Source organism: Rhineura floridana, chromosome 4 (genome assembly GCF_030035675.1).
Source record: "Rhineura floridana isolate rRhiFlo1 chromosome 4, rRhiFlo1.hap2, whole genome shotgun sequence".
Lineage (NCBI taxonomy): Eukaryota > Metazoa > Chordata > Lepidosauria > Squamata > Rhineuridae > Rhineura > Rhineura floridana.
The window spans coordinates 167,794,506-167,856,888 of NC_084483.1; the positions used below are offsets into that span (position 1 = coordinate 167,794,506).

Here is a 62,383-nt window from a genome sequence, read left to right on the forward strand (position 1 = left end):
AGCCACTGAGGAGAGTCTTCTAACATGCTTCCTTGCCCTTTACTGCTGATTGGAGCCAATCAGAATGAAAGGAGATGAGTCAGCCACTGAGAAGACTCTTCTCAGTAGCTAACACTCTCCCCTTTCATGCTTATTGGCTCCTAGGGACATCTGTTGTTGTGGGAGAAGGCATTAACAAGGATCTCATGCTCAACCTGGCAGCAAGAAAAGAGGGGAGGGGTGTGGCTGTGACTGTCATGAAGGGACCCTGCACTTTTGAATTTGCCACTACACTACTGACGAATATAAATATTGTCTTTGTACAGTAGGTTACTACTTTCTACATACACTCACACACCCCACTTGAAAGAAGGATTATCAGAGTTCAAAGACCCATTCCAGCTAGTCAGAATCACTCTTGGTGAGAAGCAGGGTCAATGAGGGGCGTGGCCTGGGGAGAGTTCAGGGGGCCAGACAGAGAGGCTTGGAAGGTTGTATTTGACCCCCAGGCCTGTGATTTCCCACTCCTGTTCTAGAGGTGTCATATTGAAATTTTTAGTTATCTTAGGTTAAGGCAATACAACTTAACTTTCAGGGTTCAAAAAATTGGTTGAAACATTTTACACTGATATAGTAATACACACACAATCCATTAAGTAGACTACAGCAGCCTCCAGAATGCCTCAGATTTCTTGTTGTATGTTTGTTTGGCTCACCCTTCACCTGGCTTACTTCTTGGCTTCAATGGCTACTAGCCACAATGTCTATGTTCTTGGCTTCAATGGCTACTAGCCACAATGTCTATGTTCTACCTCCACTGCTGGAGGCAGTATGCCTCTGTATGCCAGTTGCTGGGAATCACAAGTGGGGAAAGAGAGTGCTGTTGCCCTGAGGTCCTGCTTGTGCGCTTCCCATAGGCATCTGGTTGGCTACTGTTAGATCATGATGAGGGACTAGATAGGCCTCTGGCTTGATTAAAGCAGTTCTGATGTTCTTTGGGTGCCTAAGCCTAAATGACTGTCCACAAGGAGCCACAATTTCAGTTAATGTGTTGGATCATCTGTAGAGGCCTACCTTCTTCTTGAGTTAGAATTCCACTTCTCTCTCTCTCTCTTTCTGTCTCTGTGCGTGCCTGCATGTGAGTGAGTGAGTGAGAATAACAGGCACCCAAAAGCAATCATCATGAAGACGTAGATTTCATTATTCCACATCCATGCAGCAGTTAAACAAGCCCCTATGAGATGGGGCTGTGGCTTATGAGAAGTGGGAGTGACTAAGTGAGGTCAGGCAGGAAGTAAGCCTTATGGATTTTATTCATGGCATCCACCTTTCCCCCCATATTGCAAGCACTATTTTGCTATAAATATTACTGAATAGATAGATGCACTTCCCCTTTCATTTTTTAAGGAAAAATTGGACAATGCATGACTATATCCTCCCTGACCCTACAACTTGCTTTGCTTTTTTCCATTCCAGATCCAATTGTAGCTTTTGAGGGGGGTTCTCAGAGAGGCCACAGACCTTTCAATCTTACCTCACTGTTTACATTCCCCCTCACACACCCATGTATGTGATATAATACAGAGAGAGAGACCATATATACCAGCCAATGGGACAGCTCTTTCATGCATCTGAAAAAGTGGTAGCTTGTACCATAATACATTTGTTTGTCCTAAAGATGCTACAAGATTCTTTCTTGATCGTGATCTCTATAGCTCACCATATGTGTTTCATTTTGTTTTTTAACAGCAAGTATATCAGAAGGACCTGAAACAACCCATTGGCCTTCTGGGTAACCTTCTTTCACAAACCTTTCTTTCCCATCCCTTGTGGAGCTAAATATTGAGCAGGGGGGGAGGGGTGTGGAAGTTACCAGCAAGCAGGAACAATCCAGTTTCTCATTCCTATATTTTTAATAAACTCAGGGGAAATGCTGTTTCCCAGGACATAAGCATATAGCTACTTTGACCATCTGGAAGAGGTTCTATTAATTACTCTTACAGAAGAAGCTGCTTTCCAATTCTATTGAAGCCTGATAACTTGCTCAATTCCCCAACCCCCAAGTTATCTCTTCTGACTTGAAAACAAAGATTCCTGGGTCAATGGATTTCTCATCACCATAAATAAACAAGGTGGACTTGGGTTTCATTGTTCCCTTTACAGTTTTCTCCCCTTGTTACTCAGTGTGTGTATGTGTGTGTGTATGAGAGAGAGAGGCAGGCAGACAGAGATTGGTTACCTGTTTAATTTTATTTTTATTTATTTATTTATTAGATTTATATACTGCCCGACTAGCAACAGCTCTCTGGGTGGTGAACAACAGAAATACAATAAAATCACACAATATAGTACAAAAGATATAAAGATAAAACAGTATAAAAACATTACAGCGAATTTAAAATTAAATGGACTTAAATTAAATGAAATTAAAATGCCTCAGAGAAGAGGAAGGTTTTAACTTGGCACCGAAAGGATAACAATGTCGGCGCCAAGCGTACCTCCTCCGGGAGACTGTTCCACAATTCAGGGGCCACCACTGAGAAGGCCCTAGATCTTGTCACCACCCTCCGGGCCTCCCTATAAGTCAGAACCTGGAGGAGGGCCTTCGTAGTAGACCGTAGTGTACGGGCTGGTTCGTATCGGGAGAGGCGTTCCGACAGGTATCGTGGTCCCGCGCCGTATAAGGCTTTATAGGTTAATACCAACACTTTGAATCTGGCCCGGAAGCATATTGGCAGCCAGTGCAGGCGGGCCAGAACAGGTGTTATGTGCTCGAACCGTTTGGTCCTTGTTAGCAATCTGGCCGCTGCATTTTGCACTAGCTGTAGCTTCCGAACTGTCTTCAAAGGTAGCCCTACGTAGAGCGCATTGCAGTAGTCCAAACGCGAGGTTACCAGAGCATGTACCACTGATGTAAGGTCCTCCTTACTCAGATAGGGGCGTAGCTGGGCTACCAATCGAAGTTGATAGAACGCATTCCGCGCCACGCCACCGAGGCTACTTGAGCCTCAAGTGACAGGGAAGAGTCTAAGACGACTCCCAGACTACGAACCTGTTCCTTTAGGGGGAGTGTAACCCCATCCAGGACAGGGTATATATCCACCATCTGATCGGAGAAACACTTTAAAGTTTAACACTTTCTCGAGGATTTTGCACATAACAAAAACAGTCTGCAATTTTTATTTTTTTATTTTTTTTACAGGGGCTGCAATCTTGCATGCAATTAGAGACTTGAAATTCCATTGTTGTCAATTGGATTTCAACAGCCTAAGGCTGCAGTCCCATACACATTTACCCAAGAGTAAGACCTATTGAATTCAGTGAGGTTTATCTCTAAGTCAGGTGTGGGTCATCCCTTTGGTTGTTTTGTTTTACTGTATTTTACTTGTTTTGTTATTTTTAAGCAAAAGGATTTGTGCTAGAGGCCTGCAAATTGAAAACACCTTTCTCATTTTAGTTGTTGATAACAATAGTAAGCATGAAGAACCAGGGAACAGACCAGAGATGCATAAGTGGGAGAGCTGCTTTCCAGTGGGGGAAGGGCTCTGGCTCGCTGGTACAGCATCTGCTTTGCTTGCAGACAGTCCCAGGTTTGATCCCAGGTAGGGTTTAGAATGTTTTCCTATCTAAAATCCTGGAGAGCTGCTGCCAGTCAGGGTAAACAGCACTGAGCTAGAGGAAGAGTTGGTTTGACTCAGTACAAGACAGCCTCCTTAAGTTTCCAAGCGCTGATGATGAACACTCATGCAATCCATGCCAGAGAGACCACCACATGAGGCCCTGCACATAGAACTTGGGCATTCATCTCCACTTCTCAAGGGACTTGCTAAGCAACAGGCGATCAGCTACAAAGGAGACATACTGCCCTGAAAACTAGTCAACAGGTAATTCCCCGCACTTTCACTGAGTTCTGAACATGGAGTTTCCGCGGTTGATGATGTATTAGCCTGGTTAACACACAGGGTGATGTGTGACGTTTTCTAGTCAGTTTCACGGAGCAGGAAGCTCTCCCTCAGCTCTTAGGCTAGAAGTGGATTTTGGCGTGTAAATCGGAGCCTATCTGAATAGCGATGCAAAAAGTTCACGATGGTTACCACTTAGTAAACCATAACTCTGTCGCGGGGTCATCTCGGCTTCTTCGTTGCTCACACAACTATCTGGGAAACCAACGGGTGGGCTTTTGTGCACCTCTAATCAGATTTTTTACCGACCCTCAGCATAATAATCTGAGCCCGATAACAGAAGTGGCCTATTTCGAGTCTTCCTATTATGGTCGAATGTTCGGGACAGCGATGTCTGCAGCCGGTTAACTGAACTCGGATCTTCTAGGAAGGCTTAGAGCAGCCTTTCCCAACCGGTGTGCCTCCAGATGTTGTTGGACCACAACTCCCATCAGCCTCAGCCAGCGGCTGAGGCTGATGGGAGTTGTGGTCCAACAACATCTGGAGGCACACCGGTTGGGAAAGGCTGGCTTAGGGAACCAATGGAAAAAAGTCCACAGCCGCTGCAGGCTCATCAATGGTGGCTCTCCGGTGATTCTGGAAGGCTTATCTTACCGGTCACTCTCAGCCAATGAGAAGGCGGGGATATTAGGCCACGCCCCTTGGCGAGAAGTACTAATTTGACAGCTAGGTGATAGCTAGAAGCTTGCAGATTGTTAACCTGGAAAATTATATCGACCTCCGCTTCGTAAGGGATTACTCTGCTCCTGTAAAGCATAGGAGAAAGGGAGTGAGAGCAAACCAGAGGCGTTCCAATGGAAGATTTATCAAACCACGCGAGATACAAACTGATTTGTGAGTCCTTCCCCATCATCGCCTTGGTAACTTCGCTCCACCAACAAGGAGTGTAAGGTCTGAAGCCAGTTTTCTTTCAGCAGAATTTAACGGGTGAGCAGTTAGTTTAAGGGCGAGAAGGCTAGGTCCGGTCAAGAGCCACCCTTTCCAACTGTGGCCAAACAGATGTCTCTGGGAAACATACACGGGACAGGCAACAGCCCTCTCTTATTGTGCGCCCTCAGAGGTATACTGCATCTGAATGTGGAGGTTCTGTTTTGTTGACAAGGCTGTGTCCTTGATAGACCAAATCACCCTGAATTATTTGTCTAATCCAGGTACGGGTGACGGCGGTGAGGAGGCGCTTTCCTCTTCATCTGTTCCTGGCCTGCAACTTCCCCTCATTCCTGACCATTGACCAAACTGGGGCAGATGGGAGTTGGAGTCCAACGGCATCTGGAGGGCCCCCTCTTCCCTATCCCTGGCCTAACCCTCTTTTAAAATGCCACCATCCCCGCATTTTCCTGGATTCCATTGGTTAACTATACCTTTTGTGAAGAACAACTTTTCATTTCGGTCTTGAACCTAGGGCAGATCAGTTTCTCGCACGAGAAAGGAAAAAGTTTCTCTCCGGGCCCTCTTTCCATAGAAGAACATTTATCATTTATATCAGCTTCTCTCTAGCCTCTAATTTTATTTTGGGGTCCTAGAATCCTAGCACAGTAGAGGTGGAAGGGGCCTATAAGGCCATCGAGTCCAACCCCCTGCTCAACGCAGGAATCCTCTAAGACCCAAAAGACCCAAAGGCTTTGCTGCCTTTCCCTACAGGGCACGTTCTCCTAACCTCTTGACCGTGCTTTGCCCTTTTTCTGTATCTCCCCCTCATCCTTCCACCCCCTCCTCCGCCTGCAGCTAACTACTAGCTGGTGGATCGAGCTCTTGGTCATGAGACGTCTAAACAAGCTCAGGAAAGCGCTTCCCCCTCCCTCGCAGCCTCCACTCCTAAGACACCAATTAGCAAAGGCTAAACCCATTAACGGGTCTCCGGTTTCGGCCAGGTGGTCCCCATCGCGGCTCGGGTGAGATCTGGGGCCGGAATCCCATCCTCGGTCGCAGCCGAGACCTCCCCAGCGAACCTCCATTAATAATAACAATAACAGCACCCCTGAATGGTTAAGCTCTCCTCTCCTTCCATCTGCTGGGCCTGAGAAAGGGAGTTCCCAGGCTAGCGGAGGGGGCCCTTCTTCCTCCCCTCTCTGCCCTGGGGATCGCTGTTTCCAGGGAACGATCCCTTCCTGTGCTTATTGATAGCAGAGACAAAGCGCGGACGGGGGGTAGGGTGGAAAGGTGGAGCCCATCAGTCAAGCGGGGGAGATCCGCCCTGCCCATCGGGGACTTGTCCGGAACTTGGAATGTTTGGGATCAAATGATTTCGGGGACACTTATCGTCTCCCTTTTAAACGAGCCATGAACTGACTCCATAAAGGGGCAATCTTTAAAAAACCTCGATCAGCGCGCCTGATGGAGTTAATGCCATAAATAAGCCCTTTTTTCTTTTCTTTTTGGGAACGTAGGAGGAAGCTAACGCCTTACACAGACTCAGACCATTGCTCCATCTAGCTCAGTATAGTCTACACCAGCCTTTCCCAACCAGTGTGCCTCCAGATGTTGTTGGACCACAACTGCCATCAGCGTCAGCCAGCATTGCCAATGGTCAGGAAAGATGGGAATTGTGGTCCAACAACATCTGGAGGCACACTGGTTGGGAAAGGCTGGTCTACACACTGAACTGGCAGGCGGCGGCTCCGGGGGCCTTTCCCAGCCTTACCTAGAGATGCCAGAGATCGAGCTCGGGGCCTTTTGCTTTGGGGGGGGGCATGCTCTTTACAAATGAGCTGCAACTGTCCTGATTCCCTAATACAGACACGGGGTATTACAAAAGGAAACTAGCTTTTAAGAATACTACTCATGTCTGACCCAGGATATATTTATTTATTACACTTATAATTTGTCTTTCTCCAAGGAGTTCAAGGTGCCCTCTCCCCATTCAGAGCATAAGGACATAAAAACATAAGAAACCCCTGCTGGATCAGGCCAAAAGCCCATCTAGACCAGCATCCTGTTCTCACAGTGGCCAACCTTTTATTTTCAATCCTCACAACGACCCTGTTAGGTCGGTTAGGCTGAGAGATGATCATATTGTTCAAGGCTGAGTTGGTCCCTCTACCGATGAAAGCTTCCCTTTGATTGGGAGGCCCCAGGCAAGAAGGACGGGGCGCACCTTTGCAGGCTCGGCCCCACCAAGATGATCAAATACACTGAAGTGCCCAGACCGTGCTAGAGTGTGGACACAATAAGGACTTTCTTCAGAGGAAAACATGCCGGGTGTTGGGCTGCTCGCTGCCAAACGGAGCTCCTGGGAGAATGAGACAAAGGTAATAAATAGATCACACATCCAGCTTCCCTTATATTCTGTGGAATCACTAATAAACATCGTTTCCAAGGACACAACCTGAGGCCCTTCCCAAGTGGATGCACAGCGCACAAGGCAGTCCAGAACTGAGTGTTGTCTGTAATGGTCCACCACATTTCCCAGGATGCCCTCAAACCAGTAGATCTGCTCAGACTTTTCCGCACACTGACACTGAACCCTTGAGCACCCGCCTTCGGCTAGAGGGCTATATGGATCCAACAGCATGTTTCCCAGGCTGTCATAAAGAGTTCAAATACAACCTCTTTGGACCGGATGCAGATGGGACAGGGCTGTATATATCCAATCAAAAAGCGTCAACAGGAACCGCTGGCCTATGAAACAAAAGGAGTCTTTAGATTCGATTCCACAGCCTAGAAACTAATTATAACATTGACCTGCTTTAAAGGATTGAGTAAGGATTCTTGAGATAATGTGCTATTGAGTGTTTTAAGCTCTTAGCAAAAATAAAAAAACAAAGCAAACACACCTGAGGCATATTTGTATTAATGGGCTATTAGCGTTTATCATCTCCTCCTTCACCAAGGAATGGGAATCGCCCCCTGCCTCTGTAGTGTTAGTTCTTTCTAAACCACCGTTTCCTTTCAGCACTCTCATAACAAATGCCTCGGTCGAGAAACAGTCTCCTCAATCCCACTACAGGAAATGGTTTCCCCCGAGCGGGCTGAACTAAAGGATCTCGGGTTCATAAGCAGAGTTCCCGCAGCGCCTTAGTCTTCTCTTGAGTTGATAGGAAGCTGGTGAATCACCCACGTGTCTTCCGAGTCAGTTTCTGTGGCAGGGAAGAACGAGGGGCACTGCGGAAGAACTGCTCCTAGAGGAAGTACAGTAGTCGTTCCCCGAGTTCCATCCACAGTCCGACTAAACGCAGTTTGGTCTGCTCACGAAGGAACGACAGCAACAAAAACACCCAAATGTTTCTGGATCCTAGCCCGTTTTTATTTGGAAGCAAATCCCTTTTGTTTCCGCAGAGCGACTCCGACTACTCCTAAATCTTTAACTCCAAACCAAGTCCTCAGGTTGTAATCCTAAACACATTCACCAGGAAATAAGGCCCATACAACTCAATGGGACTCACTTCTGATAAACATGCATGTAAGGATCAGGATGCAGAGCTGAAATCTTGAAATCAACAGGGCTTGCTTTCAAGCACATAGGTATAGTTCTGGGGTTTAGTACCTGGAGATAAGTTTATTTAGTTTAAAGAAAAGCTACTTCTGCGCCTGTGCAATCACAACACTTCGCTTGAGTCTGGATACGACAGTGATTTCAAGCAGCTAACGGGCCAGGGGCGATTAAAAAGGAGCCTCTTGACAAACCACTCCAAACCGTTTTAGCTGGAAGAAATGGTCCCATTCACTCACCCACGCCGTCCTAAATTCATTGTAAGTTAGGGCTACAATCCAAAATAGAATAAGGTGCAAGTGGACGCGCTGGAACTAGGAGACTGATCCTGCGTTTCACTCTGAGTTGGATCATGACTAATATCAGAAGCCCAGAGAAGGGCTGAAGTCCGAAGCTACATGTTTGCTCAGAAGTAAGTCCTGCTGTGTTCAGCGCGCAACTTCTCCCAGGTAGTTGTGCATAGGATTCCAGCCTTATGCAAGAATTCTTCGTTCAGGTCAATGGCACCTTCATCCAACTCAATGTCTGGGATCAAGATCTCAGCCCTGTTCGGGCTGTTGTAACCTAGATAAGACAGTCAGAAATTCAACAGGAATAGAAACTCAATGCTGCCTCTCACTGCAGTACCACAACTGACAGGAAAAGTCTGGGTGCCTTGAATATCTCGAGGTCTGGTCTGCAGCAGGATCCTCTCTCAGGACAGCAGATGGCAATCTGACTGGGCAGATGAGTCATTTAAAAGGAAGGGAGCAGCCCTGTCTTCTCCTCACACTCATTGTCAGCGTTTTTCAAGCCACATATTATTCCGACTGTATCTCTTCCAGTTATGAGGTCAAAAAGCATTTTTTAAAAACCCAGTGCTCTTTAAATGGACTGTTGATCTGGAATTTTACATCACAATCCTTCACATGTTTATTCCAGTTGTGTTGGACCTGTGTTCAGTGAGGGTTACTGCCAGGCAAGAGTGCAATTGTATAGGATTGCAGCCCCACAGGCCTAACCTATGCATGCTTATTCAGAAGTCTCTTCTGTTCATTCAGGCTAATGGGATTTACTCCCAAGTAAGTAAATATAACTTCAAGTGCATACATGCATAAATTCACTTCCCTGAGAGTATATTCCACTAAAGTTAGTTGGGCTTGTTTCTGAGGTGTAAACAAGTTTAGGATTGCAGTTTATTCTTGATTCCAGATTTCAACCTCTCAGTGGATCTTCCTTCTTCTCATTGACATTCTGGAAGAGCACCCTGGGTAGTCAGTTTTTATCCATCACCTAGTGATTCTGAAAACAAAAAGTGTAGCCAGATACCAGATGGATCTTTATAAGGAATAGTTATGGGGTTTCTGTTCTGTTCTGTTTGTTTGTTTAATTGATTCTTTTAAAAGCAGTTCTAAACGCTTAATATTTAAAATCTCTAAGCGGTGTACAAACATAAAAACAGTAAAATTGTATCATACAAGCAGAGATAAAAATAGACATCTAGTAATAATATGCTCCAGTTTTATGGGTGAGGAAAAACCTACAGATATGTCTTTACAAAACATCTGAAGCAACTGTTGGATGTTATTTCACATATGGTAGAGGAAAGAGCATTCCAGAGTGCAGGGGCCAGCGAAAAAGGACTGTTTTTTGGTCACCATCCTGTGATATTCTTTAGAGTACAGTGCCATAAGTAAAATTTCCCAAGGTTAGCTAGGTGACCTTACACATCTATACAGGGCTGGTGGTCCTTCAGGTTGTTGGAAGTGGGGCAAGTGCAACTCCTGTTTTCTTCTTTTGTTTATGTTCCAGAAAGGAGATAGAGTTAGGGTCCTCCAGATAGCTAGGCTTGACTACCTTTACCTGTGATGCTCTGACTGACTTCTTTCATCTTAGACTGATATGCTTAGGGAAGCTTATCTGCCCCTCCTCCTTCCGCCCTTTGCCTTCTTCTCTTCTTTGACTGTCCAAGAGAGAGAAGACATCTCTTTGTCTCTGCTCTGTCCCTCCTGAGCCATGAAGATGAAGGCAACTCCCACATCTGGGTGTTGCGCCTCCAACTTACCTAGTTAAAACTAGGTATGCCTTTCCTATCTACTATGTATTTCTATAAATAAAGTAGCTTTTCTTATTTTACTAAGTCTTAAGTCTCAGTGATCAAAATGCAGGGTAAAAGCCTGCCACTTAGGTAAATGCACACACTGGCACATGTGCGTCTCAGACCATTGATGATCTCTGCTAATATATTACAAATTTACATAACAAAGGGTTATGACAGCCCAGTAAGCTAAGGTGAATTGCAAGTTGTGCCTAAAAGCTAACAAGGCTAAATACTGTGTGTAATTTACAAAGAGATCAACAAACGTAGACTTTAAGTTAGAGAAAAGAAAGCAGAACAAAAGATAGGAAAGGATGGCTGGAGAATCAACACTGAAGACTAATGTCCAGAGGCTCGACAAGGACAATTATGCGGTTTGAAGCCTTCAAATGACTGCACTCCTGGAAGGAGAGGATCTGTATGAAATCCTGACTGATCCTGAATCCTCGGCAGAGGATGAAACTGCTACAGCATCCTGGAGACGTAAGCATGCAAAAGTGAAATCTCTTCTTATTTCTACATTATCAGTTGAGGCACTAAATGTTTGCCTAGGATGTAAGAATGTGAAAGAAATGTGGCAGAAGCTAGAAGAAATATATGATAGAAAGTCTAAAAATCATGTAATGTACCTTTACAAGGAATTGTTTACTCTGAGAGAGGCAGACAGTGTCAATACACATCTAGAAAGCTTCACAGGACTGATCCGTGAACTGGAGAGGTGAAGAAGAAAAATTGATGATGAAATGCGAAAAACATTGCTTCTGAGCTCTCACGAACACCATCATTTAACTGCTTATGTGCTAGAACAGACAGACCAGAGTATGAGCCAGATTATATCATACTTGAAGGACCAGGATTTTAAAGAGAGACAGGAACAAGCTATGTCTGAGAAAGCAAATTTCACTACAGGCAAACAGAGAAATGACAGAGAGATGACTTATCGCTCAAATCCACAAGAGGGCATAGATAAACACAGCAAAAGGGGTTTCATATGCAAATCTCCAAATCACCTTGAAAGAGATTGCAGTAGCTGTCAGAAAGGAGCAAAGCCTGACTTTAAACAAAGACAGACTGAAAAGGCAAAAACAAAGGCTTCTAGTTACCATGTATCTGATGAAAGGAAAGATGATTATAAAAACAGATTTTTAATTGATTCAGGCTGTACAACCCACCTTATAAAAGATCAAAGTTTGTTTAAAAGTTTTTAAAACCATACACAGAATATTAAAACTGCTTCTGGAGACACATTCCGTTCTCAAGGAATAGGCACAGTGCAACTGCTTTGCAAAACGCCAGAAGACGAAAGACGGCTTGAACTTAAAAACTGCCTATATGTTCCAGATTTCAAAGACAACTTAATAAGTGCTACTAAGATAATGGAATTGGGGGGTGAACTTTATATGAGTGGAGAATTTTGCCACGTTCTAGAGGAAGGAGAAATATGTTGCACTGCAAAATTGAAAGATGGACTTTTACATTTAGAATACCTTGAAGCTATGCATGCAAATATGGTCAAAGAAACCTGTAATTCTAAATGTTTGAATATCTGGCATAGAAGAATGGGACATGCCAGAGTAAGTGCTCTAAAGAAAGAGAATTTGGCTAGAGACATTAAAATGGGAGAATGCAAATGTACAAAAATATGTGAGTGCTGTACAAAGACAAAGAGTGTGAAACCAAAATTTCCTAAGAAAAGTGAAAGGAAAACCAAAAAGCCTCTGGAATTAATTCACACTGATCTGTGTGGGCCAATGAAAGTGCCATCTCAGGGTGGACATTTATATATGCTGACCTTTACAGATGACTACTCCAGGTATACTACAATGTACCTGCTAAGAGAGAAAAGTCAAGTATTTCAAAAATTGAATTGTGTCCAACAAATTTGGCAGAAAGCCACAGATCATAAGACAATGGAGGAGAATATGTGTCTAGGGCTATACAAGACTTTCTATGTGAGGAAGGCATAGAGCACCAGACTACAGTTGTTTACAGTCCAGAACAGAACGGGGTTGCGGAATGCATGAACAGGACCTTTGCACAGATGATTCATGCCTTGTTAGAAGATGTACAGTTACCACAAAAGTACTGGGGAGAAGCTGAGGTTACTGCCACCTACCTGCAGAACCAACTTCCTGCATCTGCAACCAACAAAATGCCATTTGAACTATGGCATGATAGGACACCAAGCGTGTCTCATCTTCATGTATTTGGGAGCAAGGCCTTTGTGCACATCCCGAAACAAAAGAGGTCAAAACTTGACAACACTGCCAAGGAAGTAATATTCATTGGATATTCTTCAACGCAGAAGGGATATCGAGTAATAGATCCCAAAACTGGTGAAGTTGGAGTATACTGAGCCATCCACTTTGATGAAGGAAAGCTTGCACACTGACCAGAAGGGGCGCCACACCAAACAGATGACAGCAAAATGGAAGAAGCTGAGTTATTCTTCCACCACAAAAGGTATAACAATAATATACCTGCAGTGGAAGGTGAGGAGTCTGAGCCAGAAGAGGCAACAGAGCCAGAAGGGGCAGCCGAAGCGCCAGCACCCAGATACTCTGAACGCACCAACAAAGGTGTACCATCAGAAAGACTTGCTTACCTTGTGAGAGATGCACTTCCAAAGCCAGAGACCTGGAAAGAGATTAAAGTCTTACCCAAAGCTGAAGCTGAGAGGTGGAGGCAGACAGCCAAGGAAGAGCTGGAAGCTCTACACAAAAGTAAAACTTGGACTCTGACCTAGCTTCCTCAAGAAAGGAAAGCTGTAGGCTACAAGAGGAAATTCAAGAAAAGCCAGATGCTAAATGAAACATTGAGAAATACAAGACAAGCCATCAGAAAATGTCTGTATATCAGTTCTCTTACCAGGCTAGATGTGGTGGAAGTAGTGGGATACCTGTGCCAAAAAACCAGTTCACCAACCAAGAAGGATTGGGAAGCAATAAAGAGAGTGGTGAGATATCTAAAGGGCACTACAACCATGAAACTGAAGCTAGCAGCTACCCAAGATCCCAAACTAGTGGGATATGCAAAGGCTACTTGAACTGTTCAAAGATTTAGGCATCTCTATGCCTGAGCCTGTTGTGATGCATGAGGACAACCAAGGATGCATCAGACTCATGGAGTCAGAAGGTGCGAGTTCACGGACCAAGCACATAGACGTGAAGCACCATTTCATTAGAGATACCTACCGCAGAGGACTACTCAAGATGGAGTATTGTCCAACAGAAGAATGACTGCAGACGCTCTCTTGAAGGCGTTGGGCAAAGTCAGACATTGCAAACTGCGAGACGAGATGAACCTCATGGGCTGAACCAAACACTCCTTGAGAAGGGGTGTTGGAAGTGAGGCAAGAGCAACTCCTGATTTCTTTTTTTTGTTTATGTTTCAGAAGGGAGATAGAGTCCTCCAGATGGCTAGGCTTGACTACTTTTACCTGTAATGCTCTGACTGACTTCTTTCGTCTTAGACTGATATGCTTAGGGAAGCTTATCTGCCCCTCCTCCTTCTACGCTTTCCCTTCTTCTCTTCTAGGACTGTCCAAGAGAGAAGAGACATCCCTTTGTCTCTACTTTCTCCCTCCTGAGTCATGAGGGCAACTCCCACGTCTTCTACGTGCATCTCAGACCATTGATGATCTGTTACTATATTACAAATTTACATAATAAAGGTAACCTCCTCCCAAGTTGTTTGGGGCTTTATATATTATTAACAAAACCCAGTAGCTATTTGGCAGGCAGGGCAGTTCCCTTAGCACAGGTGTGATATGCACATATTCATATACTGCACTCAGCAACACAGCAGTGCGTTCTGAACCAGCTGCAGCTTCTGGACTAGACTCAAGGGAAGTCCAACATATTATGCATTGCAGGAGTCCAATCGTCAAGTTACCAATGCACGAATTACAGTAGACAAGCAATCCCTACTCCACTCCTGGACCTGGAAACTACTCACCCCCAGAATCTCCATCTTACCAGGATTCAGTCTCAGTTTGTTGGTAATCCAGTTCACTGCTGCATCCAGGCACCAGTTCAGAACAGTCACAGCCTTTCCTGATCAAGATGCAACAAAGACACAGAGGTGGGTGTCATCAGCGTACCGATGACATTGAGCCCCTAATCTCCTAATGACTCCTCCCAGAGGCTTCATATGCATATTAAATATCACTGGGGACAATATAGTGCCCTGCAAAAAATGTAAATGTACTGCCTTCAAGTTGATTCCGACTTATGGTGACCCTATGAATAGGGTTTTCATGAGGCTGAGAGGTAGTGATTGGCCCAAGGTCACTCAGTGAGCTTCATGGCTATGTGGGGATTCAAACCCTGGTCAACCTGGCCCCATAAGTAGGAGTGGCTGTTGGAAATGTGGCAAGAACAACTCCTATTTGATAAATTGATAAACTCAGGGAGCTAACCATACTTTCATCCTCTCCTCCCATCTTCTTCATCCAGCCGAGGGAGAGGATACATTTTGTCTTTGTTCCTCTCCCCTAGCATGGGGTAAATGACCGAGCCTGGCCAGTGAGCCTTCAATTTAGTTAGTTGGAACTAGTTTTGCCTTCCCTATCAACTTTGTAAAATAAGAAAAGGTCTTTATTTATAGAAATACGTGTTAGAATAAACAAACTTGCATGTTCACTTTAAGGGATATTTGGGGAAATATCCCATGTACCTGTTTACCATGATGTAACTTCCTAATGGGTGGGATTAGTTACCTGGCTTCCTCCTCCTTTGCCCTGGAGATTTCTGAATAATCTCCATTGCTGATCTTTTTACCTCTGGGGGAGGCTGCATAGCAGATGCTGTCCTCTGAGAGCATCACTACTAAAGACTAAGATGGACTAAGACTTCTACTTTTTCTTTCATCTAAGCTAGAGCCTATGTTTCTGAACATATGAAAGGTCATGAGTAAATATTCTTTATCTTTTACCTAAGAAGATTGTGTCTGTTGTTATTTGTGCCTAGGGAAAGGTGTGGACTGGTTTATCTCACTCTGCTGCTTGCATTTTTATATCTCTGCTAAGAAATAGGACCACAAAACTTAGTTTCTATTTCATTTTATATTTTTAAAATACTAAACAATACAAAGTCTAAAGTCTCCGTGATTTGAGTTCAACGTAAAAAAGACAAAAGGCATGTTGCTTATGTAAATCACTTACAGAAAAACTGCCCAAGAAGAACTGCCCAAGAAGGCAGAAAGCAGAGAGAAGTGATTTTAAAAAGAAGCAAGCTAAAGAAAAAACAGATAGCAGAGCTAAAGTAAAGCATTCCAGCCTTCGTGTTTCTGATGGAAAGGGAAATGAATCAATAGAAAGATTCTTAATTGACTCTGGGGCAATGGTTCACATAATAAATAAAAAATGACTATTTAAAACTTTAAATCCTCATAAGAAGAATGCAACTGTGGCAGATGGAGGAAATTTTTCTTCTGGAGGAATCTGGATTGTGATGCTTCTTTGCAAAATGCCAGATGGCACTAGAGAACTTGAACTGAAGGGCTCCCTTTTTGTTCTGGAATTTGAAGACCACCTTATTAGTGCCACCAGGGTTACGATGTGTGGAGGTGAACTGCATTTATTTCAGGTTTTGGGAGGCCACCGTATCTCATGAGGTAAGCAAGTCTGTCTGGTGGTACGCCTCTGTTGGTGCATTCAGAGCATGCTGTCACTTTGGTTACTCCTGAAGAGGAGAAGTGGAGGCAGCCAGCCAAGGAAGAGCTGGAAGCCCTATGAAAGAATAAAACTTGGACACTGTCCACACTTCCTCAAGGGACAAAGGCAGCAGCCTACAAGTGGATCTTCAAGAAAAAGCCAGAAGCTGAGGGAAATGCAGTGAGATCAAGGTAAGGCTAGCAGCCAAAGGATACTCACAGCACTGTGGAGTGGACTATGACCAGACCTTTCCTCCCATGGTCATGTATACCACCATTAGGACACTCCTGAGTGTCACTGCCAACAAGAAAATGCAGGTGGAACACACAAATGTGAAGACAGTGTTCTTGCATGGCAAAATAGAAGAAGAAATCTGCATGCATCTACTACCAGGGTTCAAATCCCCACAGAGCCATGAAACTTACTGGTTGACCTTGGGCCAGTCACTGCCTCTCAGCCTCAGAGGGAGGCAATGGTAAACCACCACTTACCATGAAAACCCTATTCATAGGTTCGCCATAAGTCAGGATTGACTTGAAGGCAGTCCAGAACATGGAACGAGAAACTAACCCAAATGTTGTTGAAATAAGGCTTTATACAAGGCATAGCAGGGCCATCCCTGTACACTAGATTCAAAAATAACAGATGAACTTATCTTCTGATTTACATAGCTTATGAAGACTCATAGGGCAAGCAACAGCTAGTGAATCATCTAAACAAGGAGATAGGGATGAAGTGCCTAGATGATGTCACTCAATACCTTGGAATACGAATGGAAAGGAGTAAAAAGATGCACTTACTTAGAAGTCTAATGTCTCAGTTATTTGAATGTAGGGTAAAAGCCTGTTCTTTTAAGACAAACTCACACACACAGCACAAGAAGTTTAAATCCACTGCATTGTAAATTCTCTGCTAATAACAAATAACAGTCCAATGGAGATAGGATACCTGAAACCAGACCACAAATCAACCATGGGAAGACCATGAAAGCTACAGAAAAACCACGAGGAAACTCCTGTACATCAGGACTGTTACCAGGCCAGACATGGCAGTAGCAGTGGGATACTTGTGCAGGAAAACTAGCTCGCCAAACAAGAAGCTACCAAAGATCCCAAGCTGATGGCACATACAGACACTGACTAGGCCAAAGACACCACAGATTGAAAATTCACCAGTGGAAACACCTACTATGGAAAGTCAATGATCTGCTGGGCAAGCAAGAAACAAGAGACTGTAGCACTCTTCTAAAGACGCAGAGTATGTGTCAGCATCTAGCTTAACTGGTCTATGCTGGAGAAACGAGCACTGGTCCCAGTACTTGCCCTCATCCTGGTTGAGAGGAGAGACAAAGAGAAGATGTCTGCTCCCCTCTTGAGAGAAAGAGAAGAACTGAGAGAGTCAGGAAGGAACTGGGATTCAACATTCCTTTGCTTATCAGTCTAGCAGGAAGGGAAGAGACGGCAGGATCAAAGGGATAGGTATAGCCTTAACCAGCAAGAGGTCTAGCTCTCTAGCTACCCTTATTAACCCCCATGCAGCCTCAGCCCACCAAGTTGGAGTTGAACCTCATATATTCCAACACCCCTTCTCAACGAGAACTTGGTTCATTCAACAAGGTGCATCTTGCCTCGTAGTTTCTGGTGTTGGACTTTGCCCAATGGTTTGGTCAAAGCATCAGCTGTCATCTCTTCTGTTGGACTGTAGGTCATCTCTAGAAGTCCTTTCTCCCTTATGTCCTTCAGGTAGTGGAACTTCACATCAATGTGCTTCATGCAAGAACTTTGCCCTTCTGATTCCACGAGTCTTATGCAGGCTTGATTGTCCTCAAGTATTCTGTTAGGCTCTGGTTCAGATATGCCCAAGTCTCCTAGAAGCTTGCGTAGCCACAGCATTTCTTTGCATGCCTCATCAGCTGATATGTAAGCCTCAGTAGATGAATGTGCTACAGTATCTTGCTTTCGACTTGTCCAGCAGATAAGTGACTGCCCATAGTAGAACAAGTTTCCACTGGTTGACTTACGATCTTTGGTGTCTCCAGCCCAGTCAGCATCAGCATATCCTAGAAGTTTAGGATCTTGAGTAGCTGATAGCTTTAGTTTTAAGTTTGCAGTGCCTTTCAGATATCTTGCCACTCTCTTGAATGCTTCCCAGTCTTTCTTGTTTGGCAAGCTGGTGTTTCTGCAAAGGTATCCCACTGCTACCACCACATCTGGTCTGGTTATTGTGCAGATGTACAGGAGTTTCCCTATAGCTTGTCTGTATCTTTCGTTGTCTTCCCAGGGTTGATTGTTCTGGTCTGGCTTCAAGTATCCTACTTCCACTGGTGTAGGTGCTGGATGTGCATCCTTCAGTCCTAGACTCTCAAGTAGGTCTTGAATCTTTTGTTTTTGATTTAGAAGAAAGGATCCATCGCCCTCTCTTTCAATTTGTATTCCAAGGTAGTATGTGATGTAACCTAGATATTTCACTTCAACTTCCTTGCTTTGATTATTTACTAACTCTTGCTTGGATTCTCATAAGCCAATAGTAAATGATCTGCATAAATCAAAATATAGGTCCATTTGTTGTTCTTGCATCTGCTATATAGGCATTTGTTTGCTTCGCCTCTTTTATAGCCTTGTTTCAACAGCATTTGGTTCAGTTTGTCATTCCATGCTCTAGCAGCTTGTTTTACTTCTAGTTGCTCTACTTGCATCTTCTTGTTGGCAGCGACACTCAGGAGTGTCCTGATTGTTGTATACTTGACTACAGTTTCAGTATCTTTCCAGGTCTCTGGGTCTGGAAGTTCACCAACTCTTGCCAGGTAGGACAGTCTCAGTGGAGGTACACCTCTGTTGGTGCGGTTAGAGCATCTTGGTGCAAGACTGTCTGCTGACCCTTCTGGCTGTGCAGGTTCCCCTTCTTGCTCTGTTTCCTCACTGTCCTCCAGTGCTGGCATGTTGCTGTGATCTGTAGTACTGTATGGTATTTCTATTTCATCTTCTTCACTGTTGCGGTCGTGGGATGGTGCCCCTTCTGGTTGGAATGCACCTTGACCTTCATCAAAGTAAACTGCTCTTTGGATTTCAATCCTTTCTGTTTTGGGATTTAGGATTCTGTATCCCTTTTGCTTTGAAGAATATCCAACGAAGATTCCTTCCTTCGTAGTGTTGTCCAATTTGGTTCTCTTCTGGTGTGGAATGTGACCATACACTTTTGATCCAAACACCTTTATATGAGCCAAACTGGGTATGCGCCCATACCATAATTCAAATGGAGTCTTGTTGCCATTCACCTTTGTTGGCAAACGATTTTGTAGATAGGTGGCAGTATACACTGCCTCTCCCCAATGCTTCTGTGGGAGATTGGCATCTTCCAGCATGGATCTCACCATCTCAATTAGGGTTCTGAATTTTCTCTCCGAGACTCCGTTCTGCTCTGGGTTGTGGGGTACAGTGGTTTGATGCTCAATCCCATTTTCAAGCAGAAACTGCTGGGTAGCATGTGACATGTACTCTCCCCCATTATCAGAACGTAGAATCTGTGGTTTTCTCTGAAATTTAGTGGTCACCATTGCCACATATTCTTTGAGTTTCTGAAGCATTTGCCCCTTCTCCTTCAACATATATATCACAGTGAATCTTGAATAATCATCAATAAAAGTGACAATATATTTGTTTCCACCATTTGAATGAATTGGCATTTCACAAATGTCGCTGTGAATCAACTCTAGGGGGCGCTTAGTCTTCCTTTCACTCTGCTCAGGAAACCTCGGTCTCGTCCCTTTAGCTTTAACATAGCATGTGCATCTCCCCTTTTCTTGGCAGGGTTCAACTTTCATGCCTCTTACTAAATTATTATTTTGAAGGATATTTATCTTTGCAATGTCTCTATGCCCTAATCTCCAATGCCATAAATGTAAACAAGACTGGTTACAGCATTCTTTCACAACATGAGCTTGTGGACTTTTCTGATCCACTTCATACATGCCTTTTCGCTTGGTAGCGGTGCATAAAATTTCACCATCTCTAGAAATTATGCAAGAATCTTGTTCAAATAACACTTTACATCCATTGTTTGTAGCTTCACTAACAGAAATTAAATTGTTTGTGATTCCTGGGGTCCAGAGCGCATTCCTGAGATAAATTTCCTCAGTGCTGCTTGGAGTCTGGCAAAACAGCTTAGCATCTCCCCCGCCTTTATGGGCAGGACTCTCGAGTCAGCCAATCTAACTGTGCCTTGATATGGGGTTAAATCTTCAAACAAAATTTTCTCTTTCATTAAATGAGCACTTGCTCCCGAATCCACATAAAATTTATTTTCATTGTAACATTTTTCAACATGAGTTACTTGAAAGCCCTTTGCACTTTTCTTTTCTGTCCCTTTAAGTCCTCTATCTCTTTCAGGCTTTCCTTCAGGCTTCCCCTTCTTATCACACTGGTTCCTAAGGTGTTTTTCTGAGTTGCATAGAAAACATCGCTTAGCTTTCACACCTTGGGATTCCCTTTGTTCCCGAAATCTGCATTTGACTGCCTGTCGGTCAGCAGCTTCCTTGCTAGCTTCTTTACTTAGGAAAGAGGAGAGCTGTCCTTTTTCCATAGCTGCTTTCTGAGAGAACTGCTCTCTCACTTCTGAAATAATCTCGTTTAGAGTTTTGTTTTGTTGTTGCATTATAAGTACAAAAGTATCCATATATTTTGGAAGAGAATCCAGGAATAAAGCAATCTGTACATTTTGGTCCAGCTGCGTTCTCTTCTATCCCTTGGATAAACACCATAAATCGAATAAGATGTTCCTCAAAATAATCATCCCTCATTTGCAAATTAATAAGGCTTCTTAACATTGCAATTAAATGTCCCTGGCTTTGGGATTATGATGGGATTCCAGAGTTTTCCACATCTCTCTGGCATTTTTAGAATTCATAATCAGAGGAATCTGATTATTACTCACAGATTTAGTGATGAGGTCTTGTACTGTTTCATCCTTCTCAGTCCAAATTATTTGTTCCTCCCGAGAAGCAACTTCTCCTGGTTCCAATCCCGTAATAACTTCCAACAGCTTCTGTTGTCTCAGATGTTTCTTCATTTGGAATTCCCAGAGCTTCCATCCTCTGGCAGTAAGCTTATCGATGCCTAGCTTCTCCATCATGGTGGCCATCCTTAAGTAAAAGCCTCAACTCTTCACTGACCAAAACTTTGAAGGTTTCTAATTTAGCTTCCTTGATTCAAACACAATAGCTCCTTTAACTGCTCAAATCTCCATTTGCATGGCCTGGGCCCACAACCTGTCGGAATTGCTCTCTATTGAGATGTGTGGCAAAGTTGCATAGCGCTGCGGAACAGAGAGTATTGAGCGAGCTGTGTGTGTGTTTGAATCTTTGCTAAGATTCTACCTTCCCTGCAAATTAGTCAGACAGAGACTTTAAGCTTTAAAATAAGGAACAACTGCTTTATTCTGGAAGTACATGCTTGATAGGAAAGAGTCCTATATCTAGCTTAACTGGTCTATGCTGGAGAAACGAGTACTGGTCCCAGTACTCGCCCTCATCCTGATTGAGAGGAGAGACAAAGAGAAGATGTCTGCTCCCCTCTTGAAAGGGAAGAACTGAGAGAGGTGGGAAGGAACTGGGATCAAACATCCTGTTGCTTATCAGTCTAGCAGGAAGGGAAGAGACGGCAGGATCAAAGGGATAGCTATAGCCTTAACCAGCAAGAGGTCTAGCTCTCTAGCTACCCTTATTAACCCCCATACAGCCTCAGCCCACCAAGTTGGAGTTGAACCTCATATATTCCAACAGCACCTGATTCAGATCATTAACACCTCAGTCTGTAGCCCAGTTTTGATTCTGACTGTGCCCTTTCCAAGCAGGAAGTGTCCTTGTCCTTTCTCATAGGCGGGACTTTCTCCCCCTCTCCTGTAATCCAAGGAATAATCCAAGAGCTTTGCTTTGACAGCCAGATAGTGGCCATGGCAGTTAGCGCATGTGAGGCAATCCGATTGGTTCTCAGCATTAAGACACCATTAAACCCAGTGTGACTTCCTTTGGATTAAGCGCTCAGAGCTCTCTAGTCCCAGGGAGACTAGCTTGGCTTTAGGCTGCACCCCATTGGAGTAACATCCATTGGATTCAATGGGACTTACTTCTGAGTAAACTTGTTTTGTTAGCATGCCAGTTCTGCCCCAATCCGATGCAAGTTTACTGGGAAGGAAGGAGCAGTTACTAGCTGAGCGGGATTTACTCCCTAGTAAGTGTGCATAGAATGGTGGCCTAAATTCTCCAAACAACTATTAGGGCAGAAGCCCCGTTGAATTTAGTGGAGCTAATTTGAATCTAGTGGGATTTACTCTCAAATATACATGTTTAGGACTGTCCTGCGATATCTAAAGAATGTTTTTGTTTGGCACTCCTTTACACACACACACACGGAAGGGCCTATAGGCTTATTCATACACACTATACACTTAAAGCAGATTCCCTCCCCCAAAGAATCCTGGGAACTGTAGCTTACAATTTCCAGCACCTTTAACAAACTACAGTTCCCAGGATTCTTTAGAAGAAGACATGTGCTTTGAATGTGTTTTGAATGTATAGTGTATACGCACTAGGGTTGCCAGGCTCAGGGCCTGAGAAGGATTCTGTATCTTTAAGAGAAGAGAAAATTCAGCCAAGTGCAGATGTTCTTGCAAAACTGTAATGGGAAAAACTACAAGGTGAAATTCTCCCTTCCCCCTGCACAACTTTTAAAGATACAGAAGACCTCTTGGTTGCCAGGCCCACTCCCAAGAGGTCTTCTGTATCTTTAAAAGTTGTGCAGGGGGGAGGAAGAATTTCACCTTGTGGTTTTTCCCATTACAATATTGCAAGAAAACCTGCACTTGGCTGAATTTTCTCTTCTCTTAAAGGTACAGAATCCTTCTCAGGCCCTGAGCCTGGCAGCCCTAATATGCACCCCAAGGGGACTATGCACTCTTCCAATCCCATGTGTTTCTGTGTTTGTGCACACACAGAACACATTGGATTGGAAACCAGCAGAGTTCCCATTCTAGGGACTATAAAATTTTGCTTTTTGTTAAAAAGGGGGGGTGTCTGTAATTCTAATCTGCCTGTGCAACTCTTGAAGGTAGAAAGCGAGCATGCGAGAACACCCACAAACCAGGGATTGACTCCAGATTATTGTGCTGATGCCCATTTCTTCACTGACAAATATAAAAACTGTAAGGGACACACCCTCACCAAAAATGTTTTCCTGGACTCGCTTCGCCAGGAACTATATTTTGTGACTCCTTCCAATATATACGGGGAGGGGGGGAGAGAGAGGCATATTTTTGCAAGCCTGTGCAGCAATCCCAATGGGCTCGATCCAGACCAAATAAAGGACTTTATTTTTTTAAAAAAAATAGAAGTACTGAGTAGGTGGTTATGTACCCTTCCCTGGAAATCAACAGGACCTCTTCAATATGCTTAATTATCTTCAGCCGGATAGAGAGGTCTATTGTGCTTCAGGGAAAGAGTAAGAAAAAACTCAAAAGGTTATGATTATGAAATCATGGCATTCATGGAACTATAGGTTGGCCTCCTAACATCTGGAGCCACAAACCAGCTAGCAGCGGCGGGTGGCGTCTTAGGGACAAAAGTCCAGAGCCCCATTCACAGCAGACTGAGCCAGCAAACGCAGGAAGAAGTGAAGTAATACACATTACCTTCTGAAGAGGGGCAAAGCCCCCCCTCCCGCCTTAAGACCATTAAGCACAGAGTCTAAAATTTCCTGCACCGAAGCCAGTTAAGCTGAAATTACTGAAACACTGACATTCCATCCTAAATAACCACTTAAGCACGTAGGTAGGTAGCCACATTATAATGCAAGGGTTTTGTTGTTATGTGCCTTCAAGTCGATTACGACTTATGGTGACCCTATGAATCCTTCTGATGTATTCATAGGTTTTCATTTTAAGAGGTATTCAGACCTGGTTTACCATTGCTTTCCTCAGTCTAAGCCAAGTCACCAGTATTCCCAAGCGTCTCCCATCCAAGCAGTGCCAGATTTAGGCATAAGCTAAACAAGCTACAGTTTAGGGCCTCACAATCCGCAAGGGCCTCAAAAAATTCCAGAATTTGGGGGGGGCTTTTAAAATTGTATGTGTACTGAATATATATATATATATATATATATGTTGTAATTTTTTAACAAAGAGCCTCTAAGCTTTATATAGTTTAGGGCCTCACCAAGTCTAAATCCTGCACTGCATCCAAGTACTAACCAGGCCTGACCCAGCTTAATTTCCGAGATCGGGCGTGCTCAGGGTAATATGGCCGTAGGCAACGTAAGGGTAAATGATTTAACTTATTTTTGTCTCGCCTTTCTGTCCTCAGTCAGAGTGAATCAGAGTAATGAATACTCAAAACAAGAACTTATTTCATCCCCAGCCATCAACAGATGTGAAAGCACCGTGGCACCTGGACACGCCCTGATCGCCCTTGGAAGTAACTGCCGTTGCATTCAATGGGACTTTAAAGTGAGTCGTGTGTTTAAAACGGAGGTGCTGTCCAGAAATACCCCCCCGTGATTTCCGTCTTGCTCTAAAACAGTGTTTCAGGGAAGCGAGTCCAAATCAGAGACTGTTCAGCCTCAATATGCTAATTCCATACATTGATTTCAGCGGGATTTCCCTTTGCTGAAATGTGTTTGGGGTGGCGGGCTGCCAGTCCGGCCGCCGCCCCGCTCCACCCTACAAGCGATGCGTTCCGTCCGGGAAACATCCAGATGCAAATAAATCTCTTTTGTAAGCAAAAGGTACGGGTCACACCCTTTCCATTTCAGGGGGACTCTTTGCACTTCCCACCTGGATATGGGACAGTTAAGAATATGGGAAGACTCTCATCCATCCAGTAGTAGAACCGGCTTCCAGTTAAGCTAAGAACCTCGGCTACTTACCTGGGAGTAAATTCCCACTGGATTCAGCGGGGTTGACCTGCAACTCAATAATCCTGTGGGACTGAAGTTTAATGCTTAGTACTTCAGCCGAGAGAGCAGGATCCTTTTTCCCTGCGCGGAGAGAAATTCCAAATGCGCCGCTTATCCTCGTTATCTGCCGTGGCGAAGTCCCACGCACACCAGTCCGATCCTGCGCGACCAAGGAAACGCTCGTGGAACAAACCCAATCCTAATCTCATTGGTTGGATATTGAGTCCCAACCTTTGTACCTTTCAAAGAAGGGTGAGGAGGATCTCACGCCTAACGTGCTATGCGAAGTTTATACCAGGAACGAGTGGGTGATCTAGCTTCAGGAGAAGGAAGGGGGGGGCCATTTTCACATCCCAGGGCTTTTTGAACGGGGGGGGGGAGGCAGAGGAAGCAAAGTATGGACGAACTCCTGAACCTTTCGTGGGTTTTCTTGCTAAATAGTCTTAATCTGACGGTTCAAAACTAGAAAGGAAAAGGACGGGGACCGTCGAAACACGGGTGTGTTTGAAAGAGACGTGGAAGGCGAAACATCCTGCCGCGCGGTCAGTGGGACTGGCTCCCATGTAAGTGGGAATGCCCATGCCACCTTAATTCCACGCAATATGGAAGGTGCCAGATTCTGTCCTGGGAAAGGCCTCGAAACCGAAGCAATTCTAAGCCTTATACCGTTTTTCTCCTTCAGGCCTCCTAATCCGCAGCAGAAGCCCCAGTTCCTAAAGGGACCGAGGCTTCTTCGACGGAGATTGTATCTCGACTCTCAAACCACCCCCGCCTCTTGTTTGGGAGGGGGCGAAAAACAATTAGAATGAGCAAGGACGCCACCTTTGTTTTTCCTTTTTTGTCCCAAAATATTTTCCCCCTTCCCTGCAAAGCAAAGTCACAAGTAAAACAGATTGGGAAATCTCTGCTCCTGGCTAAATCGTAAGAACCCTGCCCTGTGCCCGGTTACCTGGAAGGAAGTCCAACTCAATTCCGTGAGGCTTACTCTCTCTGCTGTCATTGCTCAGAGGATTGCAACCTCTGTGAGGTGCTTCGGGGCGCCTGCCTGAATTTCTACTTCAGTCTATAGCACTGGATGGAACTAGACTGCAAGTTTCCCTCTCTTTAGCGCCCTGTTCCTACTGGGCCGAAAAATTTGAGTTCAGGCGGCCTGCCCCTGCAGGGAGAAGATCAAAATCACATCTAGAAGGCAAAGCAGAATGGTTCGCTCGGATCGCATTATGCAAATACCTGGAGAAACAGTTTCGCTGTCTCCCGTCCAGATGTGGGGAAATGGGAAATCAATCTCTCATCGATTGCAGAATGGCATCTCCACGTCAGGAGGCAAATATACCTCTTAGGCCAACTGATGGGAACCGACGTCTCGCCTGTGGACCTCCCCAGTTTTCTTCAACCTTAGGTCCCGGGAAGCTGTTAGACTACGACTCCCGTCATCCCCAGCCACCTTAGCCAATGACCACGGAGGATGGGAATTGTAGTCCAGCAACATCTAGGGACCCCAGGTTGAAGGCCAGACTTAGTCATACTTAGAGCAGATCCACCAAAATCAGTGGGACTTGTGAGTCACGCCTAACTAAAGTCCCATTGAAGGATGACTCAGTCTGGATCGATGGCCCTGGACTTTTCATATGAAACAGCAGGATAGTTATTTCGTTCTTTTATCTAACCCGGGGAAACTGCCTGTCTCGCGGCCTTGCTTAAAGATTCAGCGATGATACCAAAATTGCTTTCTGGAACTGGAATTCCTTTTTAAGATGTTTTTAAAGCTTTTTTTAAAAAGATGCTTTGTTTTAATATGTTTTAAAGTCTGTTTTTAAGATGTTTCAGAGTGTGTTTAGGGTTTGGTTTGCCACCCTGGACTCCTTCTGGGAGGAAGGGCAGGACAGAAATTTAATAAATAAATAAATAAATAAAGTATAGGGATAACTATAAGTATAAATATAGACACACATTCATAGAGGAAAGGCAAAGTGCGGGGGATGCTGCTGAGGGCATTGTCCCAGCTCTTGATTTCTGAAAGTGAAATTTAACATGAAAGGTCCCATCCTAAATATTATTTCTGAAGTAAGTCCTGTTGTTTTTCCCCGTGGGTAATATTCACATTGAGGACTGCAGCCGTATTTTAATTTCCAGTCAATGATTCATCTGTAATTCTAATTTCCTTGGAGTGTTCCCCTCCCCAGCCTATTTTTGAGATTAATTTTCCCCATTTGGTTGTAATCTAAGAGCGTTACTGTTTAAGAAAAAAAGCTTGGGCATGAAAATCTGAATAAAAATTATTGAAAAAAAAAAAAAAGAAAAAAAGCTTGGGCGCCTTATTTAGAAGCTGAAGCCTTATACCTCGGACGCGATCTAAGCACTCTTATTCCAAGACTACTTCCACTGAGTTCAAGGGAACTGGAGCCCACTCTTGTGAATTCAGAGGTGAGTCCCACGGTGTTCAGTGGGACTTACTCCCGAATAAGTGTGCAGCCTAAAGTTTCATGTGCCTTCACCTACACGGAAAGCACATTAAACACAGCAGGACTCATAGTACAATCCAACCATGCCTACTCAAAAGTAAGTGCTATTGAATTCAATAAAGCTTACTCCCAGGTAAGTGATGTTCAGACTGCACCCCAGCTTCCAAATACACATGCTTGGGATCCGGTTGCTTAGGATACTATAGGGAAGTTTCCTTGTCTAGTATGAACTAAGGAAATACTACTTATCAAACCGTTTGTTAATATGGCAGCTTACAACCCAATCATCCATATCTGCTCGAAACGGAGCTGTCAATCAATTAAAGACATTTGAGCTGATTAATCATTTGGCTTTTTAATCGCGCGGCTGTATTTAAATGCAATCGCTCATTGCCAAACCATTCCTTTTCTTGGAGATACTAAACAGAAAAGGGCACCCTCTCTGCAGCGTGAGATAACCTACAATTTACTGAACGTTTAGAAACGTGAAGAAGTAAACCTACAAGTTTGCCAGCTGTGGCTTTCACAAATTTCGCCCTATAGTCATTTTAAAAATCAGTCATCGTATGTGGGAAATGAGGCTGTTTTGTTCCCGCTTTTGAGCGTCGAGGAAAAGAGGTAAGTTTATAGAGCAGTTGACAGACCTGCGGCTCTCTAGATGTTTCTGGACTACAACTCCCATCATCCCTGACCATTGGCCGTGATGGCTGGGACTGATGGAAGCTGAGGCCCAGCAACATCTGGAGGGACAACTGCGGAGGAAGGGAGGAGATTTGTCTCCTTACGTGAATCCCGATTGCCCTTCGCAAAGTGGACCATCCCAGCTAGACTGCTCTCTCTAGCAACAAAAACAGACATAACCAATTTAACAAACAATTTATTTACAGTCTACGTTCTTTTCTTTTTTCAGTGCAGTATTTCTTGGCCAGATTATACAAAGCAACACATTTGGCAAGGGGTCGGGCTGGGTGGGGTTGGTAAAATACTTCACATTGTGAATGGGGGAGGGGGAGGACCTGGGTGGATCGGGGGCTGGAGGAATTAGAAACAGGATGAAGAGGTGGTCTGCGAATTCCTCGGCCTAGGAAGGCTCCCGGCCAGGAACTTGTAGGAGACGGCTTCCCAGAGCTAATTCGGCGCGTCCCCTTCCTAAATGGGTCCTGACACTCTTGAGCTGCCTGGGGGCACCCTCTCCCCACTCACTGCTGGAGGATGACATTCTGCATAGTTAGAGAAACCTCTGATCTCCCCACCTGTAGCAGAGGTTGGTACCACAAATCCAGCAGTTAAGAGGTAGTTTACCTCGAAAATAACATATCTCTTAGGGGTTAGTGTTACGCCACACCCGACAGCAGTTAGGGAGATGTTACTATGCCCCAGTTCCCAGTTGGGGAGGGAGGAGAGATCACTTGGGACTTTGGCTTCTGGTGGCTTCCCAGCCAGCTAGTCCTCCTAGAGAAGGCAGTCACGGAGAGTCCCGCAGGCAAAACGAGGGCTCGGGGCGTCGCAGAAGCTCTCTGCCTTGGTCCAGGCCCGTGGGAGCCGAAGGCGCCACGGGGTGAACTGTAGTCTCCGATCCGACTGGGTGGTGTAGCTCCGGGCTGTGCCGCTGCAAAGGCTGGTCGACGGCGGCTCCTGCCTCAGTCCGTTCCGCATCGCTTCCGGGTTCCAGATCCAGGGATTCGGCCTCGCTGCTTTCGCTCTCGCCTTCGGAGCGGCTCGGGCTGCGCTCAGTCTCGCCCTCGACTGTCGGCACAGCGCCCCCTGCCGCCTTCTCCGCTGGCTCCTTCTCTTTGTCCTTCTGTGCCTGCGCCTCCTTTGAGTGCCTCCACTTCATGCGCCGGTTCTGGAACCAGACTTTCACCTGAAAGGGGACACAGAGCAGAGGCCCGCAGGGCATCAGGTGGGGGCTGAGGCTAGACTGGGATTTCCCCCACTCAGCTGGAGGTTACCGTGAACTCTCACTTCCAGCCTACACCCTAGCACAGCAACAGAAAAGAAGCAATTTAAGCATTCGTATTTCAAAAGAACAAAACATTCTAGTCCTCATGGGCGTAGGGAAGATTCTGAAAATATAATGGAATATTGTGTGAGTTTTCCTTTATTTACTTTTAGAACGTAACTTCCTAGATCTTTTGAGAGCAGAGGAAATATTTGGCTATCAAATAAATAAAAGCGCCTAAATTGTATGAAATATACCCAACGTGTGCTGGCCGCGGAGGGTACAGCAACTATAGCCCGCCTCCTCACCGCTTTCCTTCAGTGCAAAGTATCAGTGTACACTCTTCCAGAACCTCCTTGCTCTAACCATTAGTCGCTATATTAGTACCACCTCCGTTCCTCACCCCAATAATTCCCGCAACCATAGGAATCAGGAGGACTTCATTCCGTGGTGTTGGATAGATCTGGCAAATCCTAAATTTATGCAGAAATAACAGGACCGGAAGATTTGGATTTACTAGGAAAAATCTGGAACCGATGCAGAGCGGGAGAGAGGCCAACGCATATTTTCAGCTTTCTAACAAAAATGAATTGGCAAGGACAGGAAGTACTTTCAAAAGAGAAGGAAAGATTTCTTATGGCCCAGGGGTCCCTTATTTCGATCTTTTGAAACAACTAGAAATTACACCCAGTACGGTAATATTACAGTCCTGTGTGTAATTTAAAGTAGTTCTTACAAAAAGATCGATATAAGGGAGACAAATGACCATATATCCCGTTGTCGCCTTGATTTTTCCCAAGAGGCTCTCAGGAAACTTTAAGGCAGTCTTTAATATGCACGATATAGAGAGTCTATAGTAAAACATAGAATTGTTCCTTTAAAAATACAGGATGTGTAACATTGGGATCCTACTGACGTTTAATCAGAAATAAGTCATACCGATCTCAATGGGACTTACTTCTAGGTTAAGGGCGCAGGGGATTGCAGGCTGAAAAGGGTTACTCTTTACTTAGTGATCTCCTCCCTGCGGCCTCCTGGACGCTTGTTGAAATCAGGGGGACCTACCTTCAAAGGAAAATAGGTCCAGGATCGGAGGGTTGATGAGGGGGGTAGGGTGTCCTGACAACTAGCGGGAAATCCCCATTGAGATTTTTCTTTGTAGTTTCCTACCAGGGTTGAGCATATAGAATGAAGAAACTTCCATTTAAAGGGGGGGGGGGAAAGAGCCTGTCTACTGGAACAAAGGCTTGTATCCAACTAAATTATATTCAGAGTCGACCCGATGGATTTAGTAAACCTAAGTCACTCATGCCCATTCATTTCAAGTGGTCCACGCTAAATATGACTAATGTTGGATAAACGTGTATAGATGAATGAATACAGGGCCCACAGAGAACGACCAACCATTCACGAAAAAAGTGATATTTTGAAGTTCGAAGTTGTTGGCTTCATTGTGGCTGCCCTATAGTCACCCACAGCCAAATGACCCTAAAATAGAAATATGATGCACTGACCATATGGTGTAAAATAGAAATATGTTGCGCAGACCATATGCATGTGTAGGCGTCATACATGACTGATAGTAGGATAGTCCCTATAGATAGCTGGAACTCTGGAGTATCTTACTTCTGCACTGGGGAACATATATTAACACTCCCAGTGAAATCAGTGGGGCTTGAGAGGGCCTAACTTTGGCTGGATCTCTCCCAAGATATCTCCTTTATTTCTGCTTGTTCTGCAGGCTGGAAGAGGCTACATTTTATTTATTTATATGTTGTGTGTTTGGTATATACAGATTTAGTGGTTATAGAATACCTCTAGTATTCAGTGGCTACAATTTTGCACAGAGTTTTAAGCACAATTAAGGTCACTATGGGTTTAAGCGCATCTAATTCACCATTGGATAGGGTCCACTATATATATAAAGCCTAAACCAGTATATTTACTCCAAAGTAAGTCCCGCCATGTTCAGTAAGGCATGTTCCCAGGCAAAATAAGCATAGGATTGCAGCTCTGCTATATGCCCCTGATCCTGCAAAGTATAACCATGTCTACACAGAAATCCTATTGAATTCAATGAGGCTTACTGTCAGATACGTGGAGCTAGGATGGTGTAGTGGTTAAGGTGTTGACCTGGGAAACCAGGATTCGAATCCCCACATAGCCATGAAACTTACTGGGTGACCTTGGGCCAGTCACTGCCTCTCAGCCTCATGAAAACCCTATTGGTAAGGTCACCATAAGTCAGAATTGACTTGAAGGCAGTACATACACACACACACAGAGGATTGCAGACTAATTTATCCCATCACTTTCAGTTCGACCTGTACCCTGTTTACCTGAAAGTAATGTTATCTGAAAACTAACTTTAGTTGGATCTGGACCAGTTTATATACCGGCAATCCCATCCTAAAAAAAGTAATGATAGTGTGGACGTGGGTGAAAAAATTGCGTGTAACTTTCTCACTGTATGTTATAATTGCGTGTGTTTGAGAGAGATTAAAATATATTTTCCTAATCCTAAACCCCCACACAAACATATAGCCTATTTTCTGTAATTGGATACTATCAAATATAACTACCATTCAGATTCTATTGCCGGAGAGAAAGATAATTATCTCTGTATTGGGCATATAAATTCCTCCTATAAATTGAAATTGCTGGAACCCAGAATATTTTCCCCGACGATAAAAAAGAGCTGAAAAACTCTTTCCAAACATCCCATCCGTGAGTCCCGCCGGAATTTGCTACAGAGCCTTTGGAGGAGGGGGTGCATGCGCGTTTTTTCCGCTCCAGGACAAAGGGTTCCGGTTCTTCTGCCTGTAAGAGCTTGCACACTCAAGCGGCATTTTGTCTTTCCATCCCCACCAGAGAAGGCTAACCCTTGCCCAGGCAGCCTTCCGCAATGATCTCGACCCGGCATTGACTCTTTGGAACTGCTCACTTGCGGGGCGGGGACGGGAGGGAAGCCTTTCAATAGCCCGAAAAATCCCACCGTCTCCCCGCCTCTTGCCTTTGCTTTCCTACGAGGATTGCACTTCCTGGCTGTAGCCCCGGATCCTCATCTCCCTTCCCAGGCAATGTCGTCCTTTCTTGCTGGCATTTCCCCCTAGCAGCCAAAATAAACTCTTCGGGTGTGCAACGGACATAAATCTTTGCGTGAACTTCTACTCCTAGTTCCCTCTGCTCGCTTGAGTAAATCGACGTGCATTTGCTGCATTACGAAGCACGAAGCAATGCGAAAATATCTCATGTTCGCACTGCAAGATTTTACAAATTAAGTGTGAGGCGGGGGGAGAGAGCGCAAGCTGCCGTTCAAGTTCCTGCCGTCTCTCCTTCTGCTGCTCGGGGTGGTCTAATTCCCTCCCTTGCGTGCAGGCCCAGCCTTAAAGAGTGCAGCCCAATCCTATGCAGATTTCCTCGGCGGTAAGCGCCACTGAGCGCAAATGGGGCTAACTCTCGATTAAGCGTGCACAGGATTGCAGCCTTAGCTTGTAAATTCCGGGGAGGTAACCTGCGCTTTTGTTTAAGCAGACACACACACTTTGTATGGCAAGTTGTAAGGCTAAGAGATTCATTCAGTTCAGTGGGACTTGCCTCGAGGCTACCATGCATAGGATCGGGCAGCTATGGTGCCACACGTTTTACTGGGCAATCCTAAAGATACAATGGGTTGCAGCCTTAGTGGAGGAGACTCCGCTTTATTGCGTGGGTCTTAGTTCAGGAAAATTTATGCCCCAATAAAACAGTTTTTAAGGTGGCATAAGACTCCTCCGTACTTTTAGCAAGTCAAATAATAATAATAATAATAATAATAATAATTTAAGACGGCCTGCCCTACTGAAATCCAAGTGGAAATGTCTTCTTAGTTAGACTTGTGGATCGGGATTTGGGGGCCACCGGGGGCTGGCCAAACAGGGATCAAACCCCGCCGCGCTTACTTGAGCGTCCGTGAGTCCTAACATGGCTGCCAGCTGTTTTCTGTCCGGCTTGGTGACGTATTTCTGGATTTCAAAGCGCTTCTCCAGCCCTTTCCTTTGCAGATTGGAAAAAACCGCTCGGGACCAGGACCGCTTCCGTTTGTAGGTCTGAGGCAGCGTGTCTTTCGTGAGCACCGCGTAAGGACCTGGAGGGTTGCAGAAGACACAAAAGCGAGAGACGAATTGAATGTCCGGGCGGAGGCAGCTCCCCGGCGAAGCAAAGGCCGAAGCCTGAAGGCGACGGAAGCCTTGACGCTTCACGTCGTCGGGATCCGGGTGCTCATGGTAGGCCCAGTGATCTCTCAGGGGAAGTCCTAACAATACGCTTCACGCTTTGGGTTTTTTGGCAAGATAACGCTTATGGTTTGCTCTTGATTTATTTCAAAGCGCGCACACACACCCATGCCAGCGTAGCTTTTTAATTTGTTTCATGAATTAGGCGGCCTTTCCCAACCTTTGAGTCCCCAGATGTTGCAGGACTACAGTTCCCATAGTTCTGACCCTTGGCCATGCTGGCTGGGGCTGATGGGAGGGGAAGTCCAGCAACATCTGGGGACCCAACAACTGGGAAAGGCAGAATTAGGCCTTTTTTCTTTTCTTTCTTGATACGCTGACCTGTCGGAGGTCAGATCTATTTGAGGTGCCCCCTGCCCTCCCTTCCCCTTCACTGAAGGTGAGCTACCTGTTAACTCTTCACTTCCCCGACGTCCGCTCCACCGCCTTGCGGTGTAAGCAGCCCAGCCAGGCGTGGATGCCTTTTAGGGGCCCAAACTCTCTCCAGCCCCACACACGATCAGGTTCCAGGACTGTCCGTTTGTCTTTTTTTTTTCCACAACACGCTGATCCTATACCCACCGACGCTCGCGACCATCCCCTCACCGAAAACTCGCAAGGGCGCCCATATCGCGATCCTACAGAACCTGCGCTTGGAAGTTAGTTCCGTTGAAGCCACTGGCGTGGTTAGGATCAGGCGCTGCGGGGCCTAGCCAAGCAACCGCGAGCCCTCTGCCGGTTTACTCGGAAGTAACTGGCTCCCGCGGCCCTTCCTCCCCGATCGGCGCGCCTAGGCCTGCGCTCGCGGGAGCAAAGAGCGAAAGAGGGACGCGCCGACTGGGGCGGAAGAGGGGCGGTTCTAAAGCAAGGGCGGGTTTGTACCTGGAAAAGTGTCTTGAAACTGGTGTTGCACGGAATTCCTTGGGGTTGTGTTTAAAGGCCCCAGGACCCCAGAGGCCTCGTTAATGGGTTCTAGAGACGCGAAGAACTGGCCGGCGGCCGGCGGCTGAAAGACGGGGATGTGAACCCCCGTTGGGCGGCTGGTGGTTAATAAGGAGGTCAGATCTGTGGGCACAGGAACAAGGAGAGCTCGGTTACAGTAGGCAAGCAGCGAGAAAAAAGTCCACCTCCCGAAGCGACGGGGAACAGTGGTGCGGCGAAGGCAGTTCCGACTCTGGACCTTAATGGTCTTCTGGGGAGACTCCCTCCTGATGACCCCTGGCCAAGCGCAACACTTCCCTCTCTGGGAAGCCAGCCCTGCTTGCATTTGGGGACCCTCCTGCTCATTAGCTGGGGGGGCGGCTCCCGCCCCCAAGTCCTACCCTGACGGCCCCGCAGCTTTGAGCCCTTCCATAGCTATAGATACTGGACAGAGGGAGATGTAGACTGCAACTCTGAGGGCAAAACCTGGTGGGATTATTAATATATGTCATAGAGTTGGACACAGAGGTGGTGCTGATGACAATGGCACCCAGAAGGAGCCCCATGTCGTTCAGTCGGATTTACTCCCGAGTAAGTACGCGGGGGTCCCGGCCTTAAGCTGCCCTCTCCCTCAGCCTACTGAAACCCCCACGGCCTGTTAAGATCTTCATTTATTTTGTCTGTTCCTTTGTTTGTTTTACTTGGAGGCCTGCCCTACACCTCATTTCAATAGAACTTCGACTTTAGGCTGGAAAATCCTTCGCACAATTACTTGGGAGTCAGTCCCGTTGAAATCAGTGGGACTCCTCTTCCGGGTAAACCTGGACAGGCTGAGAATGCGGGCGGTGGATTTTGTTTTTGTCTGTTGCTCAGGACAGGTTGCAATCTCTCTCTCCCCCCCCCTTTGCTGTGGGGGTGATCCCCGCTGAAGTCTGGAGAGGGTTTCTAAATTTTGCCTTGTAGCCTCACCAGCTACAGGCTTGATGGCAATTACCTTCCCCAGTAAAGCTCTTCGGCGTGATCGATCCTCCCCATTCGCAGAGATTTAGGGATGAGCGATGGCAGGAGGAGGGGAGAGAGAGAAGCAAAGAAGGATTTGGGGTTGGCGGTCGGGGCGGAGATTGCACACCAACAATATTTGGGAACAGAGAAGCTTTAGAGTGAAATCACAGACTTTTCCCCAGCCGCCCCCCCCAATTAAAAAAGTTATGTTTACTCTCTGTATTTCGCATCCCGAACTCAGGGCAAAAAGACAGTTAATTTTATAACAACTGACATGTCTGGACTGAAGTGTCATTCTCTGATTCCGCACACTCTTCACCCGACAGTCTTGAATTTACCTCAGAAGGGACTAACGAACTTTCGACAGAAAAAAAAAAATCATTTTGGAGGGGAAAAGGAGGTTAAGCTACCCTCAGAATTAAAGCGTTGACGCATTTACTAAATGAAGAAGTAAAGCCACCTTGAGTACAGTGTGGATTTGTTAGCATCCATGGGAATATTTAGCACTGGCTGCCATGGGATATTATTTCCATCCAGTGTCTGCATGCTATAGTTGGCAATAACTGGGGTGAATATGTCCCCCAGGGTCTGCTCCCGGACCCCCATCACCCGGAAGGCCAGTGCCAAGGCTTAGCTCGTTCGGATCGGATAAGAGGCCTGGAATATGTCAACGACTGAGTCGCACTGATTTGAAAAGCAAGGGAGCTCTAGCACGCCTGAACGGCAGTGTCGACATCCACGGGACTTACTTCCAAGTAAATACGCTGGCCTGAGCTGTCTTCTGCTGATTGCTGAAACTTTTAGGCAATCCGATTGCTCAACCAGGCGCCCAGTTGAGCAACAACATAAATATGACAGCGTTGGGTTCCTTCCCCCACCTTAAGATGAAGTCTGCTTTTAAAAGCAGCGTCGAGTGCGCCGCGAAATGTATGTTTCATCTAATGTCATTAGAGGATCTGGGTGGTACCTAGCCATGAACTGGTAAGGCTAGCAAAAATTCCCCCTTCTCCTGAGAGGAGCCCTGCTGGATCACAGCAAAGGCCCATCTACTGCAGCAGATCTCACAGGGGCCCAACCAGATGCCCATGGAAAGCCCACGAGCAGCACATGGGCGCAATAGCGCTCTCCTTGCCAGTGTACCGAACACCGTCCTTCTCCCGGGGACCTAACATTTCAGCAGCTGAACTGTGCAAAGGACTGTCGTTTTCCTAGGACATGGATCTTCTGGGATTTTGAATTATGGAAGTATGTATAATTCCATTATATAATTGTATAGTTCCAGACATATAATTCCATGATTCAGACTCCAGTTCGTTCCGAAATTAGTGGGGCTTGTCTAGCTGCCTGCCTACCTATCTATACAGTCATACATATATACATTACATATATACACACGAGACAGATAGAGCTATAAGCACGATCGGCTGAGAAATTCTGCTCAAGGTCCACTGGAATGAATGAGGATTCCCTATCAATCCACACACATAGCCCTTTCCTGTTTCAAGAGCAAAGTTAACGCGACCGCTTACATTCACCACAGGGGGAGGGAGGAAGGGGGAGTTTTCAAAAAGCCACCTCGGCCTTTTCTCTACCTCTCAGCGTGTTGCTTTCCTTGAGTTTCGGGTCAAACTCCGCAGATAATATGCGATCAATCCCAAATTTCAAGTCTTTACTGGAGGGTGCGGCAGCCAAGCCGGGATGGGTCTGATGGTTTTGGCCCCTGCCCGCGGTTGGTGCGCCTCCACTGGATCCTCCGGTGGGAGAGCGATGGTGCTGGGGGTGTGGGTGATGAAAAGTAGCCGAGAGGGGAGAGAGCCTGGAGGGGAAGGCGACAGGAGTGTCCGGAGCCACCATGGGGGTGGGCCTGAGCGGGGATGCCGCAGTGTGGAACTGCGAGTGGGCATGGACTGTCCCTAAGTGGGGGGCCAGGTTGGCAGAGGCAGCTCCGGGCAGGCCGTCCACCGATGCCGCCTCCCCGGCGGCGGCGGCGTGCAAAATGTCCGCGATGCAGAAAGAAGGTTTCTTGAGCCCCGAGGGATCCAGCGGGAAGCAGCCGCCAGCGCCCGGCCCTGACTGGGTACAATACGCCGCTGACCACAGACTGAAGTTGGAAGCATAAAAGGGGGCCAGTCCGGCCGTGTACATCCTGCTGGTCCTGAGGACGACCCCTCGGCTCCTTCTGGGGCCGGAGACTTTGTGGCTATTTCGTGCAACCCGAGGCAGGCGGCGATCGTCCGTCAGCCAGCCAGCCAGCCGCTTAATCGCTGCCTTTCTTTCCCTCAGCCAGCCGAGTCTGGAGACGTTCAGTGCAAAAATGCCTCTTGGCCTGGGCGCATCACCGGAGGCGAAAGAAGGCCACGCAGCGCTCTCAAGCCAGCCGCTGGGAAAGACAGGCACGTCAAACAAAATAACAACAACTAAAAAAAAGAAAAGAAGAGACACCACCACACCAGAAACTCCCCTCTCTGTAAGGAGGAGGAGGAGGAGGAGGAAGAGGAGGGGGGAAATGAAAACTATCCACCCGCCCACATCGTTCTGCAACAGCCACTTCTCAAACTTTTTTTTTCTTTCAACACAGTGTAAAGAGCAAAAACGTCTTCTGGCAGTAGATTGGACAGCAAGCGACCAATCAGAGCAGCAGAGGTGTGGCCAAGAAAGAAAGGAGGGGAGAAGCAAGGGGGCCACGCCTCCGCCCCTGCCAACGAGGTTGGACAGCCCCCAGAGGAGCAAGTGATGTCCCGGCGGAGGTCCCTCGCTCTCCCTCCAGCCCCCGCCCTCTCTAGGAAGAAGGCTCTCGTTCAAAAGCCTGCTGCCTTATAATGGCCCGTAATCGCTCCACCCTGCACAAAGATGTCAAATGAAGGGCTGCCTTGCCTTTCTTCTTCCCGATCCTTTTCACTACAACTTCCTGACTGCAGGGCATAATTCAAATTCAATCCGAATTCCTCCGAACGGCCCTTCGAAGAGGAAGGGATGCGGGGAGCGGGAGAGACCTCTTTAGCTAGGGGTAACCGACGCGGTGCTTTTCTGGGGCTGTTGGACTACAACTCCCATCATCCCTGACCATTGGCCATGGTGGGTGGAGCTGATGGGAGCTGGAAGTCTAACAGCTAAAGGGCTACAGCTTTTCGCTCTCTCATTTCAAGAAGCGGCATCTCCTTTTCTAATTCAGTATGAACAGGGGAGGCGGAGAGTGAGATTAAGTATTTGTGTTTCGTGCGCTCCTTTCTGAATTCCTCGATCAGGGCAGAAAGGCCCGTCTGGTAGCTCTTGATTTTCATACAAAAGGTCCCAGGTTCACTCTCCGGTTTCCCCAGGTCGTTCTGGGAAAGACTTTTGCCTGGAACGCTGAAGAGCCGCTGATAAGACCAGTACTCAGCCAGATCGATCAGTGGTCTCAGCCGGTATAAGGGAGATTCTTATGACGTACAGTAAAAACAACACATCCTGATTTCTTTTTTAAAAAATGTGTTAAAATATACAGTGCGTCAAAGAGCCCTCACCAAAAAGAGATTTACCACAAATGCACCTACTTGCTTCAGAATTTCTTCCAACCGGAAATATATTTGGGGTTTATATCAGTCCAGATAGGTGACCTTTGATTTGCATGTGATCAAAATGTACACGTGCATCCTATGTATGTTTACTCAGAGGTAATCCCATTGGGTCCAGCAGAGATTGTTTCCAAGTAAGTACGCCAACAGCAACAATATTAGTAAATTATGCAATCTTCTATTAGGTCAGGATCCATCCAAAGTTATGTACCATTGGGTTCAGTGGGGAATGCTTAACTAGTGCTTAACTCTCAGTGCTTAACTCTCCCGTTTAAATTAGTGAATCCTTAAAGTGCTGAACTTCGACTGGATCCTGTCCTTATTTTACTAATACCGTACCATAGTCAGAGATGCAATACTACTCAGTACAGTGTGCTTACTACAGTTCCAGCATCTAGTTAAGACGAAACAGTCTCATTTTCACTAAAATGGCTTAAACAGAAATATTCGAAGAGGGTGCTTCGCTAACGTGCAGAGTGTGCTTACTTAAAGAGAATCACATTACTGTAGAAGTTTTTTTAAAAAAAAACATTTTTAAAAAATCAGCGTAAAGTCTGTCATTCCAAATGTAGACAAAAGCATAGGGATATCCATCAGAGACGACTGAAAGCCTTTTGACATCCTCCTGGGAGTGAGTCCTCTTAAATACAGTGGGACTTACTTCTGAGTAGACATGCAGAGGATCGCACTGTAAGATATGCATGCGCTTTAAAAAGACGGGAGCTGACATTTGCCAGACCACTTAAGCATTTGTCTGTCGTTTTTTGTATATGAACACCCCTAGTCTAAACAGACTACTTGAGAGTAGCCCTATTAACCTCAGTAGATTTCTTGTAATGCGTTAAGAAAACGGTGGAGGCTATTGAAAGACATTTGCATTCCGGCATTTGTTTATTTTTAAAAGGCTGAATGCAGAACAAAAATGACAAGGTTTTTTTCACTGACCAGGGAGAAACGCAGACAGAATGCAAAACCCAGCCACAAGTGAGGGGCGGGGCTTGGAGCATTGATTTCAATAGGAAAGGGTTGGCTCCCTGCATAATTCTCCCACTGACGTCAAGGGCACTTAAACGGCCTTAGCTATGGTTGGACAGTGCTCAGTTTTTAAATATATATATATATATATTGTTCCTGTGTACAGATGATAGACTGAATGGCTCAGAAGCACCCCTGACCTCGATTCTGCCAGTGTTCTTCAAAGGGGTATTCCTAACTAGCGCAGGAGTGAAAGCGTCTCTCTCTGGACGCCGCTGCGAGAACAAAAGAATATCTTACAATATGCTATTTTGAATATCAGGTGCCCAGAAGCCATATCACACCACTAAAAATATTTCGGGAATCTCAGTAACAAATTTTCAAAATTTCACCTGTGTCAGAAATGCAGCACCCATCGGTGCAGACCCCACTCCATTTTTCCCGGACTTGTCCACCTTGCCGGCAGCCTGTTCATTCCCCTTAATATCCACCCCGCATCTGGACGAAACTGGAGCCTTTATACGATAGCAGTTCATCTGAATAGGACGAAGCTCAGCTGACTGAAACCTTCTTTATTTCAGTGCACCTTTTGTCTATGGTGCTGAGATTTTTTCCTGCCACATAAAACCATCCATTCTTCAGAAAAATAATAACCAGCTGCTATCCTATGTAGAGTTCTTTGGGAGTAAGTGCCCTGTGGCTCTCTGAGACTCACTTCAGAGTAAAGATGCGCAGGATCGGTCTGCACGTGGTGCATGTGTTTTCCTCTGTTGGCAAGAATCAAAATGATGCGCAGATTGATGTACGTGATTATGTGCAATAATGAGCGCTGTTCACAATTATTGAGCATAGTTGTTCTTCGGGAGATGCCACCTCTCAGCAGCTAACAGAGAAAAATTGGTTATATTTTTGGACGCCTGTTTATTCGCTGCGGCGGCTTACATCTGATCAACTGCAACTGCTTACCTATTAGCTTACCCTGGATTTTATCAGGCTGAAATTCACAAAGCATGCAGTGCTTTGAATAATTACTGGAAGACGCCTGCATGAACATTTTCTGCACAGGCATTCAAACAAGAAGCGGTAGCTCAGTGGCAGTGCATTCACTTTTCATGCAGAAGGTACCAGGTTCAATCCCCGGCATCTCCAGGTAGGGCTCTGTGAGTATCCCTGGCTGAAACCCTGGAGAGCTGCTGCCAATCAGTGTAGACAATACAGAAGTAGATGGACCATTGGTCTGACTCGGTATAAAACAGCTTCCCAGGTTCATAAATTATCTGTTAAAGAACATTGTAATGCTCAGCCACTTGATCAACAGCCCCGTTTGGATCTTAAGCGGGTCGCTGGATTTCGGCGGGACTCCCCAGTTTTCACGCAAGTGTAGTCAGGATCGCAGCTCAGACCCCAGGATCAGCAAGTTGGCGCGCGGGAGAACAACAAAGCAATTCTGTCCGTTGAAACGCATCATTCACAGAGATGGTGTAAAACTCCATCTTCTAATGTTCTGACACACACGTTTGAAAAGGGAGGCTTTATTTTAGTGAATATCACCCCTTTCCAAAACCCCGTTACAGTGAAACCGGAGGATTATCGAGGAATCCGAAACATCGATCCCAGAAAATCAGGGGGGCTTTACTTCCAAGAATGAGTGTGTCGGTTTGAACGAGTTTCCAGTCCTACTTCCCAGTATATTTCCTTGGAAGAAAATGCTACTAAAGTCAGTTGGAATTATTTCAATGTAATGATCTCCACCGCTAATAAAATAAAACAAAATAACGAGGGGAAAGGTACAGCTCAAAGTTACTCACATCGGAATTCCATTTATTTCACGTTTGTTCTTAACTCTTTCCCGCCGAAATCAAAAGTGGTTTATTGTTTGGATCATGGCCCACGCACTTCGATTTAACCTGGGTGAGAAGGGGGTTGTATGGGTGAAATCCGCTTCTATGGTAGATAATGGAAGATTTGCCCTTGAGTCCAATGGGATGAAAGTCCCAATTTTTAAAAAATAAAATTATATTTTGTTTTGTTTTGAAACGAAACCATACTAAACTGCCGCCTACAGGGGGCTGAGGGGCTTTCAAAAAGCAAAAACAACCCTATTCTCAAAGCGGTGAACAGGATGAAATAGGCAGAGGCTGGGAAATTCTAGAAGATCGCCCACATCCACAGAGTTCCCATTCTAGGCCAGAAATTGGGGACCTGCGCCGCGCAGATGTTGCTGGACTCCAACTCCCATCAGCCCCATCAAGCATGGTCAGCGGTCATGGCCGACTGGAGCTGTAGTCTAACAATATCTGGAGGGTCGTAGGTTCCCCATTCCTCTTCTAGGCAAAACATTTTTAAATACCCTTTAAAAATACTACTGGCATCTCTGGGGCGCAATAGCATTAATTTGTACAAACCATACTTTGAAAGCACATTATTTCCCCCAAAGAATGCTGGGAACTGTAGTTTACCCCTCAAAGGACTGCAGTTCCCAGCACCGTTAGCAAATTACAGTTCCCAGGGTTTTTTTTGGGGGGGTAATGTGTTTAACATGTGGACGCAGCCAAAGGAATTCAATATCCCGTACAGGTGGTATTAAGACCAGGCACCTCAATTTTAAGTCGGGATCGACTTGAAGGCAGTCCATTTCCATTTTGGTTAGAACTGGGACTATCAGTTACGATTTGCTTTCAGGTAAACGTGTTTGGATCGGGAGGTAAGGCTCCAAAATGCGATTGAGCCGAGACCAATTTAAAACCGGGGACTTCGGGACCCTGAATCAGCTTGCCTGCAACTTGTCTCTGTTTTGGGTGGATCGATACTATTGTTTTGTCTGGAAGGAGTAAAAAAACAAAACAAAACAAAAAAGCCACCCAAACAGGCAGGATTAAGTTCCCTCGGGAAATCATCAAGGCGAGGTATATAATAATATAAAATATATTCGCTTCATTAAAACAGAAAGCAAGACCCCACATACTAGCCGTGCAGGCCGAACTCCCGCCCATCGGGCCGGAATTGGGCCTCCGGCCTCTCAACCACCTTCGTCCTTTTGTATCCGCCTTCGGGCCAAAAGGGAAACCGTTCTGCAAACTGTAAAGATTTCCGCCACGTGAAGGCGTGTCGAAAGGTCCAAGAGTCTTGTTCAGGCCTCCTCCCAACCCGTTCTGTTCTGGAGAAGAACCAACAGCAGTCTGAGGCTCTGTGCCGCCTCCTCGCAGGAAGGTCTCCATAACCTATTGTGACATTAACACAAAGGACCCCAAATCTGTTTTGAGTGTATTAGATAATGGAGTGGGGTGGGATGGGATGGGGCGGGGCGCGGTGGGGTGGGGTGGGGTGGGGAGAGGGGGGAAGCGGGGAGCATTTTGGATAAAGGAACTGAAATATTTGGGGGGGGGAGAGACAGAAATCGCTTAATCAGCTTTTAAATGTATAAGGATATCTAAAAATAACCCGTAGGAAATACTCTCCCAAATATGTTACAATAAAAATTTGACCTCGGGCTGGGCCTCATCGTGCCTTTCTGGAGCGGGAAGGGAATGCTGCAGTGGGGAGATGCTTCGCGGGGTGGGAACCATATGTGATGGTGATTTTTTTTCAAAAGTCCTCGGAGGAAGCTGCCACCCGCCGCCACCCAAAATCGCTTCTCGCCAGTAGCCCAAAGGAAGACGTCACTGCTAGGAAAGGAAGCGCTTCTTCTTCACCAGATGTATACACCTACTTGTGGAATTCACTGCCGCATGATTTTCTGGCTGCCTCTAGGTATTTCCCCAGCTTTTTCCCCCTGACCACTAAATGATTATTCTGCCTGTTGTAGCAATTGTAGTGCACTGTGCTAGATGCTGTATGGTTTTTAATCGTATTTGTATTGCTGCTTTTATTTCTTACATTGTTTTATTTTATAACCACTGGCATTCCACAGAACTCAAATTCTAACACAATTTTATTTCTTATATTGTATTTATATAAGGAATAAAAGAATCATAAAATACAATTAGAATCAATATGAATATTTAATGTGGACATGCTGTGGACCACCTGAATAAAGTTTGTGGACTACTGGTGCTCCACGTACCACAGTTTGGGAATTTCTGCTCTAGGTTAGGTGGTTGTTAAAAGCATCTTGATGATGATGATGATGTATTACTATTATTAATTTACTTTTATTTCTATAGTGCTATCAATGTGAACAAATTCATGAAAGCTATGTCTATCCACTCTCACTGGCAATGGAGCTTCTATGTATAGGCATAGGGTACCTCCAGATGCCAGATGCTGAAGACAAACAACAGCGGATGGTCATCACCTTCATGATCTCTTTGTTCACACTCTGAAGCATCTTGGCTGTCCCTTCTTGGAAGCAGAAGGCTGAGTCAAATAAACCTTAGTCTGATTGGGTGTTCTTGGGCCAGTCACTATCTTTCAGTCTAGCCCACCTCACAGGGATGCTGTGACGACAAAAACATGGGAGGAGGGCGGAACTATGTGCTTTCACAGAATCATAGAACTGGAAGGTACCTTGGAAGTCATCTAGTTCAACTCCCTACTCCATTCAGGATCAACAATACAGGATGCAACTACTACACACACAGCATCACCGACAGACAGCAGTCTAGCCTGTGCTGAAATAGCCCCAGCGAAGGCAAGCCGCCCACCTCCACTCCAACCGCAGGACCTTCCGCTGTCAAACAGTTAGGCGTTGTCTCTTAAGGAGACTTTGCCTTGAGCTCCGTGGAAAATATGTAATAAATGAATAAAAGTCAACCGTTTCCAGGCTGTGCATCAAGATGGTCATCTGCGCTGGGCTATGAGCCTTCCTAATGGATAAACTACTGGGGAAATGGCCGTGGCTCCCTGGCAGCCTCCACAGTTGCCTGCAAACGGTCCCCGGGTCAACCTCCGGCATCTCCAGGCAGGGCTGAGAGAGATCCCTGTTTCAAACCCTGGAGAACCACCACCAGTCAGAACAGAAGAGACTGAACTAGAGGGACTAACGCCCTGACTCGGTTTAAGGCACGTTCCTATGTTCCGAATCACACTCTGGCGTTTACTACAAAAAGAGGGAGGACAGTTGCCCAGTGGGGTATCTCATTCATGCTGCTGGGCAGCTGGGCAGAGAAGACTGTCGTTCAGATTCCTCCCGTGAGATGCTTTTCTCTCTTTCTGCATACGTTGAAAGCGCATTCCCTCCAAAAGAATCCTAGGAATTGTAGTTTTTAAAGGTGCTGGGAATTGTAGTTCTGGGAAGGGTAAACCACACTTTCCAGGATGGTGTGGGGGTGCGCGCTTGAAACGTGCTTTAAATGTATGGTGTGTGAGCAGCTTGTGATGTCAATGGAGATATGCCTTTGGTTGGAGGCTATACGTCAAGGGAAAATGAACCGAACAAGTTGCATTTATGTTATAGGTTTTAAGTCTAGCTATGTGCCCTTCCTTTCCTGCTTTTGACACACACACACGCCGTGCAAATGTCTCTCAGGGGCTCCCTTCCATGGATCCCATCTGGCTGGCTGGACGAAGTTCTCCTCTGAGTTCATTTGGGACTTTTTGCGAAGTCCCCCGGATGGGAAGATTAAAGGGGAAAGTCGCAGCTGTATATTTATGTTTTCATTGCTAGAAGCGAATTGGTTTCCTTGCATTTATTTTGGTAGTTGTAATACACAGGGGCGGATTTGCGTCACCCCCGCAACTTGCCGGTCGAGATAAAGTTGCATAAATATCGAAAAGGGAAGCGCTCCGACTCATTAGTAAGGTTTTCCCCCCTCGTTCTCTCTCTCTCTCTCCGGAAGAAATAAGGATTTCTGCTGGATCCTAAAATACTGAAGCCGCTTCTATTTTGGGCCACCAATCTTGCAGGCACATCCGCCCATTTAGGCCGGCGTGGAGCCCATCAAAAACAGGAGATGACCTGAGCTTCAGCAAAGCCACTCCGCTTCCTGCTTATACTGTTCTTCTTGGGCAAACGGAGCAAGGAGGGGCGGGCGTTGCTGGCGGGGGAGGGCCTCCATCTTCAAGAGCTACCCTGGTGCCAGAATCTCTGTGCTGGAGGCAACCGGCTCACAAATGCCGAGAAAGGGCTTCTTTGCGCACCACGGAATTCGCTCCCAAGAGAAGTAGTGATGCTCACCAACTTAGATGGCTTTAAAAGACGGTTAGATATATACATGGAAGATCAGGCTATCAAAGGGCCACTAGCAGGGGTGTAGTCGTCCACGGTCTCAGGGGTCTTAAACCCCTTACTTTTTTTGGAGCAGGGTCCCAATGACTCTAGCATCCTGTGAGACAATCAGCATGAAAGGGGAGTGTGCTAGTCACTGAGAAGAGTCTTTTAGCATGCTTCCTTGTCCTTTCCTCCTGACTGGAGCCAATCAGAGTGAAGGTGAGTCAGCCACTGAGAAGACTCTTATTAGCAGCTAACACACTCCCCTTTCATGCTGATTGGCTCCTAGGGATATCTGTTGTTGTGGGAGAAAGCTTTAAAAAGATCTCATTGTTAACCCAGCAGCAAAAAAAAAAAAAGGAGGGGCGTAGCTGTGACTAACATGAAGGGACCCTGCACTCCTGAATTTGCCACTACACTGCTGGCCACTAGCCACAGCGGCTGTGCTCTGCCTCTACTGTCAGAGGCAGCATGCCTTTGAAAGGTGGATGCTGGGGATCACAAGTGAGGAGAGGACTCAGGTCCTGCTTGCAGGCTTCCCATAGGCCAGAGTGTCACAGATATATGGCAGGGGGGAGGTCTATGAATTGTTATTACAGATCATTGGCAACCCACTCCATCCACCATTAAATTTAGAATTCCAGAGGGGGAGACAAGCACCCCTTTCCCCTCCCACGGACACCCTTGCCCATAGGCCTCTGGTGAGAACAGGATGGTGAACTGGATGGGGCATTGGCCTGATCCAGAAGGGCTCTTCTTGCATTGCTATAGGCTCACTTCCTGCCTGGCCTTACTTAGCCTCTCCCACTTGTCATAAACTACAATCCCTTCTCATAGGGACTTGTTTAACTGCTGCACTGAATTGGAAAAATTTAATCTATGTCTTCCCGATTGTCTCTTTTTGGTGCCTGTTACACTCAGATCCTGCTTGTGGGCTTCCCACTGGCATCTGGCTGGCCACTGTAAGAACTGTAGGAAGTGGGGCAAGAGCAACTCCTGTTTTGTTCTTTTGTTTATGCACCAGAAGGGAGACAGAGCTAGGGTCCTTCAGATGGATAGGCTTGTTTACCTTTACCTGTGATGCTCTGACTGACTTCCTTCTGTGGCTAGACTGTGACATCTTTAGGGAAGCTTACCTGCCCCTCCTCCTTCTGCCCTTTCCACTCCTTCGGTCTCCGACTGTCAGGGAGAGAGGAGACATCCCTTTGTCTCTGCTCTCTCTCCTAGCTATGGGGCTAACTCCCGCACCTGGGTGTTAAGCCTCCAACTTAGTTAGTTAGTTAGTTAGTTAGTTAGTTAGAACTAGGTTTGCCTTTCTATCTACTATGTATTTCTGTAAATAAAGTAGCTTTTCTTATTTTACTAAATCTCAAGTCTCAGTGATGCTGATACAGGGTAAAAACCTGCTTTCTTAGGTAAACGCGCACACACACGCTGGCACACTCGAATTTCAACTTCTGCTGTTACTCTGCTGCTGTGGTGCTGCTTTAAACGAAATTAACCCAACACAATTACACACAGCCAACAAGAACAGGATGCTGAACCAGATGGGCCACTGCCCTGATCCAGCAGGCTCTTCTTATGCTGTAAAACACGGATTAAGGGCTGGCACAATACATATGTGAGCCGTTTATATGTGAAATAGTTCTCATCCATACATCTCTGCAGTTGTTCAGTCTAACAAGCTTGAGGGCAACAAGGATTGGGGAACCTGTGGCCCTCTAGGTGTTGCTGGACTACAACTCCTATCACCGCTGAGTCCATTGACCATGCTGGCAGGGGCTGATGGGAAATGGAGTCCAACAACATTTGGAGAGCCGAAGGTTTACTGAATAGTAATGCAGCCTATGCAGATGTTTGTCCTACTGAGTTCAGTGGGCCTTGCTCTCAAGTAGTCGTGCGTAGGATTCATTCCCAAGTTATGTACGACTGGAGACCAGAGCTTGGAAAAGTTACTTTTTTGAACTACAACTCCCATCAGCCCCAGCCAGTGGCCATGCTGTTTGAGGCTTATGGGAGTTGTAGTTCAAAAAAAGTAACTTTTCCAAGCTCTGCGAGACTTAACCTTGCTTGAAATTGGGCTGGACCGGAGCCCTTCAAGAGAAAATAGCAGCAGCTCCACACAGGCAGGGTCACGGCGACGTGCAGGTGTGGATGAGCTATTGCAACCTAATCGTCGCAAACAGAAGAAGGTTCTCATGTCAGCAGTGATCAACATGCATCTGTGAATCACCTCCAAATTCTTCTGCAAAAAACAATGTGGCATTTCCAAATAAATGTGGGGTCCAGGTGATATGCACGGTACACCCAATGCTTAAGTAAATCTAACGATTAGCAGCAGCAGCCAAAGGGTCGGCAAGGACTGAGCGAGATGAGAAGGTAAAAGAATATCCGCCCTGCCAGAACCCCGCACGTAAAAGAAACAAAGAGTCAGCGGACCCAGCGGCTTGTTGTGCCAGCGAGACAATCGCTATGGTGATGTTTTGTCCGCCGGGCGGGTTTGCTGCAGAAACTGAAGGCTGGTGTGGCTTGCAACGCTGCACTCTCACCGCTTTGAACTTTCAGGCAGCCTCGGTTCCTCTTTCGCTTGCTTTTCTTAAATCTCCTCTCCTACCCCTTCAGTTTATCGCTTCTCTGCGGCTGCCTTTTATAGATGTCCCTGATCCCGAAGACACCTCGTGAACCCCCGTTCTTTCTCTCGTTTCTTTGGGCTGGATCGTGCTCCTTTAAGAGCTGCTTCACACGTGCAGGGTCATCAAAGGCAACGTGCACCTGTGCATATCCCAGTTCCTCTCCGGTATATACCTACAGTACATATAGGTAGGGTTGCCAGGTTCTGGGCCTGAGAATGATCCTGTATCTTTAGGAGAAGAGAAAGTCAGCCAAGTGCAGGTGTTCTTGCAACACTGTAATGGGAAAAACCACAAGATGGAATTCTCCCTTCCCCCTGCACAACTTTTAAAGATACAGAAGACCTCTTCAAGGCTGGGCCTGGCAACCAAGAGGTCTTCTGTATCTTTAAAAGTTGTGCAGGTGGAAGGGAGAATTCCACCTTGCAATTTTTCCCATTACGGTGTTGCAAGAACACCTGCACTTGGCTGACTTTCTCTTCTCCTAAAGATACAGGATCAGGATCAGGCCTGGAAACTGGCAACCCTAGTTCAAATCCTTCCTCAGCCATGAAACTTACTCACTCAGCCATGAATCCATGGATGACTTTGGGCTAGACACCATCTTTCCACCTACTTCACAGGGTTGTTGTGAGCACATAGGAAGCTGCCTTATATCGAGTCAGACCATCAGTCTTGTCTAGTTCAGTACTCTCCACACTGACTGTTGGTGACTCTCCAGGTTTTTTGGGGGGGGGCACATTCCCAGCCCTACCTGAAGATGTGGGGAATGGAACCTAGGACTTCCTGCACATAAGGCAGGAAGGCTCTACCACTGAGCTACAGCTCTTCCCCAAGAGAAAGAGAGAGAGAGAGAGAGAGAGAGAGAGAGAGAGAGAGAGAGAGTAACCATATACTTTGCCTTGGTGTCCTTGGAGGCAAAGTGTCATATAAGTGTAATAAAACAAACAAACAAGAATACCCTGGGACAATGCCTTGGAAATTCAACTTCCAAACCATTACAAACCCAAATCGTAGCAGAAAGCCACTGGCTCTTCCACTGCAGAGTGGGGAAAGAGGAGGACAAGGGGAAGTAAGGCCAAGCCAACCACAAGAATGTGTAACCCAAGGGTTGACTGTGTAGGTTTCTTGAGTGCTTTGCTGAGGCTTTTGCAACCAAGATAAAAGGGTAATTACAAGAACGTTTATTCTGGCCACGTGGCCCCGCGTGGGCTGAGTCCAGCCACTTCAAAGAAGTGTTTTAAGCAGCAGTCAAGCCAAACAAAAAAAAAAGAAAATTGCACTCCCTGATGCAAGAATCCAGTTTCGTAAAGCAGAAAACAGGAAATGCCCAGATTATTCTAGGGACTGTATATAGTTACTTTACTTTACAGTTTTCAGGATCCAACAGGAATTCCATACGTGTCGCTTTGGCACCCCCAGGTCTTTTACAGGCAAATTCTGTTGGTTTTATTTATTTATTAAATTTATTAGTCACCCATCTGACTGGTTGTTCAGCCACTCTGGGCGACACACAACATAAAAACATACAATTCACATTAGAACCTTAAAATTCCAACAATAACACTAAAATCTAACCCTTGACTTTCAATGGGACTTGCATCTGACTAAGCATTAGGGTTGGTGGCCCTTTCTGGGGTTTCTGTGCCTTTAGGAGCTGCCTGGCAAACAGAAATTCAACCAGTCAAGGTTTCCCACTATGCCTATGCAGTGAAGGAAATTTAATCTGGTGCTCCTTAAGACACAGGAGCCCTTTTCAAAATAGAAGTTGACAAGCCTGCACATCTTGATCCTATAATATTTACTCGAAGCAAACCCTACTGCCTGCAGTGGTGTATTTCTCTGAGGTAGCTCTGCATTAGGGTTGCCAGGTTCCTGGCCTGAGACTGATCCTGTATCTTTAGGAGAAGAGAAAGTCAGCCAAGTGCAGGTGTTCTTGCAACACTGTAATGGGAAAAATCGCAAGGTGGAATTCTCCCTACCCCCTACACAACTTTTAAAGATACAGAAGACCTCTTGGTTGTCAGGCCCAGCCTCCAAGAGGTCTTCTGTATCTTTAAAAGTTGTGCAGGGAGAAGGGAGAATTCCACCTTGTGGTTTTTCCCATTACAGTGTTGCAAGAACACCTGCACTTGGCTGACTTTCTCTTCTCCTAAAGATACAGGATCATTCTCAGGCCCTGAACCTGGCAACCCTAATTTGAACCCAAGTCTCCCTTGTCCTAATCTGACACATCTACTCTCTACTAGCTCTATCCCACCACAGAATCTCTCCATATTGCCTATCCTGTTTAGTACAGAGTATCCACAGGTGTGTCATTTTATGCACACTTAACTTGCATAGGATTCAGTGGGATTCACTTTCCACTGGATGGGCGTAGGATAGGGCTACATACCTTTGTATAAATAATTTGTTAAATAATTTGTAACCAATTTCTAAACCTGTTTACTGTGAGCTATGTACTGAAAGCGATATTAAGGTAGCAGTTTTTCAAAACTGCAGTTCCTCCACAGCTAATTGGAATTAAATGTTGGTTCATTGCATTAATAACTCTACCAACGAATTAGGAGTAGCTGTATGGTCATAGTAAAATACTTAGATTTGAGTCAGTTGAAGCCAAGTCAATTTTACAGGGGTGTAAAGAAGTGTCATAGGTCAGTGCCAGAGCATCTGCTTTACATGTAGAAGGTTCTAGGTTCAATCCCCAGCATCGGCAGGTAGGGCTGGGAATGCCTCCGCTCTGAAACCCTGGAGAGCTGCTGTCAGCCAGGGTAGACAGCACTTAGCTAGATGGACCAGTGGTCTGACTCGGTATAAGGCAGCTCCCTATGTTCCTAAGAACATAAGAAGAGTCTGGATCAGGCCAGTGGTCCATATAGTCTAGTATCCTGCTGGTTTCTAAAGTGGTCAGACAAATACCTCCAGGAAGCTTGCCAACAGGTATGAAGAGAATTATCCTCCTATTCTGTAGCTCTTCATCAAATGGTATTCAATGACATATTGCCCCTGAACATGGAGGTACCACTTAAGCAATCATGGCCAAGAGCCACCAACAGGCTTGGCTTCCTCCCATGAATTTATCTAATTCTCCTTCAAGTTGTCTTTATTGTTGGCCAGCAGCACTTCTTTGGACAATGGATCTGATAAATTAATTACCTTTCTTGTCTGTGTTCTACTTTTACTGCCAATCGTTAATAGAGTTTGAAAGGATTGTAAATGTCTAGGGAATCTTGTCTCCTCCAGATCTTGCTGGACTCCACCTTTCATCATCCCTGTCTCTTGCCCCTGCTGGCTGGGGCTGATGGAACCTGGAGTCTGACAACATCTGGAGGGCCACAGGTTTGCCACTTCTGGTGTAAAGGGGGAGAAGAGAAATGTAAACAATGAGATCTGATCAAAAGGTCTGACACCTATCCGAAAATCATCTTGATAACTGCTATCTGACCTGGAATGGAAGTGCAGCAGTGGAGAATGGTAGCTCTCCAACTACAACTCGCATCATGCTTGACCAGTGGCTATGTTGACTGGTGTTTCTGTACATCTGGAGGGCCTCAGGTTCCCATACCTGATTTAGTCCAACCTCCTGTTTATTTCAGGATCTACAGTATCTCCCACCATGAAGGCAAGCCCATCACTGCCTGGGTCAGTTTGTTGTTCCAGCATGAAACAGCTCTTGCCCTTCGGAAGTTCTCTCAACAGTTTGCTGGAAACTGATGCTGTCAGTTGATTTTAAACTGGACTTCATGGTCTCGAGTGTTGTCTCTTTAGATGGCAACATGCATAATTTCACCTACTTCAAAATGGAACAAGCCTGCCCTGCTGCATTTGGGAGCTATTTTGCTGAATGGGCCCCTAAACCTCTGCCACCAAACCTAGCCCTGATGGGACTGCTGAGCCAAAATCTGCTGCCCTGCAGTTTTCACCCAGGGCTCTAGTCTGGCCCTCTGTAGATCTACCGGATTGGTTCTGTTGGGTGATCCTGAATTCTAGTATTGCAGAAAAGGGAGGGGGCGCAGGAAAACCTCTAAGTCTATCCGCTTTCTCCACACGATGTATAGTTTTAAAAATCTGTATCATGCCCCCACCCCCCTTCGCTTCTTTTTCTAAACTAAAATGCCATAAACATTTGAGCTTCTCCTTGTGGGGAAGGTGCTCCAAATCCTTTACTTTAACAGAAATCTCTGTCAAGTTTAACAATGACACACACGAATGGACTGACGCACACCCCGATCTCCGCACCCAAAGAGAAACTTCGTGCTGGAAAAGGTATGTTCTGGCGCCGCCTGATGGTCAACTGGTAATATTACAGTATGCAATTCTAAGAATATTCTTTTTGTATCCAGTTATGGGTGTGTGTGTCAAATTTCCCCCCCTCTTCCTAAGGTAAAAGCCTTTTTTAAAATATTAGTGTGGATGCAGACGTTTTTCCTCAACAACAGAAACAAGAAAGGGCATTTCCTTAATGGTTAAACAATGCACAAAAGGTCAAAAGGTCAGATTTGCTTTACTATAATTCAGGTTTATTAGACATCGGAAGGATCTCAGATGCTGTCAGGTTGCCAGTTAGTGATGGCATGTGTTCAGGGGAAAATACAACAATAGCTGGAGCTTGGTGGTGTTGGCTGCACTGTGCTATTTTATAACCCATTTTTTTTACTTTAGAAAAAAATTAGGAGACACTAAGTCATCACTGGCAGCTTCTGGATAGCAGAGCTCACCTGCCCCTGTAAACAGGTAGCCCAAGGAAACACTGCAGATTAAAAATCAGAAAAACATGTCCTAAGGTAACTTGTAGTGCAATCCTATGCATGTCTGAAGTAAGCCTCACTGAGTTAAATGGATCTTTCTGCCATGTGTACATAGGGTTGCAGCCTTAAAGAAACTCATTAGTTCTTTCTTTCTTTCTTTCTTTCTTTCTTTCTTTCTTTCTTTCTTTCTTTCTTTCTTTCTTTCTTTCTTTCTTTCTTTCCGATCCCACCATTCCTCCCAAAAGGAGTCCAGGACAGCTAACAAACAATAAAACATCTTTAAAACATCTTAAAAACTTTTTAAAAAATATTTTAGAACATCTTGAAAAACAGTTCCAGCACTAACACAGACTGAGATAAGGTCTCTACTTAAAAGTTTTGTTGAAAGAGGAAGGTCTTCAGGAGGCACCAAAAAGACAACAGAGATGACACCTGTCTAATATTTAAGGGGAGTGAATTCCAAAGGGTAGGTGCCACAACACTAAAGGTCTACTTCCTATGTTGTGCGGTATCTGCAGATACCACAGAACAGATGGTATCTGCAGGAGGCCCTCACCTGCAGAGTGCAGTGATTGACTAGGTATATAAGGGGCAAGATGATCGTGCAGGTATCTGAGTCCCAAGCTGTAAGCTTTTTTATATACCAAAACCAGCACCTGGAACTTAGCTTAGTAGCTAATGGGCAGCCAATGGCAGAGCACATGTTTTGCCTGCAGAAGAACAAAAGTTAAATACCTGGTATCTCCAAGTAGGACTGGGAAAGACTCCTGTCTGAAACTCAAGAGAGCCACTGCTAGTGAAAGTAGAGTGGAAATATTGAGTTAGATAGCTGATATAAAGCAGGTTCCTATGTTCCCAATGGTGGCTGGTGCCCATTGGGACTGATCGGGCAGAAGGCAGGGTAATCTACAGTAAGTGGAGCCAGAACCAATGACAGGCAGAGCCATCTAATTGTAGTTTTGTCCCCATCCTCCTCTGCTGAGTTCTAAAGGGACAACACTGAGACTAAGGAGGAAGAAGCTGGTAGGTAGTCCCACCCCTTGGATTGGTTGTAACCAAAACGGCAGGTGGGCAAGGGCTGGCTGAGGGCAGAGTAAGGTTGAGGCAGTGCCCCATTTGCCCTGATAGAGGAGCCTCTGCAGGTCCTTTGTTCTGTCCTCTCCATCCCTCCTGATCACAACTTAGCACCAATGAGTCCATCAACTCATGACTGACACCTCCAAATTGCTGACCTAGGTAGCCACCTACATGCATGCCTACTGCTAAGACCTAGAACTGAACTGAAATTTTGGAAATATCAATGTTGTTCTTTAACAAATCAGCAGAACATCTACATTGTAAAACTGAATTTCAGCTATGTATGAAACCTTCAATGAAATGTTCCAATGTCAGGCAATGGAATTTAAAACTCACACAATCAGCTCTCAGCTGCAAAATACTGATGGAAAATATTGAGTATGAGAATATACGGTAAAGAAATTCAGTGGAAAATTCTGAGGAAAGTATATGGTGGCAAATCCATTATTGTTCTTGTAAAACTGGATCCAAGGGACCAGCTCTCAGGATCAACTTGGCATCTTGTTATGTGGGTTTGGATGGGTTTTAAAAGTGGTCTTACCATGAAGCAAGATGAAGCAGCTGCCTCAAGAGGAGGACATTGGGTGCTGATAAGAGTAGGAAAGTAGCGCAGCTTTTTGCACAGATCCCATTCGCTTGTGCAGGAGGGGTTTGCCATTTTGATTTGCTGCCTTTGGCAAATGTCTTGACCATCTCTAGTCAATTTATGCAAGTTAAACATGTGCTGAAACAGTCATGTCATGTTTGAGCAATTGTGCCAGAAGGGTGAGTGGCACTCAGGCCTGTAGCTGGGGAGGGGGGCAAATGGGGCACCCCCTCCAGAGCTGTGCTTTCCCTCCTGTAGGATTTTGGGGGGGAATTGAATTCTTTTTAATTTGTGACATGACAGATGATGACAACCTCCATTTAAAGAATGACAGCTTGTTTTAAGAACAGGAGCAATTTAAGAATAGGACCCTCTGAAAAATTCAGTGTATAAGTGTGGGCAAGTGCACAACAAAAGCCTCTTTTGGAAGAGCCCCCACAGTCTGCTCACTCAAGATTTTCCCTAACTGAGGGTGGAATGATCACAATCACCCCGTCATTTCTTAAGTGATCCCGAAAAAACCACCCTCTATAGCAGCCTTTCCCAACCAGTGTGCCTCCAGATGTTGTTGGACCACAACTCCCATCAGCCTCAGCCAGCACTGCCAATGGCTGAGGCTGATGGGAGTTGTGGTCCAACAACATCTGGAGGCACACTGGTTGGGAAAGGCTGCTCTATAGTGACATGAGCCTTGAAGAATTAAATATTAGAATTTGTATTATGGCCTACAATTAGACTCTACCCCTTGGCCTTTCCTTTGCTCTGCTTTTAATTTTAATTTGTGTTCTCTGCCGAGCCAGCAATGAAGAAGCATATTTGTTTCTCTGCAATAAGAAGGAGGAGTTTGTTTATTCTGCAATTTTTATAATGAATAGAGCAGGACTGGGGGCTTATTGCTAAAGGGGGAAATAAAGAGATAACTTAAAGTGATCTGGAAAAAAATGGCTACCCTTTACTCTTTTAAAGCAGCCACTATAGTCACAATCATAGTGGCTTTTCCCCCTTCTTTTTCTTTACTTGATGGCAAAGGATGAAAACAGCCCTAGAGGAATAGAAATATTGTTATGTACACTGCAGTTAGCTAGCTGGCTGGCTGGCCATGTAGGCTGTAACTCAGGCCTAGGGTTGCCAGGTTCAGGGCCTGAGACTGATCCTGTATCTTTAGGAGAAGAGAAAGTCAGCCAAGTGCAGGTGTTCTTGCAAGATTGTAATGGGAAAAACCATAAGGTGGAATTCTCCCTTCCTCCTGCACAACTTTTAAAGATACAGAAGACCTCCTGGTTGCCAGGCCCAGCCTCCAAGAGGTCTTCCATATCTTTAAAAGTTGTGCAGGGGGAAGGGAGAATTCCACCTTGTGGTTTTTCCCATTACAGTGTTGCAAGAACACCTGCACTTGGCTGATTTTCTCTTCTCCTAAAGATACAGGATCAGTTTCAGGCCCTGAACCTGGCAACCCTACTCAGACCTAATTTCTGGTTTTTGCAATATGTGCAGTTCAGCATGAGGCCTTCTCAGGGTATGTGGACAGAAAAATCAACCCAGCAACCAGTAAGAAAAAAAAATCCAATTGCTTTCTATAACTAGTTTACAATTGCTTAGTTAGTCCTTTATATAGCAGCCAGTTAAACATCTTTCCCTTTATTGTCCAACAGGATGGAAAATCTAAAGGTCAGGAATAAGTCTAGAAGAAGGCACTCTCAAGGAGGTGTTAGCTAATACACCCTAAAGTATTTATTTTATCTCTGCCCTTCCCTAAACTTGTAGTATGGACAAGTTTGTTTTTCCCGTGGAATCTAAACCTGAGATACCTAATGCAGCATCAAAGCCAAGCTCAGAAGCTCACTGTCATTACCAAAGTAGTTCACTTCATGAAGAATCAGAACACAGGGACAGTCATGGCTTCCCCCAAAAAATCCTGGGAATCCTGGAGAGTTGTCAGGAGACCCCTGTTCTCCTCATAGAGCTACAATTCTCAGAGTTCCCTTAGGGAGGTTTTCATTGTCTGTCATGTCACAAAGGAAAAAGAATACAATTTCCCAAACAAATCCTGAGGTGGGGAAAGCACAGCTCTTGGGGACTGGCACACACACCCTGGCCTGGTTCCCTGGGCAAAGGAATTGATTATTAAACCACTCTGAGAATGGAAGCTCTATGAAGGGAAGAGGGGTCTCCTAATGACTCTCAGCATCCTTAACAAACTACATTCCCACAATTCTTTGGGGGAAGTCCTGCCTTTTTAAAGTGGAATAGCACTGCTTTAAATGTAGAGTGCAGATGGGGCCCAAGTCTGCTCCATGTTCTGACCAACAGCTGTTCAGATATTTAATTGCGGTATGCATAGCACAACTCAGGAAACCCCAGCATAAAGCATCCTATCGACTCCCCTTTTGCCCCATCGCAGTCAAAACACAACCAGGCTGCCAGCCTGCAAAGGGACTCATGACTTAAATTAATAAACACAGTCAGATAGTGTAGCTCCTATACAAGCCCCATGGGGTTGCTTTCCAGGCTGAAGCTACAGAAGCATAGATCAAGACCTCAGCAACAGTTTACCAGCTCATTCTCAGCTTTGTGGGCTGCTGTTTCCTCCAGCTCATTCCCTGCTAAAACACAAGGAAGGAGGAGAGAGCAAAGAGACTCCCCCTCAGTGCTCACTTTGATTGGAGCTGCCACAGTGCGGTGTGTTGGTCTCTAACTTGTAAAATTGCAAGCCAGTGGCCTGATGCTCTCTCTACCTCTGTGCTTCACCAGGCAGCACACAAAATGCTGCTGCAGCAAATTCCTGGAATCCCACGCATTGGAAGCAGGGGTTTGGGAATGACTGCACAATCCATTGGTCTGGTATCCTGCCTGTGGAAATATTCATGAATTGAATAGCTGAATGCAGTGCAGGGAGGACAGTGGCCTCTCCTGATCCTCTCAGCATATAAGGACAAGCGCATCCCCTGTGATGAAGCCCTAAAGGTCTTGAGTCTACCAATAACATATTATACTGCTTCTTTCCGTCCTGCTTTTTCTTTTCACCCCCCTAGTTATTTTGCTCCAGACTCTTCTGAAGACCTTGTTTAACGACTCTGGAGCCCTTACTGCTCCTTACTTCCATTATCGACATTCCTGTGCCCATGTAGGATTATCCTCAATCTAAATTTTAAGGGTGAGGCCTTAGTCATGTGGTATAGCTGTTCTGTTGAAGCTATGCAGGTTTAAATCTGGTCAGCATCTGGATGGGAAACTGCTTGGCAATTCCATTTATGCTGTCTTAAGTGGAAGGACAGAAATGTAACAAATACCTATCTGATTGGCTATCATTTTAAGGATCTTATCCTCATGCTTGTACTTGAAAAAAAGGCACTTTTTTTCTAATTTCATTGCTTATTCTCCTGTTTTCTTTTCTTTTCTTTTCAGCTACAGTCATCTCTCATCTACATCTAACTCCTTTCCAAGCTGCTGCTACTTTATGTCCCAGGCCTACACTCATTTCCTCCCCCATCTTAATATAGTTCATACATAACCTTCTTCTGTGGAAGCGGTAGAGAACCTGTGGTCCTCCAGGTGTTGCACTACAACTCTCATCTTCCTCAGCCAGCATTGCCAATACTCAAGAATGATGGGAGTTATAGCTTACCAAGGGAGGAGACATTTGTCTATTCTTCCCTATGTGTACAGTGGGCCAGGAATTTTGAGGCATCATCAAACCTAGCCAACCTCCTCTTTGATTAAGTGGACATTTGATGATACTTTTGTGCAGGTATACAGAGCCTTTGAGAAAATATGGCTGAGCTTTGCACACACAGACACATGCACACATAAAGAATCTTCTGGAATGAGGCTCCAAATGTGCTGACATTGTGGAATGGGAGTAAAGACTGCTTTATTTTTAATATGCTTAAAACACTTGGATTTTTTTTTAATCACTCTTTAAAACCATAGAAAAATCTTGCTTTTCTTCTGTCTATTATAGGAACAGTTTAGTGAAAAATGATTTTGCATTGCTAGTGGGAATTGCATGACTGATGTTCAAAAGGCATGTGCAATGTATGTTGTTAGTTTGTAAGGACATTCAGACCCAGATGGAAAAGTGGTGGCGTTTATTTTTTTATTTTTGTTCTCGAAAGCTTTCCCTTGCACATCTACTGAAGTGTGCCAAGCGGAGAAGTCAACAAACCGTTCTTCCCTGTGAATGAAAAACAGTCCGGTTGTGTCTCTGCCTAAGATGCCTATTTTTACACCTTCTGTTTGTTCTTTGGGGTGACGTTGTTCAACACAATCCCACCAACCTTCTATTGTTCCACTCTTCAAGAAGAATGTTGCTATATTGATTGTTTGTGCGTCAGCCCAGTTCTCTCTGAAGCTGCATTTGGATGAAATTAGATAATTTCCATTAGCAGGACATACATTATTAGTCCCCTGTGCCAAATTGAAAAGCAAGCCAAGATGACTATTTCTGGCCATGTTCACCTCAGGAAGGAACCTTCTCAGCTTTAATAGGGCTGTGCTATTGTTGGTCGCCTTCTGTTTGACACAGCGCCAGCAGGGTTGAAAATTGTTTAGAAAGCTGCATGAAATATAATAAAGCCCCAGCCGTTTGCTGCAGCACATTCCAGGATGATGTTTATTTTGAAAGCAAAATGGGGGGGGGGAATTATTGTCTTTGGCCAGGATGCGGGGGGGGGGAGGAATTAAAAACTCTCCTTCATAACTCAGACTTGAGAATGTAAGCTTCTCATTGCTATTGTGCTTGAAAGCACTTTGCAGATGTCACTGAGCCTGATGTCTACTGAGGTGGGCCAGGTGACTTCCAGAGGACCCTTCTCTCATATGAACCTTCACATCCTATGATTTCTTTAATTAACCAGCAAGACTGATACGCTGCTATCTATGCCAATGGTTCCCAAGCTTTCCCCCCCATGGACCACTTGAAAATTGCTGAGGGTCTTGACAGGCCATGATTTTTCTACCTGTTGTAGCAATTGTAAAGCACTGTGCTAGATGCTGTATGATTTTTAGTTGTACATTTACTGCTTCTTTTATTTCTTACATTTATTTTAATGTTACACAATTCCATAGAAGTCAAATTGTAATACAATAAAATGCAATATAAGAAATAAAAGAAATACAAAAAGCAATAACACTACAATTAAAGTTCAATGTGAATATCTCATGTAAACATGCCACGGAGGTGAATGAAGCTCGTGGACCACTGGTGGTTCACTAACCACAGTTTGGGAACTCCTAGTCTTAAGTGGTTTATAGACAAACTATAGAAAACCAAAGCTTGCCTTAACAAAAGAAGGTTTTAGCAGATTCCAAAAACAGTACAGCAAAAGCATCTGCCTAATATCAATGGTTAATCTCATTATTATTATTTAAATTTATTTCCAGCTGTTCCTCCATAAAGGAGACCAAGGGTTCCAAAGAGTTGGTGCTTCCATGCTGAAGGATTGCTTCCTTGCAAGTGTGGGATGAACATTATGTGACACTGTAGTAAAAGTACCAGTTCTGCACACTGAAGTGGTTGAGTGGGCACATATAATATAAGGTGATCCTTCAAGTAAACTGGTTCCAAGCTGTTAAGGGCTTTATATACTAACAGCAACAATGAATTTGGCCTGGATGACAACCACTGGTGCAGATCTCTGAGCAGGGATGTAATATGCTCACTTCTGTTAGCAATCATGTTGAAGCATTCTGCACTAACTGCAGTTTCCAGACCAAGTGCAAGGGAAGCCCTACATGCAGTGCATTGCAGTAATCTAGTCTTGAAGTGACCAGTGCCTGGTCTACTGGGGTCAAGCTACGTCAGTCCAGGAATGGCAGCAGCTGTTGTACCAGATGAAGCTGATAAAAGGTGCTCCTAGCCACAGAGATGGGATCTTCTTCCAGGTGTCTTCCTTGTCAGAACTTATAATTGGTGTCCACTTAGGGGAGTAGGGCCTCCACAGTAGTAATGTCATGGCTGGACCACCATAGACAAACAGTCTGGAGTGCAGCAGGAGCCAAGAACTTGGAGCCAGGAGCAATGATCAGAGGGTGAAACAGCAAGCCCAGAAACACACTAGAGTTCAGCTAAACCCTGTTACTCAAGTTCCAGCAAGGCAGGAAACCTGCCCCGAAACAGCCAGTAGCCAGCCTGGGCAAAGAAGGTTCTTCACTAAGAGGCTGCAGTTATTGTTGCTCACCACATGGGGCAGTGGTCAGCAGTTCCTGACAAGTAGCCCTTCTTTTTCCTGAATGTTCTCTCTTTTGAAGTCCAGGCCAGACCAGGCCAGTCCCAGCTTCTTGCTGGTTTTCAGAGAATGCAAACAACATTTATTTATTTTGCTTAGGATTTGAGAACTAGTGTCATCCTGGACGCTAACAGAGTTGGGAGGTACTTATGAAAGCCATCACTTCCCATGGCACACCCATGTTCCTGTCACTTCCCTGTCACCTCTGGTCAAACATGTTTTGGACTAATATAAAAACTTGTAAAACCTCTTGACTCAATGTGAAATGGGGCAAGTATACGCACAGCAAGGCATGATTTTGCTTTCAAAACACCTTTACGCTCTGTGGGTCCTTTGATCAACACTTCTTATTGTGCTATTTAGAATTTAATCCTGAGATATAAATTGACATTTTCTTTGTTTTTAATAATTGTAACAGTTTTCCAGCAAAGGCCTCTGCCCATTGATCTAAAACAGCCTTTCTCCAACCTGGTTTAGTTGATATAGTTGGACTGCAACTCCCATAAAATAATGTAAATGTCCTGCCTTTAAGTCAATTCCAACTTATGGTAACCCTATGAATAGGGTTTTCATGAGGCTGAGAGGCAGTGACTGGCCCAAGGTCACCCAGTGAGCTTCATAGCTGTGTGGGGATTCAAACCCGGTAGTCCAACACCTTAACCACTATGCCACACTGGCTCTTCCCAGCAATTGGCCATGCCTGCTGGGCTGACAGGAACTATAGTCCAAAATATCTACAATGCCAAGTTGGTGATGGCTGACTTGTTATTGCTCTTAATTTCCTTTATGAATCACTTCCCATGAGACATCCCA

General features: G+C 45.4%; 1 protein-coding gene across 2 annotated transcripts; it reads right to left on the reverse strand.

Moving 5' to 3' along the window:
* Positions 1–27,903: 27,903 nt before the first annotated feature.
* Positions 27,904–38,149, reverse strand: HLX (H2.0 like homeobox). Of its 2 annotated transcripts, XM_061625146.1 has the most exons (4): positions 37,218–38,149; positions 34,585–34,767; positions 33,391–33,575; positions 27,904–29,371 (listed from the first exon to the last, which is right to left on the reverse strand). In XM_061625146.1, exons 1-4 carry the CDS (start codon positions 37,768–37,770, stop codon positions 28,973–28,975), a joined length of 1,320 nt encoding a protein of 439 aa, XP_061481130.1. In that variant the 5' UTR covers positions 37,771–38,149; the 3' UTR covers positions 27,904–28,972. The 2 variants fall into 2 exon arrangements, with proteins under 2 accessions (XP_061481130.1, XP_061481131.1); XM_061625147.1 differs by lacking the exon at positions 34,585–34,767 and having other exon boundaries at positions 27,905–29,371; positions 37,218–38,148.
* Between the last annotated feature and the right edge of the window lie 24,234 nt (positions 38,150–62,383).

Coding starts and splice junctions, on each gene's coding strand:
- HLX (XM_061625146.1), bottom strand. CDS start 37,770: ATGTACACGGCCGGACTGGCCCCCTTTTATGCTTCCAACTTCAGTCTG. Junction 33,576..34,584: donor GTTTCAAGACACTTTTCCAG/GTACAAACCCGC, acceptor GCAACCCTCCAG/GTCCTTACGCGGTGCTCACG. Junction 29,372..33,390: donor TAGGACTCACGGACGCTCAA/GTAAGCGCGGCG, acceptor GTCCCCTTTCAG/GTGAAAGTCTGGTTCCAGAA.